This window comes from Nuphar pumila, chromosome 5 (assembly GCF_984573655.1).
Source record: "Nuphar pumila chromosome 5, dmNupPumi1.hap1.1, whole genome shotgun sequence".
NCBI classification, from domain to species: domain Eukaryota; kingdom Viridiplantae; phylum Streptophyta; class Magnoliopsida; order Nymphaeales; family Nymphaeaceae; genus Nuphar; species Nuphar pumila.
This window is the reverse complement of record NC_143253.1, coordinates 3,078,056-3,150,144: the sequence shown is the minus strand read 5'-3', so window position 1 is coordinate 3,150,144 and position 72,089 is coordinate 3,078,056. Positions and strand designations below refer to the sequence as shown.

The 72,089-nt window shown below is 38.8% G+C and overlaps 3 protein-coding genes and 1 pseudogene across 3 annotated transcripts; 1 reads left to right on the top strand and 3 right to left on the bottom strand.

The window, feature by feature from the left end:
* Positions 1-15,566: 15,566 nt before the first annotated feature.
* On the bottom strand, positions 15,567-20,211 carry LOC149836492 (serine carboxypeptidase-like 40). The gene is made up of 8 exons (XM_090007010.1): positions 19,955-20,211; positions 19,684-19,791; positions 18,580-18,854; positions 18,218-18,478; positions 17,984-18,099; positions 17,373-17,465; positions 16,029-16,134; positions 15,567-15,905 (listed from the first exon to the last, which is right to left on the bottom strand). Exons 1-8 carry the CDS (start codon positions 20,127-20,129, stop codon positions 15,753-15,755), a joined length of 1,287 nt encoding a protein of 428 aa, XP_089863136.1. The 5' UTR covers positions 20,130-20,211; the 3' UTR covers positions 15,567-15,752.
* A 20,743-nt stretch (positions 20,212-40,954) lies between these two features.
* On the bottom strand, positions 40,955-45,391 carry LOC149836491 (F-box protein At2g26850-like). Its single transcript, XM_090007009.1, has 5 exons — positions 43,844-45,391; positions 43,236-43,315; positions 42,731-42,909; positions 42,232-42,306; positions 40,955-41,579 (listed from the first exon to the last, which is right to left on the bottom strand). The coding sequence occupies exons 1-5, from the start codon at positions 44,507-44,509 to the stop codon at positions 41,392-41,394; spliced, it is 1,188 nt and encodes a 395-aa protein (XP_089863135.1). The 5' UTR covers positions 44,510-45,391; the 3' UTR covers positions 40,955-41,391.
* Positions 45,392-62,501: 17,110 nt separating this feature from the next.
* On the top strand, positions 62,502-63,179 carry LOC149836490 (protein MIZU-KUSSEI 1 pseudogene; annotated as a pseudogene).
* A 1,287-nt stretch (positions 63,180-64,466) lies between these two features.
* On the bottom strand, positions 64,467-70,503 carry LOC149836489 (protein BUD31 homolog 2). Its single transcript, XM_090007008.1, has 4 exons — positions 70,329-70,503; positions 65,671-65,803; positions 65,334-65,521; positions 64,467-65,055 (listed from the first exon to the last, which is right to left on the bottom strand). Exons 2-4 carry the CDS (start codon positions 65,762-65,764, stop codon positions 64,900-64,902), a joined length of 438 nt encoding a protein of 145 aa, XP_089863134.1. The 5' UTR covers positions 65,765-65,803; positions 70,329-70,503; the 3' UTR covers positions 64,467-64,899.
* Positions 70,504-72,089: the final 1,586 nt, after the last annotated feature.

Here is a 72,089-nt window from a genome sequence, read left to right as displayed (position 1 = left end):
TATATGGTACGCTGCCTCCTTTTTCTGCTTCCTGCGAAGTTAAATGACAAAAGATTTAGTACACAAGTTTGCAACAATACTTATAAAATTAATATTATATATTGATGAGTTACCATTTTCTTTAGGTGGCTCCCAAATATCTTAGATCCACCTGTGTGTAGATGGGCTTCGGGCATCTTCGATCGATTTTGTGAAGCCTTCGCAGAGCGATTTTTAAATGCATCTCCCACCCACTTATCGCACATTTCGTCCCAGTAATCTCTCCTGATAGTAATAGGACCATGGCCCTTCCACAGTAATGGATCATCTACTACGCCAGATGCTTTTTTTGCTGCAGTCTTCATAGTGTGCAGCATGTCTGCAAATCGATTGGCAGTCACCTTCTGCCACACCTTCCTTGCATCATTTTCTTCCACCGTATTTGCGAAGCGATTCGAAGCCTACAAATATTTTCAGAAAGTTAGTAGACATTGCTTAAATAAATTAAATATGAAACACATTAACTATGAGGAACAACTGTATACCATGAATGAGGACCATAATCTGTCTAACACCTCCTTTGGGTACTCTTTTCATTGAGCAACTGGTCCTGGTAGATGTTGAAGAAGTGAATTCCTAATCTCCCGTACTACTTCTTGTGGCTCAAACCTCGTGCTGCACATGAATTGTTACACAGTAAATATCAATATAAAATATTTAAAAGATATGCAATAATTGAAAACAAAATACTTACGGTCGATTATCGATATACACTATTCGAATGAGTCTTCTTGTGCCAGCCTGAGAAGACCCTGTTTCCTGTGTTGGCTGTTGATTTGTGTGATCAACTGGTGTAAGTGGGTCGTGTACAGGCGCAACATCATCTGTAAAAAAAATACATTAGAAATTCTCAGAATGTGCATTTTAACTAATCAAGCATCTAATTAGTTATATGATATACCTATCACAGGAGCCCGTGAAGATGAAGGTTGAGCCTGGCTACTACTGGATGAGCGACCACTATAACCTCCACGAACCATATTCTAACAAATAACATATGTCATACAATACATTCAAATAATTCACATCAAGTATTACAATGCATTCAAGTCATTCACATCAAGCATTGCAATGCATTCAAATAATTCAAATCATTGACATCAAGTATTGCACTAATTCAAATCATTCGTTAATTGCATAAATTATAATACATTCAGATAATTGAAATCATTCACATCAAGTATTACAATGCATTCGAATCATTCGTATCAAGTATTACAATACATTCAAATAAAATTTTTAATCATTCACACCAAGTATTGCAATACAACTCACATCAAGTATTACAATGCATTTAAATAGAGGTTTGTAGTATAAGATTTTGCTCACTAGCTTGAGAATTCTTCCTCGTCACTAGTTTGACTTTCTTCTTTTTCTTCTTCTTCTTCTTCTTCTTCATTGTTTGCCCATCTACTTGGTACATCATTTGGATCACATTCCTCTATGAATGTTTTATCGGCCAATGGAGATATGACATGCATATCATGCGCAACATCGTGACCATAAGCGAAGTCATAGACATCATCTGATTGATAGTAATCACTGTCTTCAGCTAACTCATCTTCCTGTAACTGATCATACTCGGGGTATAGTTTGGATTTCACCTTGCAAACTGCCCACCATTCATTTCTATCTGACTTTTTTATACTCGGATATGGAGTATAATAAACTTGTTGAGCTTGCGAGGCTAATATGAATGGTTCATATGTTCCAAACCTGGATTTATGATTCACCTCCACAATGCCTGAAGCTTATTCGAGTCTTGTTGCAGTTGGATCAAACCAATGACACTTGAATATCGTAACCCTGTTATTTATGCCTAAGTAAGTCAACTCCATTATTTCCTCTATAACACCGTAGTAATCATGTTCATTTTCACCGTAGCTGCTACCCTTGATACACACGCCACTATTTATCGTTGATTTGTTTATACCGTAGTCTTTTGTATGGAATCGATAACCATTTACGATATACCCGTTGTAGCATTGCACAACTTTGGTCGGACCATTTTCTAAATCACATATTCCTTGATCTTTAACATCACCATTGCGAACCTACGCACAAATATAAACAATGATTGTGATCACGATCAATTAAGTAACTTAATGTTGTTTATAAGTATAAAATTTATGTTAGCTTCTTTACCAACTGTTTCAACCACTCCACAAACTTAGTTTCACGTTCTTTTTGTACTTCTGCATCAGTGAGATGTGAAACTTCGTTTTGCAACTCCAGATCAAATCGTCTGCAAACCACAAATACTTATATTACCGAGCCATGTATCCACATATAGAACATAAAAGGATTTATAATTGAGTTGCATATACATATACTTACTCGATGTATAGGTCGATCGCTGAGCAATTAAAAAGAATATAGATGTGTGCTGCATCTTGCTCTCGATCTGTCAATAGCCTTGATCGGCAACTACCAAATGCATGCCCAAGTGGTTGAAATATCGACAGCTTGTCAGCTACAGTTACTTGTTCTCCATCATCGTTACGGGGCGGACATGTGTAACGTGTTGGAATATGAGGTTCGAAGTACATAGATGAGAAATTTGAAATCTCTTCTAAAGTGTACGCTTCACAAATAGAGCCTTTTACTCTTGCTTTATTACGAACCTTTTTTTTTAGGTCGAACATGCATCTGACAAGAATATACATTTCAAATTTTAAATATCTGTCATTAAAGAGACAAATATAAAAAAACATATACCTTTCAAATTCATTAGTTGAAGAACTGCAGACAAGATATGTGACTCTCACAACCGTTCCAAAGTGGCTCATCAGCATCTCTAAGTAAATCATAAAATCTACTAGCTGCATCGTTTGGTGATTCTTCATCTACGGCAATTCTTACATCACTAGAACTCATAGCAGAACCCAGTTCTGTTCCTGCAGCATCAAATATCAAATTCGTATATGGATTATCGTGCACCACATTCACCCGTGCATCAAAATCGTTTCTAAATTCTTCTCCATGAAACGTCCAGTTCTGATAATCACTCACAAAACCCTTCCTGTATAGGTGATGTCTAATGCCATGAGGTTCTACAAATCGATTATTCTTACAAATCTTGCAGGGACACCTAATCCGACCTGTGGGATCTACCGTACTGACACTTGCCGTTGCAAATTCAATAAAACTGTCGACACCATCCATATATTTATGCGATAACTCATTGTCCACTATCCTACGGTACATCTATTCACGGTTTGCAGTCATTCTGTCGTATGATGTTACGAATAGTATCCTAACCAGTTAAAAGAGAACCATCAGAATGCTATGATGAAGAAAATATCAAATTTATCATGCAATATATGATGTCATACAATCACAAGAATTATGATGCATGCATTGATAACTTAATATTTTCATGTGCAAACTATTCATGACACGATACATTCATTTGAAGCATGCTTTCAGTATACAATTTCACATGGAAGACATAATCAAATTGAAAGTAACTACATGTAAGCATGGATACAATCACATCAAACATTGCAATACATCGAAATAATTCATATCAAACAAATGTCAAACATGTACCTGCAGTAAACACACTTCAATATCCCACTAACTACTACCATGCATAGCATGGACTCCGTACTCCAAAAATAAGAACACTCCATATTCATACATTAAAATCATGCTCAGCATGATCTCCGAACTCCAACAAAACAGTCCTAGATATCAACAACTAAGTGAGTGTGTGAACGATAAAGTGTTACATTCAATAAATTAAATAACATGTGATGCGCTTGCATCACTTACTCACCACGGGTATTTACCCGATTTGCATTGTTTTTGTCACTTACTTACCACGGGTGGCGGGGCACAAGCGAGTTCCGTTGAGAAATCTGCACAAAAAAAATGATGTTTTAAAATGAAGTCACCATGAAAAAAAACTCACTCTAAACAAATGATTTATAAAAAGGACACGCCTGGTAATAAACTAATTTGTTGGCCATATATGGTTAGAAAAAAAAAGGTTAAAATATTTATCTCTTATTCCAATAATAAAAGAACGTAAGAGTGGATATTAACAATGAAGGAAAATGAGTAATTCTATACACCAAGTGGCTATTGAATTTTATCATGGATAAGCAGGCACTACAATGTAATAATCTAAAAGTTGAGCTAGTTTTTGCAAACAGAGTGCACAGGCTTTTGTAATTTATTCAAATAAAATAAAAAAATTTGATTTAAAGTCCTAACCAAATTAACTAAAAATCCTTAATTAAAAAAATTATGATTCAAATCCCTAATCATAGAAAATAAAAATAAAAGCTCTAATCAAATCCAAGAAAACCCTAATCAAATTAACTATAAAATGCCCTAATTTTTAAATTTTGATTCAAAGCCCTAATAAAACAAAATCAAATAAAAAACCCTAATTAAATTAACTACAAATAGCCTTAATTTAAGAAATTTGATTCAATTGCCTAATAAATGAAAATCAAAATAAAAAATCCTAATCAATGAAAATCAAAGAAAACTAAACAATGAAAATAAAATAAAAACCCTAATTTCTGAAAAAAGAAAAAGAAGAGCAAGAAACCAGGGGGTCGACCCCCGGCCGGACACGGCAGGGGGTCGACCCCCGGTCGGACACGACAGGGGGTCGACCACCTACCGGGGTCGACCGCCTGGCGGAGTCGACCCCCTGCCAGAAAACGCAGGGGGTCGACCCCCTGCCGGAAAACGCAGGGGGTCGACCCCCAATCCATTTTACGGTGAAATACCTACGGTTGCTCCGGGCAGTGGCGGCGGCAGCAGAAGGTTGACGGAGATCGACTTTCGACGAACGGTGGGGGTCGACAGAGAGGTCGACGGGATGTATAGGGCGGCCGAAGGAAGAGGGCGGCAGGCGGGAGCAGCAAAAGGAGAAAGGAAAAAGAGGGCTGGGATTAGGGGTAATGCGACATTTAGCGACGGATTAATTCCGTCGCTAAGCCATCGTAATTCAAAAAACCAAAACAGCGACGGAATATACTCTGTCGCTAAGCCATCGCTAATTAGCGACGGATTCACGACGACAGAGTTCCCTCTCTAAATTCATCGCTGAAATGGTGTTCTTGTAATAAGAATTAGCGACAAAAAAATGCAGTCGCTAATCCGTCGCTAAGTAGCGACGGATTAGCGATAAAAGTTGTTTCCTCGCTAATCCGTCGTGAATTAGTGACAGATTGTTTCTCTAGCTAATCTGTCGCTAATTCGCGACGGAAAAAATCCGTCGCAAATTTCCGTCGCTAATTAGCATTTTTCTTGTAGTGCATCTCAAAGAAATATAACACTACCTTCAAAACTCACTCTCAATTGCTCTTTAAGCAATATAATTCATGTAAGATGCAAGAAAATGACAATGTAGTTAACCATGTGAATAAAATATTAGTAATGGTAAAGGACTTTGCCATCATTGGGAATGTGATTCCTGATCGTATGCAAATATCTACTATTTTGCATAGCCTCTCATTTTCATGGAAGATTGTCCAAACTGCTTTTAGGTCGAACTCAAAAAAACTGACATTGAAAGAGCAGTCAACTCAGCTGAAAATTATGCAACAACATATGTAGTAAGACAGGAAGAGTGAATTATATTTCGCTAAAGATGCTCCTAGTAGTACACATAGTCCTTCTAAACACCCATATTTCAAAGGAAAGTTATTAAAAAATAATTACAAATTTGTTAAGAAAAAGGGTCCAACATTCTGCAAGCTGTAGGCAGCCGCCTCCCAAGTGAAATGTTTCAATCGTAGAAAACCTGAACACTTCAAGAAAGATTGTTGGAGTTGCCCGAACAACAACAACAACAGAGGAACAACAAAAATGGTAGGCAAAAAGAGATGCGTGATATAATCTATGTGATATCGGGATGCTCATATACAGACTAGGCATTTTCTGGATGATGAATGAATTCTGTAGCGACACGACATATAGCCAAGAGTAAGAAAGGAATGGTGGACATGGTTGAGTATAAACCCGGAGAACATCGGGTGTACATTGGAAACAATACCTACTCTTATGTTATGGGTGTTGGGACTTATCGTATTGAAATCTTAATAAACAGTGTTCTGTTATCAAATATTTTGTTTATACCATCCATGAGACAGAACATAGTGTATGTTTCAGTACTGGTCAATAAAGGGTTTGAAGTTAGGTTTTTACCTGAAAATGTCACTATGGGCAAACACGGTCAGGTTTTGTTTGATGGGTTTTTTTATAAGGAACATGGATTGTTTAAAATTTCAGATTTTGAGATGAATAAAATTCTATCTATTTTTGTTTATATTGATATTGTCCTTAATGTGGATATGAATGTATGACACCAAAGACTCAAACATATTAATTTAAAAAAAATAAAGAAACTTGTTAAATTAAATCTAATGCCCAACTTTGAATCTTTTCAATGATAGAATCATGTGTTTATGAAAAAATGATAAGAAAACCATTTTCAAATAATGTAATTAGAGCATTTGAGTTGTTAGAAATCGTTCATTCAAATATTTGTGGTCCCTTCAGGACCCAAACTCATAAAGGAATGTAATATTTCATATCTTTTATTGATGATTATTCAATATATAGTTATATATATATATATATATATATCTTATAAGTATGAAGCACTAAATTTTTTTAAAGAATATCATAAAAAAGTTGAAACCCAAATTGGTAGAAAGATTAAAGTTGTACGGACTGATCGAGGAGGAAAATATATCTCAAATGAATTTTCTAAATATTGTAAGGCTTACGAGATGAGACCTTAAACTACAACTCTAGGAGCACCTCAACAAAATAGTGTGACTGAAAGATATAATAGGACTCGACTTGACATGGTTAGATGTATATTGTCTAATGCTTTGTTACCCAAAGTATTTTGGGGAGAAGCGATATATACAACAACATATATTCTATGCCTCGAGACCGAATAAACCAACAAGATCGTCTCTTGAATGAATTTAAGATGATGATTCTCGCTCGCTCTGATACTAAATTGATGCAAACTGGGATAACCTGATTTATGATAAAAGTATAAACTTAAAATTATCTTGAAAAGAACAAAAAATTCAAGAAAATTGCTGAAAAATAATGAAAAATTACAAAAATTTAATTAGATAGAAAGTAACTGAAATAAACTAAAAATAATAATTTATGATCTTGACTCTCACCCCCCTATTATCCTAGATCTTTTCTATATTTATAGGAGAAAAATCATAATGTTAACAAACATAAATTACCATATTTGATAAATAGCAATTAAGAAAGCAAATGTTAGTTATACAAAACTACTAAAACGAGATATGACTCAATTATTAAGATCTAATATCTATTATAGATATCCAAAATAATAAAATATTCAAACTAAAATAATATAGATCTCAAATGATCCAATAAAAAATGTGAACCCAGACATGTATCTTCCACTCAAACATCAGTTAGATTTCAATCCTTACATTTCTCTATTTTTGTTTTTAACTCTCTCTCTATATATAGTGGGGTCATTAAGGTGCTTTATACATCCCCCTCTCACTTTGCAGTGGTGTCGTTAGGGTGCAATAAGCACCTCTCTCTCTCTCTCTCCCTTAGATCCTTCAATTGATATTGGCTCTGGTCTAAGGGGTGATTCCTCAGGTTCTTCGAGGGCTACTAAGCGTACAGAGGTTGTTCGACACAGGCATGTCAGCAGTGGTAGTAGAGGCAAGAGGAGCAACCCTCTCAATGTTACGAGTTTCGATGGCAGGTCTCCACGAAGGTCGGCGAGGCCACACACTCCCCGGATTTTTCCAGATTGTGTGTCATGAAGTCTCTGTGTTGGAATATCAGGGTCTTGAATTGCCCATCTAAGCGTACGTTTTTGGCTAATTGGGTTAGACAGGAGAAGCCTGACCTGATTGCTATCTGTGAAACTAAGATGGATGAAGTTTCTCGTTTTGTTGCCTCTGGTATATGAAGGGGTGCTGACTACTTTTTTAAGTCTACGGTCAGCCATGCTGGTGGTATCCTTATTTTTGGGAAGCAATCTTTAAATATTTCTCAACTGGACATTGGTTTGTTTTCATTTTCTGTTGCCCTAACCTTGCAGGACAGTGGCAGGAGGGTTGTGGTCACTGTTGTGTATGGCCTGAATCACGCTGTCATGAGGCCTGCTTTATGGAACGACTTAAATAGTATCGTCATATCAAACAGGGAGTATCATTTTCTTATGGGGGACTTTAATTGCCTTTTGTCTATCCAGGATTCTAATTACCTCGTTCTTCCCAATCCATCCATGAGAGGTTTTCAAGATTTTGTTAATCAACATCACCTTTACCCAATTCCTTTTATTGGAGAGCATTACTCTTGGTCGAATAGGCGGATTTGCCCATGCTGCAGAGTTCTTGACAGGGTTTTTGTCACTCCAAATTTGTTGGATCTCATTCCCGATGTCAAGTGTGTCTTGATGGCTCCCTCTATCTCGGACCATGGTCAGTTAATCACTATTTGGGGGGATGGTTTTAAACAAGTCAGGAGTTTTGTGTTTGAACAATGGTGGCTCCAAGAGCCAAACTTTCACACTATTAATTCAGACTCTTGGAACAAGTCTTCCAATGAGCAGTGGGCAGCTATCCGGTGTCATGAGAAGTTGTCTCGTCTCGCTAAGGATATCAAAGCTTGGCTCCATAATCGAGATGTGGCTAAATTTCATCAAATGGCTACTTGGGAGCAAGAGATTTCAACATTGTATCAAACTATGTCTTCCCCGGAGTCTCTATCTGATTCTCACCTGCAGAGTTTGCAGGACAGATCTACTGACTTATCAACGCTTTTGAAGAACTGGAGGGTCAAAGAGGAAATTAGATGGAAGCAACAGGCAAGGGTGAAATGGCTTGCGATCGGAGACGATAATACTAAATTTTTTCACTCATATGCTTCTCATCGTCATAGGAGGAATGTCGTCCCATCAATCACCATTGGGAGGGTTTCATACCTTAATCAACATGTTATTTCAGTTGTCACTCAGTATTTTAAAGATTTATATTTTGTTTCACTTACTGCGAAGGGTGTCATTGGCCATGTTTCTGTCGGTTCGATTCGGCAAAATCAAGCCAGAATTATGCAAATGAGGTTCTCTGAAGATGAGATTTTTAGGGTCATCAAAGGTTTGTCGGGGTGGAAAGCTCCAGGTTCTGATGGGTTTCATGTGGATTTCTTCAGAATTTTTTGGTCTTGTGTGAAGCCTGATATTATTAACATGTTTGATGAGTTCTATCGCAACTCCAGATTGCCTATTTAAATCCACTTGGCAATTATTTCTTTAATTCCGAAAGTGGATGCTGCCACTGATATCTCTAGGTTTCGCTCGATTTCTGTTATGAGTGCCCTTTATCGGATGATTGCTAAGGTATTGGCTAATAGGTTGAAGGTCGTGGCTCACCAAAATTTTTTGAACTCTCAGTTCGCCTTTATCCACAATAAGAGGATTCACCATTCATTCATCTTGGCCTCTGAAGTCATTCACTCCTTACATCTTAGTGGTCAACCCTATTTTTCTCTTAAATTGGATTTTCATAAAGCCTTTGATTCTGTGCATTGGCCCTTCTTATTTCAAATGTTATCCAATTTTGGCATTGGTCGTCATTTTTCTGGGTGGGTGAGGGAATTGGTCTCTAATGCTCATGCCATGATTAAGATTAACGGCACTAGAGGTGGCCAGATCAAGTTGGGGCATGGATTAAGGCAAGGCTTCCCTCTATCGCCTTTGTTGTTCAATGCCATTGCTGAGGGTCTCGTGGTGTTGCTCAAGCGTGCTGCGAAGAAACGCCTGATAGATCCTCTAGATGTTCCAGATTTTTCGGACCATATTCTTATTTATGCTGATGATATGATTATTTTTGGGCGAGCAAACGTGCAGCAGATGCTTAGATTCAAGCTTATTCTCCAGTTCTTTCTTTCTCTTTCTGGGCTTTCCCTAAATGATAGCAAATGTTCTCTTACTATGTTCAATGTTCAGTCTCCTATGCTTGCAGTGGGTAAACAAATTTTTAATTGTGCAATCTCTGAGTTGCCGATGACATATTTGGGTCTGCTGTTACAAGTGAAACACTTCTCTTCCGCTGCTTGGGCTCCAACTATTCAAAAAGTGAAAAGCAAGCTTCTTTCGTGGCAGGCTTCTTATCTCTCCATTGCTGGCCGTCTGACTTTAATCAGACATGTTCTTTCTTCTATCCCTGAATTCTTCATGTCAATGTTCGTGATGCCTGTGGGCGTGGAGAAGCAAATTTATCGTTTAATGTCGGATTTTCTTTGGTTTGTGTGTCAACTTAAGAGTAAGCGCCATTTGGTTGGTTGGCGAACGGTGGTGTTACCGAGGCGTATGGCTGGCTTAGGTGTTTTTGCTCCAAGACAGAGGAGTATTGCTCTCGTAGCCAAGCAATGTTGGATGGCCCATCAACCATGCTCTCCATGTGCTCGCTTGCTCCATACTAAATATGGTGCTTCTGATTTATCTCTTTTTCGCCATGGAACCCGGGGTTTGGCGATCTCGCACTTGCGAAGCATGTGGCTGAGAGCCTTATCGTCCTTCAGGGATCAAACTGGGGATGCTGGAAATTATGATCAGTGGTTGCAATGGGCGATTACTCCAAATGGAGCGTTCCACACCCACAAAGTGTATAAATCGTTGCTCCCTCCAGGGGAGATTGGTTCCCTGAGTGTGCGTTATGGGGTAAGGGCCTTTCTCCAAGATCTCGATTCTTGGCTTGGTTAATTTTGCATGATAGGGTTCAGACTCACGGTTATTTAAAGAAGTTGGGCTTTCCGTTTCCAAGTTGGTGTGTTTTGTGTCAAGCTGCTGAAGAAACTACTTTCATTTATTTTGGTCTTGCCTAATCTTTGTGGCCCTATTTAATAGGACGTGGAGATCTCCGAACGTAATTGTCAAAGAAGAGTCTTTTGCGCTTGATCTTCTTCTGGGCCCTATTGAAATTAGACGATGCAAGCGATGGAGACTGATCTGGAAGACATAGTTGCTTGCTACTTGGTGGTTTGTGTGGATGGCACGCAATGATGCTACTTTTCGTCAAATTTCGGTCATCTTTAATCATCTTGTCCATAAAATCCTGGTTGATGTATGTGCAATATTACGTATGCATCTTAGAGACCTCTCCTCTCATCTGAACGACGTTCACTCAACGGTGGTTTCTTCTAATCCGCGGATCCTGGTTGAGTAGGCTTTGTTGTTTTGTTGCTAGCTGTCTGTAGTTTCTTTTTCTTTAGCTTTGTTTTTTCTATATTTTAGTTTTGTTTCTACTTTGTTCGTTTCATGGGTTCAACATTTTGTTGATCTTCATGAGTATTAATGTTGATCTTCTTTCGTCTCTCTCTCTCTCTCTCTCTCTCTCTCTCTCTCTCTCTCTCTCTCTCTCTCTTATAGGAGGAATCTGATGCGGGCGATACTCCCTGACTTTGTCTATTTTATTTTAATCTCTCTCTCTCTATCTTAAGTTCTAACGTCGTTAGTATTCTTCTAATTTCATCCATAGCTTTGTTTTATGCTGCTTATAGACTTCTAGTCATGGAAAATGGAGCAGTTTCCTGATGGCCTCGATCTCGAAGATTTGGTTCTAGCTACCAAAGCATGAAACTAGATGGAGATGAGCTTGAACTACATATCCTTATCAATGAATCCACTGCAAACCATATAATCTCCAGTTTTTAGCATGTCCAAATACCATTTAATCTCTGACACCATTACAACTGGTGAACTTCACCATGAGATCCTAGTCGGACCGCCCATAATCCAAAGGTTGACTCGCTCTTCAGAAAACATTACGTACAATGTAGGGCCAAGTCTGATGAACTGACCCATATCCAGACCGCTTTCAATCCTAGATGTAATGGCCCTTCTCAGTGTGTTGAAATGTCGTGCTTTTTGGTCCTTTGGTATGGGTGGACATTAGGCCAAGCCATGTTTGGCCTGATGAAGACTGAATAGAGTCGAATAGGTCTAGTTGTTGTCCAACCCTATAACTTGTTGGGCTCAGGTATGGCCGCGCTTAGACCCAGCCATGGTCAACCACATCGCCCACCTATGCATGTGGTTGACTCGAAGCATCCCAAGGCTTGGGGAATTGGACCCAGCCAAGCAGGCAATAACCTATTTCAAGTCGCCAGGCCCTGATTCAGATGTTGAAATTTAAAGAGGTTCAATCTAAATGGTAAATTGGTCATTTGGATCTTGCCCCAAACTAACCCATTCAAATCCCTAACCTTTTGGGAATTCACCCAAATCTTTGCTTTTGATTGCCTCGGATCTCATCTCAGATTTGAGGTGACCTAATTAGAGCCTAAGATCTCAAATCCTTAGATTTGTAATTCATGGTTGCTTGCCCGAAATTTTAACGACGGATTAGCGAGAGAAAATGAACCGTCCCTAAAATTTGATTTTAGTTGCAGGATTAGCGACGAAATAATTTTGTCACCAAATCCATCGCTAATTAGCGACGAAATTACATCCATCGCAAACTATGTCGCAACTTAGCAACAACTTTTTCCCATCTCTAATTAGCAACAGTGTTTGCAACAGAATATTTCTGTCGTGAATTTGTTGCTAAGTAGCGTCGATGTTGGCGATGAAATTGTTTCATCGTGAATCCGTCGCTAATTTTTGATGTCAAACGTTCATCTAGGGCACGAAATTAACTATGCTCTCTCTCTCTGCTCGCCCCGGCCACCTACCTCTCTTTGGCGATCGCCCCAGCCACCTATCGCCTTCCGACGACTGCCCCACCCACCTCCTGCCCTCCGACGACCGCCTCGGCCACCTCCACCTCCCTGTGTCTGGCAGACACCCCGACGACCCCAAGAACCCCCCTTCTTTGTGTCTCCTCAGCGGCCACCGACGACTAGAGTCGTCGGCGACTGCGCCAACGATCTCCCTATCGTCGTCCCTCTCTGACCTCGCTCTCCAGGAGGCTCCCTCGACCGACGACCTCTTTTCCCGATGACACCTCCCCCTTCGGCTCAGGTAACCCCCAACTCCCCTCTCTCTTTCTGTTGCATCACCGACCATTTCATTTGTCGCCAAGGAGGGGCAGAGCCTCCCTGTCTTACGGGATGCGAGGGAGGGGCTCGACCCTCTCTATGTGCTTTTTTTGCCGGGGAGGGGTCGAGCCCCTTCCCTGTCTTACGAGTTGTGTTGGAGGGGCTCGTCACTTCCCCCTTTTTTCTCTAGGGAGGGGCTGAGCCCCCTCCCTATTTTTTTTTGCCAGTGAAGGGTAGAGCCCCCTCCCTATCTCCCTGTCTTACGGGATGCATGGGAGGGGCTCGCCCCCCTCTCCTATTTTTTTTTCTCAGGGAGGGGTTGGTCCCCTCCCTGTCTCCCTGTCTTACGAGATGCGAGGGAGTGGCTCATCCCCCTCACGTGTGTTTTTTTTTGTCAGGGAAGGGTTGAGCCCCCTCCCTGTTATTTTTTTTGCCAAGGAGGGGTTGTGCCCCCTCCCTCTCTCCCTGTCTTACAGGATGCGAGGGAGGGACTCCGACCCTTTCCTGATTTCTTTTTTGCCAGGGAGGGGTCGAGCCTCCTCCCTCTATTGTTTTGTATATTTATGCTTTGCAGGTACGTTGGTGAGCTAATTGCACGATGCTTAGTGTTAAACATCGCATGCGACTAAAAATGTAATGCAAAAAGAAATAAGAAAAAAATGCAAAATCAAAAGCAATTCAAATCGGGTAAATACTCATGGTGAGTAAGTGATGCAAGCACATCACATGTTATTTAATTTCTTTGATGCAACACTTTTTTGTTCACACACTCACTTAGTTGAGGATATCTAGGACTGCTTTGATGGAGTTTGGAGATCATGTTGAGCATGATTTTAATGTATGAAAATAGAAGTGTTCTTATTTTTGCAGTACGGATTTCATGCTAGGCTTAGTAGTAGTTAGCGGGATATTGGAGTGTGTTTGCAGCATGTACATGTTTGACATTGTTTTGATATGAATGATTTAAATGTATTGTAATGTTTGATGTGTCTGTATCCATGCTTGCATGAAGTTATTTTTTATTTGATTATGCCTTTCATGTGAAATTGTATCATCAAAACATGCTTCAAATGAATGTATCATTTTACAAAATATGATTTTATATTTCTAAATATCCTCGTGATGTGTATAAATATGATGTGATGGTGTTACATACGAAAATATTGAGTTTGTAAATGCATGCATAATAGTTCATGGAATTGCATTTTATGTTAAGCACGTTTGTGGTATAGAGGAGAAGAAAATTTATGCATTAATTGAAACAAAAAAATGCTTACAAACAATCACCAAACAAGAATTGGTGGTCCTATACAATATCGGTGGATGTACCCATTTGAAAGGTATATATTTTTTTATATTTTTCTCTTCAATGTTATTGAAAAATTTATCCATAATGAGTTGTGTAACTTTTTTCGGGGTAGGAGAACTTCGTCTACATTCAACATGAGCTTCGGTGCCCGTCAGGTATAAAGATTCATGTCATTTGTTTCATGTCGTTAGATTTCAAGCTAGTATATGCATGATTGCCTCACTATGATTTTTTTTGACACCTTTAGAACACATATATGCATGATTGATTCACTATAAAATTTTTATGACACCCTTATAACAATATACGCATGATTGAATCACTATGAAAGTTTTTTTATAACCTTACAACCATCGCTACTCCATCGCCAATTTAAACCAGTCATTGGTTTGCGATAGATACGTATCCCTCGTTACAGAGTAGCAACAGATTAAATTCTGTCGCATAACCAAATCAGTCTCTATTTAGCGATGAATTAACGACGAATTGGTGACAGATAAATTCTATCGCAGTTTAGCGACTAGTGTTATGCGACAAACACTATTCATCGCTAATCCGTCGCTAAACACATTAGCGACGGAGTTTGCGACGGATAGCGTCCATCACTAATACACATTTTTCTTGTAGTGGATTAGCTAATCAAGTTAGAGTTAAGAGGATATGAGTAGTTTATAAATCTGATTACCAATACATGCCTACAGCCATTTTACCACAACCAAATGGTCCGACCCCAAAAATACATTCAGAATGGTTGACTTGCTAGAAACAAACACTTGGATAATTTTTTTTGATGAAAAAAATGTGAAATTTTAAGCTTGAATATTTATAAAAATTTTAGATCATCGATTTTCAAACCTTATAAAAACCTACTCACGTACTGTGATCCAAAAGTCTATTCCTATAAAATCAAGAATTTAGAGTACATCTGTATGATAAGATTTGTGAAAAAAAAAGACTTCAAAAGCCTGATAGGCTAAGCTTGGATCAAAGTAGGCAGCCCCTAGGTTTTGATAGTGTGGCATTCCTATCTAGCTATCTGTTTTTCTCCCACAGGAAAGAACTACAAACAATATAATTGCGACATATATTTTTTTTAAGGCAAGTTGGGGTTAGGCAGACCCCTACCAGTTCTACAACTATAGCATTGGGTTTTGAACCTGCAACGTCCCAACACAAGGTGACGTGCCCTAGCTTCTCCTACCATACAAGCAGAGCCCCCATTGTATAACTGTACAGTGCTCCAAAAGAATGAGGGAACATCTTATTTAGCTGTACATATAGTGCCCGAAAAGAACCACCTTCCTTAATCAAGAATTTTGTTTGTTTTGGCAAGGAAAGCATGAGATATGAGCTTTGGAATTTTGGTAGGAACAGATGTTCAAGAAGATGGGATTGGGAGGGGCTGCCCTAGTAGGAAATGGTTGATGTATGTGAGTGATCGTGCTGGCTGGTAACTGGGAACCTCATGTCCTGCTCCTCTGATTGTTGCAAACCTCAAGTCCCCCTTGTACACAAAAGTAAATCCACCAACCTAGACATGGATCAGAAAAAAGAACAAAAAAGTAAACCCACCAACCAAGATCTAGTCCAGGTTGCAATTGTATGATCTTAACAGAAATATTAAATAAGAAAAAGCTAAAAGTATACATCTCACCTCATTGTAGGAATACCAAGGATACCACGCTGTCTTGACTGGCAATTGAAGCTTCTTTAATGAGTACCGGGTGGATGTTACAGACCTGACGCCATCCACATCTCCACTGCACATCAAATTTGTTGTTAAAAAAAATGGGCAATATTGATGACAACGGGTTGAGTTTGGTTTGGACTCAGGTGAGACCAAACCCAGATCGAATTTGAGATGCTGAAACTGGGTCCAGTCAGATTTAATATAAAAGAAACCATACTCATATCCTATAAGGATTACATGAACCAGACCCGGACCATACCCGATAAAATAATATTTTTTACATTGAAATTTGTGAATCTTAGTTAGAACTCGGATTGGGCCTGGGTCTGGTATGAAATTTCTCAAACCATACACGGCTCCATATATTAATCAGAACTTTTTGAGTCTGACCCGGATTTTAATCGAACCTCCTTTTTTACCACCAAACCCTGTCCCTATAGGATCAAAAAAGGGGGGCAAAACAGGTCGGGTCCAGGTCAAACGTGACCCATTGACACCCCTAGTGCCAATGGGTTACAAACGAACACTTCAAGGGCTAGCTGTTAGCATGTTAAGGTCAATGAATGATGGATAGCTTAGCTTGACATGAGGTCGGGGAGCCCAGCCCCTTTGAGCCAGGTTTGGTTGCCATCTTAAGCTCCGACCTTGGCCAGGACTGGGCTTAGGTTTGGCTCGATGAATAACCAGATATCGACTGGCCAATAGCGAGGAAATAGACTATGGCCAGGGCCGCCAGGCTAGACAGGTCCGAACCATTGTCCACCCTTCTAATTAGGCCGAGTGGTAAACGGGCCATGGGCAGCCCAGCTTGCAATATATGGCAAGGTTTTAGGCCCTTAGCCTGTCCGTGACCTAACTTGGGCCCTTGGCCCACCTGCATTCACAACCACATTGATCACCAAGTTGAAATGGATAATCATGTAAGTAAACCAATCCAGAAGTGACACCTATCAAATGTAGTGGGCCCACTAGAAACATTTGGATGAAAACAAAAACAAGACAGGTGTCACAACCTTATGTCGATATTTTAAAAAGGGCAATTTCCTAATACAGACCCACCTTTTACCAGATATTCCATGTCAATGATGACCTTTTTTGGAATTTCTGATAAAGGGCCTCTTGAAACTTGATGTTAAACTCAGTCACTTGACCTGAGTTAATATCTTCATAAAGTCGGCCCATCAAACTATGAGGTAAAAAATACTTTGTTTAGCGTAACAATCCAAACTATATTAAATATAACTTGGGGGGAAAAAATATCAATAGAAACCATGAAAATGTAAAGATGCTCACTTTCTCAAATCTCACCTGTATACCCAAACTCTGATCCCCTTTGCCATGAGCTCCTGAATCAGAGGTAAGATGCTGTGGGGGCTGTCTTTCCAACTATTGATCACGTCACTGTAAGTGCCAATAAAGTCTAGCAAATTAGACAAAATTTTGTAGAATCATTGCATTGAACTAGTTGATTCATGGGGTCCATTCTCTTGTGATGCTTGTCACGACACGTATATTCTAATTCTATTCTGATCTTGAATCCTTGTAGCAATGATAGCATTGCCAAAATACAAAGCATTATTCCACCCAACCCAAGTAGGAGTTATTATATAATTGATTCGAGGGCAGATCAGCTGCAATGTGATTGCACACTTTTTTACTGCAGCTGCACCTGATTGCCTCCCCATTTGCTGTTGGGTCCCACAGCTGATAAGTTGCAAGTGCAGCAGCACACTAAAAGTGTGCAATCACATTGCACCTGATGCTCCCTCGATTGATTCTGCCTATTCTATCGGCTTTATTGACATAGTCAACCTGATCGAGGACCAAGTTTGGCACCAAGTCACCAACTATACTAGACTTGGACCAGACTGATCAATGGAAGGCTTTTTGCCTTTTCAAAAATTGAAAAAGAATGGTACCTGCAACCAGCCCATTTAAATGGAAGTCCAGTAACATTGGCATGCAACGCTTTCTGTACATGGGGAAGATTGAGATAATATGCTGTGTAGCCTTCGATGCAAGGGTCCAAATGTGCCTATACCATCAAAACTAATAATTAGCTTGAGAGAGAGAGAGAGAGAGAGAGAGAGAGAGAGAGAGAGAGAGAGAGAGAGAGAGAGAGAGAGAGAGAGAGAGAGAGAGAGATTACATACAAGGTCAATCCTTTTTGGTTTGTGGGTGAGCTTATGACTTCGGCAGATTGGAGCATAGATGTTATAAAGGTCAAGTTCACCGGCGCTAATGTCTGCATCTGTCCTAGCCAAGTCACACCTGAGGAAATCCTCTGTGGTGTTGGGAGCAAGACAGTACCTGTGGATATCCTTGATGGCCTCATCTGATGCAAGTGAATGAGACCAATAGTAGTCATAAGTGCCCTCTTTGTCTGTCTCATCGTCAATTACAGCATTACCAATCTGCACACAGTAGAAACACACACTGAGCGCCCCCTTCTATTCAAGGAAAGAGGACTTAATTTGGTGCTTCACATGTACAATGAGAAAAATGGGATACTCACAGTGATTCCTTTGAGGTTTATTTTGGTCTTTGTTTTGGGTAACTTGTGTTGGAGGATGGTCACAGCCAGTTGAGTCACAGAATGTCCAGCATAACTCTCTCCTGCTATGTAAAAGTCCCTGCCCTTATATTCTGGGAACCTCTCTAACCAATTCAGTAAAAAGATGTAGGAATCGAGTGCCATCCTTTTATCACCAACTGTAGAGTAATCGGATGTTCTGTTTGAGTAGGAGAAACCAGTTCCTGCTGGGGATTCCAAGAACAATACGTTTGCAACTGCACTCCATAGTCCATGCCCAACACCAAAATTTTGCAATAGCAGAAGCTCAAGTCAGAACCATCCACAAAACTGTAATCAAGTCAAAATGGTGAAAGTTTTCTTTTCAATTTTCCTTGCATAATTGTTAATTAGTATTTTAGTGTTGACAAAATCATCAAACATCACATACATATGCGCAAAAGTAATTGTGGGCAAAAGTAAATATCCCCAAGGTATTCTATATTTTAAGTAAAACTCTCTATGAATTAGGAAAATATTTCTAAAGATTGTAAAAGATGAGGGTAAAGGAATTTTGGCATCAGCCCAAAAGGGGTTTGGCATAGTGGGATGGGCCTAGGCCGCTAGACGGACGGTTTAGGTTCAAAACCTGCAGGTGTCAGCCCCTTGCATTATAGCCGAAGCAAGGTGGACTTTTTTGGGGGCAACGGGTGCGCTACGGTTTTACACCATCAGAGAAGCGACCGTAGGTTAATTAGCAGGCACAGCCCAGCATGGCCACGTCTCTTAATCCGAGAGTGGTTTCTCGGTTCCTCATGGGAAAAAAAAATTGGTATGTGTACATGCGCACTCAAGGGTGCGCGCACAGCGCACATACCAACGGGGGCTCCACTTGTCTGGCAGGAGCAGTTAGTGCACGTCACCTTGTGTTGTTGTGTTGGGACGTTGCAAGTTCAAATCCCAATGGTATATGGTTATATAACTGGTAAGGGTCTGCCAAACCCCAACTCTGTCTAAATAAAAAATAAAAAAATAAAAAGCGTGCGCTCACACACACACACACCTGTTTTATATTGCCAAAGATAAGGAATTTACTAGCAAACTTACCCTGGTTCCAAGCATATTTGTTTCTGAAAAGTGTTTGACCGTCACTGCCCACTCGAAATGGCCCTAGTTCTTGAAAGGCACCATAACCAAGAGAAGAACATGAAGGACCTGTAAAATTTTATATTATTACATGGTCCAACAATATATTTGCATCTCTCTCTCTCTCTCTCAAAAAGACCCCATCCTACTCCATATGATGTTGTACCCATCATATGTCTTATGATGGGATCATGTGTGTGTTTTGTATTGGCATGTGGTTGGTTGCAAGTACCTCCATTAAGCCAAAGAAGAAGAGGTCTTGATTGGCCATTGTTTCCCACGGCCTCTGCCAAGTAGTAGAAAAGGGCTCTTCCTGCTGCTTCATCGACAGTAACATATCCAGAATAATGCACAAAGTCTATCTTCGGTTGTCCCGGGAGCTTTCTGATCCTATCTTTCTCCTTCATCCCATGATGATGGGCCACTTTGATTTGCGAATCGATATGTTGCAAGTCTTCTAGTATGGAATTTCCAAAGACATCCCAAGCACCTGTGTGGACTACCCCCAATCTTTTTGCTTTCATGAGGCCTTGGAGTGCACCCGTTTGACGGGCTTCTACCTTGCTAAGAACAACAGAAGCCAACACCAACAATAGAACGAGCATGGTGAGCCCATCCATGATGGTTTTCTTCCCCATGCCTACAAAACTCAACTCAAACCCCAAATTTACAAAATTGAGAACTATGGTATTTCTTGTTTTGTTGGTGTTTCTACATCTTCACCAACTTGCAGTATTTGTAAGAGAAGGAGTTGAGCTTGATAAGTAAATAAGTGATTGTTTGTTGATATGTGGGGTATGAGCTAAGGCTTCATCTTTTGCATCTTCTTTGGCAGTTGTTAGTTGCTATCTTTAGGGTAAGCATTATCTATCTCTTTCCTTACATTACTTGTAAGCTTTGGGAATCTAGACGCAAATTTGGGTTGGATGCGTGCACGTCTCTTGCTTGTTTTGTTATTTTCAGTGTGAATTGACTCTCTCTCTCTCTCTCTCTCTCTCTCTCTCTCTCTCTCAAGATTCTTATTCCATTGAAAGGGATCTTGTAGTCTTGGAATAGAATAAAAGGTCCTTCAATTTAGATTCTCCTACCAATAAATCGTCTGCTGCTGTGTGATTTACTGATAGAGACCCACCTTTTACCTGTTATTCCATGTCAAGTACCACCTTTTCTGAAATTCTTGTGAACCTATATTTTTCTGACAAATGACCCTAGTCAAATAAGGACCTCAGATTAACCTCTGTCAGGCTTTAAAGTACCACAAAATTCCTATTCTACCCTTATTCATTAAAACTACATGATAAAACACCTATCCTTGTTATCTTGTAAACTTACCGCCACCTATTTTCGGTTTAGGGTAATTTGACCAATTTTGCATCAGATACATGATAAATATATTTAGGATTATTTGGATCTCGGTTGAACCCAAATTATCATTATAGTTGAATTAGAATCAGACTAAAACCACCCATTTTCACATGAAAATCGTTGAGTATGTATCCTTTTTAACTGATACCATATCATAGGGTCTAATTTTCTAACTGGATTTAAAAATGTATTATGACACCTGATTGGATATGGGTCTAAAACTACAATCAAACTTCAAAAAACAAATACAAAAGTAGATCCCATCCATATTTTCATACTGGCCAGCATATATACAAATTCGAACTAGATAGATAACGTATACATTTGAGCTTGTTCAGATCCATGTTAGAACTGGATAAGTATTAAAATTGAGTTTGCTAAAATTTGGGTCCAATATATGACCTTTTTTCTTCTTATTTGAATTAATAGGTTTAGTGTGAGATGAGATCCAAAACCGGATCTGACATTTTTTCTATATGTGCAAGTTCGGGTTAGATCTAAGGATGTCAAAGGATGGGTATTACCCAATCACTGAAAGTCAGACCCGTTGACATTCTAATAAGATCCATAACAAATATATTAATTTATGCAAAGGAAAAGGGGAGAAGGATATATTTGGCATTTTAAATATTTAACTTACCTTAATTGGGTAAGGTTTATGATAGGTTAGATCAGGTCCTTATTTGACCATTGTCAGAAAATTATAGGCGCATATCAAGAATTTCAGTAAAGGTGAAACCTGACATGAAAATTCAGGCAAAAGGTGGGTCCGTATCAGGAAACTACCTTAATCTTTTAATGGCACAAATATGGAATCTTTCATAATTGGAAAGGATGTGTCAACTAACAATACTGTTATGTAAAGCTGTAGTGAGGAGTGTTGTCAATGGGAAATTTTTTCCTGGATATATAGAAACTATTTTATTTATGCTTATTTAAAAGAGGATCCCCATTTATTCTTTCCTGGGTTCTAACATGAAGATAAAACTTTAAATTGAAGTTTTGACATTGGTTTTAAGCATTGCTTAGTGCTAGGTTTGTTAGGGTTAGGGTGTAATTACTGGGTCCAGTATACCAGACCCAACCCAACATGACCCGATGTTAATGGACTTATGGGTTTGAGTTGGGTTCAAAATATAGACCCATAAAAATAGGTTGGCTTTTGGGTATTGCAAATAAAAACCAGAACCCGTTTAGACCAGCCTGTTTTTTTATACCCGACCCAAATGGTTCTCCATGTTGTAAAACCGAACCGACTTGAACCCAACCCGATTATGTACCCAAACTCATTTTGTTCTTAAAATGACCCAAACTCGCTCCAACCGGCTTCCGGACCTAAACCATTTATGTATCCAAACTCATTTTATACGTGAAACCAAGCTTACGTACATTTTGAATATGTTATATGATTGATGTCTTTTTATTTCATGTTCAAATGATTGGTTGATATGAAAATATTTTTTTTTCTATTTAGATTTTGACATCATTTAGAATAGTTAACAAATTTATCATCAGTTAGAATATAATCTTTTTAATGAATAGTTGATTCTATTAATTTTACATATTTTTTATTTGTGGGTAATTCGGTCTATAATACCAATCATATCAAGACCCGAGTTAAACGGATCATACCCAACCCGTTAACCCATATAAGTCTATTTTTTTCAGTCACACCAAGACCCAAACCCGACTCAAATCAAAACAGGTCTGAACCGATTACATCAGACCTAATACATACTCCAACCCATTAACCCATATGGGTTCATTGGGGTTCCCCTTGACTACAACTGACCTGAGGGATGGGGGGGGCACTGTCCAGTAAGCCAAGTACCTTGCTAAGTAAGCAGACCCAAGTAGTGGATGGGGACTCATTGGTTAGGGTAAAAATAATGACTATTATTGGTCCAATTAGCATAGCCAACATGTTTGGGCACCATATGACGTCAATTATATGGGGGTTCAGTAATTATGGCCGAGCAGTTTTTTTTTTTTATATAAGAATAAACTACTTTTAGAATCAAAGACCTAGCCGCTCTGGTTTTGCCTACTTACGATCATTGAGCGATTGGCACATAAATAATTGTATATTGCTCCCTCATATATTTTAACGCCATGTTGGTTTGGTGATGTCCATGACCCATGAACATTGGTGGCATTCAATTCTCACATACAGTGACCTACCCAATCATTCATAACCATCTAACTACATTTTTTTTTACAGAGAAAGCTGGGGTTAGGCAGACCCCTACCAGTTATACAATTATACTATTGGGATTCGAACTAGTCCCAATACAAGGTGACGTGCTCTAACTGCTCCTGCACACAGGCGGAGTAAACTACCTCAAGGTTTTACCAACCGCAGCCAATGTGCGGCCGGTGATAATTGAGGGTTTTTTCCTTGAATTATAAAAAAACACAATAAAAATATTCTTTATTATATATAACTTATATTAAAATATATGTCGGTAATTTTATAAGATTTCAAAACTGAGAATTTTCAAAATATCATGAGGTTTTCCTGAAAATGTGATTATTGACACTAGTTTTTATCATGAATATGCAAATCGAAAAATGACCACGGTAAAAATGACACATTTTTCGAAATGCCTTACACGTTTTGAAATCTTCCCAATGTCCAAATTTACAAATGTTCGGCTTTAAAATGATTATTTTAACCTTTGCACGAGTGAATTTTCTGAAGTTCGCACGGTACATCGGTATGTTCTCTGCGTATCGCAAACCCTCACTAGAAACTTCTCAAGTATTCTATTAAAATTCGCATATATAAAACGAAGTTGGCATAACCATATTTACAACCTTTCTATCACTGAAACCTGTAAAAACTTCACAAATATTTTACTAAAATTGTATATATAATATAAAATTTACATAACCAAATCTGTGAATTTTATATAACTGAAACATATTTAACTTTGCAAATATTCTACTATATATATATATATATATATATATATATATAGTACAAAGTTCCACATAGAACTGTGGCGATCACATTTAAGTAACTGATCAACAATATTCACAAATAAGGAGTGATTTTTGGCATGTGAATTTTCTTATATTCACATGTTTGTTGAATCTAATGTTTAATTAGATGATGTTGTAGGTCCAGTGGGCAAAGAAAGTTCAGTTTTTGTGTCCATGGGCTCATGAAAGTGCAGCCTTGCCCATAATCGTAACTATTACGAGTTAAGCTCAAAAGAGCCGCTAAGTGCTATGGCTATGTGACACTAGCCAATCACATGACAGCATTGCTAGGGCCCCACAGCTAAAGAGTGCAGGCTCTACATAAAATGTTGTCATGTGGTCGACTATGTCAAATAGTCACGGCATTTGGGGGTTCTCTGGATACCTGATCAACTTTTACATGTAAATGGATTCAGATATTTATCGGAGTTAAGCATCCGATCATAATCCAAGATGGATTAGGTTTACCAAATGCAATTAAACCGATTCGAATTCGGTAGTATGTTGTATAAGATCCAATTCATTGACATCCCTAAGCCTGCATGAAATCAAGTGGAGCTGTACATGGCTCAACTGGTAAAGAGCTGGTTCAATCTCAAAATAGGCTGAGGAAGAATAAAGTTACTTTGAGACGGGGACGGGGACGGGGACGGGGACGGGGATGTGGACGGGGCTCTTAAAATAAGAATAAAGTTATTTTGAGACTGGGAGGGGGACAGCTTTTCTGAGACGGGGATGGACCAAGGATGAAGGACAAAATTTTGAGACAGAGCAGGGGTGGAGACCTTGTTCCCTGCACCCACCCCTGTCCACTGCCATCCCTAATTCATACCTAACAAGCGTTATTTTACAAGAGCACACCTAGTTGCACAGATTTTTTTATCTAGTTTTAGGAACGGTCTTCCATATCTCAATAACCATAAATTTTTTCTTAATAAATAAGAGAAGAAAAAACAAAAAAAGAAATGGATTTGTATAATTAGTGTAGGAGCGCATATGGTTTTGGAGCTCCAAACCAGGTCTGACTGATATTATTGGATCGAAACATTACGTGGTCGGATCTGGAACACGTATCGTCAGATTTATTCAGATCTGGTTAGGTAAGAAAGCATAATCGGACCTGGGTGTGAATGGATTCATAAACAAGCAGTTTTACAGATTCAGCATAAGAAACAGGTTTCTCCAGTGTTTTGCCGATCCAGTAACAGATAAGCTCAGACCCACCAGGATCTGGAACTTCAATATGAGATGTGAGACCATGATCTCTTCAGCAAAATGCACGCAGTCGGTTAATCCTGACCCGCTCCATATCAAATTCATTTTGACCCATGGATATAATGGCCACAAGGTCCACAACTGAACTTAATCAGCACATTCCAATGTCATGCTGGTTGGTCGTTTGCTGTGTGTGGACATCGGGTCAAGCCAGATTTGGCCCCATTAAGACAGAATAGAGTCCAGTAGGCTGGCTGCTGTCCAGACCTATAACCATGGTCACCCGAGCCTGCTGATCCATTAAAACCATTGAGATTTTGGGCTGCAGGTGCAAACAGGTCGGATCTGAGTCTGACCGAGACCAGGATCAGATCTTACCCAGATTGTTGGTTTCAGATAGTATATAATTAAACATAGGTTGGATCCAGAACAAACATCATCGGGTATATCTGGTCTTAGTTGGAACTAGATAGGCAAACGTAGTCGGATCCAGGTCAGAATTGGGTCTATACTGACCCGTTTTGTCTGTTTACTTGAATACCAATAGATTTTAGTATTTTGCCCGTTTTTTAGCAGATACAGTACTATGATACCTGGATCTAAAACTGGATCTGCTATTAAAATGTATTCTGTATATATCACATTAACACTGATTTGGCTCGTATGCAACTCCATATGCGTTTGAATCTCTCGAATCTCAAACCGGAGAGATCTCAGCCCACAGAATCAAATACCTCCACATCGAGGTTCTCACCTAGGGTAGCGAATGGATCGGTTCAGTAAGCCATAAATTGCAAAATTTTCATCCTGGATCTGACCCATTTGCATCCCGCATCTAAGGGCATTGTTGTCATTATCAGCCAGAATGGTGCTGGGTCGCCCGTATTGTAATTGTAATTGGCAGAAAATCGATATGGAACTAGCTTGAATCGGCTAATTTTTAAATAAATCAAGAAATAATTTAAAATACTTTTTAATAGTTTTGATATTTCAAATATTATTTTAAGGGAGATGCCATAGACTCAAGAGCAAAATGTCTTGTGAAAGCCCACCACCATGTCAAAGAAGTTCTCAAAGAAATAATCGAGAAATTGTTAAGTCTGTTTGTCTTATATTTCTTTTTGTGTTTCCTGTTTGGAGCTTTAAGCAATACAAATTAATTGTTTCTTCGTCATTCCTCTTTTATCCCTCATTCTTATCATTTTTTTTTGGTTGAAGTGATCCAATGGGTCCAGTCAGTGAGGGGCAGATGCAGGAGCTAGGGTCAATTCACTGAGGAGCAGGAGGAGGTTTGATCAGTCGATCAGAGGATTTTTTATCTCATGGGAAGGACGAACTTATAAGTCATGTTCTTGGTTTCTTTCTTTTCTTTTTTTGTGAGATTTGGTGACATTGTTTTGGTTGCATTATGAAAAACAACACTTTGTGTCACGGGCCTATTTCCTTCAATGGGCCAGCGCGGCGCGACGGTCCTTCCCACCGCCGCAAGCCTACTTGTCAGCTCGTTTGCCGATCGCGGAAGCTTGTAATTAGAGTGCAAGAGAGCAAGAGAGAATAGATGGAGAGAAATTGCAATCACAAGAAGCAATCACAACGAGGGTGAACAAAAGAAAGCTCAATGCATTTACTTCATTCATAATTTTGCCCGCAGGCTATTACAGTTCAAGTATACGGGCTGCCCCTTCGGGGTATTGATTCACCTGAACCGGGCAGCTTACATCAGACTCAACAAAAGCAAAACAGACTCTAAGTGCAACTGTACACTGTAAGTCGCAAGGGAACATGCTCCCCCCTTCAAATCATGCGCCGTCCTCGGCGCCATCTGTTTCGTGGTAAGCCCTGACTTCAGCTGGGTAGCGGTTGTTCATTCGAAATGCAGGCTCCCACGTTGGTTTCATTGTTTCCTTCCACTGCACCAAGTATTTCTTCGTTTGCCCTAAGTAGTTGACCTTGTGGCGAAGAATCTGACTGAGGTGCTTCTCAGCCCGTTGTGCTGCTGGGGTCCTCTACATGATGGGAGCGCGTTGTGGCACACTGCATTCCGGGTCTCCATCATCTGGATGGAACTGCTTGAGGTTGCACACGTGGAATACCGGGTGCACCTTAAAGTATGGGGGCAACTCCAGCTTGTATGCCAGCTTGCCCACCTTCTTTGTGATGGTGAAGGGTCCCTCATACTTTCTGAGTAGTCCGCGGTGCCTTCCGCGAAAGATGCCCGTGCGACCAGGATATAACTTCATCAACACTTGGTTCCCAACTTAGAACCCTGCGGGCCGACGGTGTTTGTCTGCCCACTTCTTCATTCTCTTTGCCGCTTTGTGTAAGAATGCCTTCGTCAACTCATTCTGCTCATGCCAGTCGCGAATAAACTGATAGGCGAAGGATGGCCTTCCCTTTTCTTGTGCGGCAAGAGTGTGCGGGGTCAGTGGCTGCTGCCCCGTGGCTATCTCAAACGGACTGTGGCCTGAAGACTCGCCCTTCTACAGATTATAACAAAATTGTGCCACATTAAGGAGCTTCACCCAATTTTTCTGATTGACACTAACAAAGTGCCTAAGGTACTGCTCCAGTATCCCATTAATGCGCTCTATCTGCCCATCTGTCTGCGGATGGAAGCTTGTTGAAAACGGCAAATCAGAGCCAAGTAGCCGAAATATTTCACGTCAGAACTTGCCCGTGAAGCGAGCATCGCGATCACTCACAATGATCTTTGGTATGCCCCAGTGCTTCACCACATGCTTTACGAACAACTCTGCAGTCTTCTCTGCAAGGCACTCCTTGGAAGCTGGGATGAAGGTGGCATACTTTGAGAAACGATCCACCACAACCAAAATAGAACTGAGGCCTTTTACCTTTAGCAGACTAACAATAAAGTCCATGGAGATGTTATCCCAAGGACGTTCTGGAATTGGTAGAGGCTCAAGGAGACCGGCAACCTTCTGGTTTGTCCCCTTATCTTACTGACATATGAGGCATGTCTGCACATACCCCCTCAACGTCGTCTCTCATCTGCGGCCAATAGTAGCCGCGCTCAAGGAGTACTAAGGTTTGCTCCTGACCAGGATGGCCGGCCCATAGTGTATCATGGCACTCCTTAAGTAGCTCTCGGTGAAGGTTTCCCTACCGCGGCACAAAGATGTGTCCCCCTTTTGTTATGAGGAGGTCATCGTGTAGCCAAAATTGTCGAGTTTTTCCTGCCTGCGCCAGAGAAACAAGGTGTTGTGCGGTCGGATCCTGTTGCGTACCTTCGCGGATGCGACTCAGCAATGCGCCCTCCAAATGCACTTCAGAAGGCTCCGCGAGCGCAGCCGCCAGTTCAGCCCTACGGCTCAGAGCATCCGCCACAACATTGGTCTTTCCAACCTTGTACTCAAGGCAAAGTCAAACTCAGCCAAAAACATCTGCCATCGAGCTTGTTTAGGCGTTAGCTTCTTCTGCGTCTGAAAATAGCTCGTGGCCACATTATCCATCTTGACGATGAACTCAGCACCCAAAAGGTAGTGCCGCTAGGTCCTGAGGCAATACACAATGGCGGTCATCTCATGTTCATGCACTGTGTAACGCCTCTCTGCATCTTTCAGCTTCTGACTCTCATATGTGATCGGATGACCATCTTGCATAATAACTCCGCCAATGGCAAAGTCTGAGGCATTCGTGTGGACTTCAAAGGGTCTCGAATGATCAAGCAGTCGCAGCACTGGCTCCCTCACTAAGGCTTTCTTCAAGCCATCGAAGGCATCTTGGCACGCTCCTGTCCAGAGCCATACCTGATTCTTCTTTAACAAATCTGCGAGGGACCAAACAATAAGGGAATAGCCTTCGATGAAACACCGATAATAGTTTGCTAAATCAAGAAATGACCGCAATTCTGGCACTTTGCTTGGCGGAACCCATTCCTAGATGGCCCTTATCTTCTGCCCATTCATACGCAGCACACCACGCCCCACAACGTGGCCAAGGAAGCTGATCTCCTCCTGCCCGAAGAGACACTTCTCTTGTTTGACACAGAGGTCATTCTTCTTCAGCACTTGAAACACTGTTCGCAAGTGCCCGACATGTTCCTCCATGTTGCTGTTGTAAATCGCGATATCATCCAGGTAGACTACCACGAACTTGTCTAAGTAAGGGTAGAAGATCTTGTTCATTAAAGTCGTGAACGTGGCTGGAGCATTTGTCAGCTCGAATGGCATTACTAGAAATTCGTAAGCACCATAGCGGGTGACACAAGTTGTTTTTGGCTCATTACCTTCAGCAATCCTCACCTGCCAGTAACCCGATCGCAGATCTAGCTTGGAAAAGATACGGGCACTACCTAGTTGATCGAACAAGTCCGCTATCAATGACAATGGGTACTTGTTTTTCAACGTAACCTTGTTCAAAGCACGGTAATCCACACATAACTGTTTGGAGCCATCATGTTTCATCTGAAAAAAGACTGGGGCACCAAATGGGGCTTTTGATGGACGAACAATGCCTGTGTCCAACATCTCGTCTAGCTGCCTGCGCAGCTCCTTCAGCTCAGCTGGCCCCATACGGTATGAAACCATTGCGGGAGGCTTCGCTCCCGGGGTCAACTCAATCTTGTGGTCGACCTCACGTCTTGGTGGAAGACGCTTCGGCAATTTCAGAGGCATCACCCCCCGAAATTCCTCCAATAGTGGGGCTAGGGTCGGCGGCACTGCTGCTTCTATCTTCCCTTCTTTTGCACGCACTACAACTAAGAATGTTTGTTCCCCATGCTTGACACCCTTCTTCAACTGCATTGTCGATAACACCGAAGAATTGCCTTTCAGCGTAAGGCACTGCACTGTGTGGGACAGGTCTGACCCCATGATCGTCAACGTGTTAAACTTTGGCAGCATCATAACATTTTGGCTTCGCAGAAACTCCATACCCAAAATCACTTTGAAATCGTCTAGGGGCTCCACGGAGAAGTTGGCTTTGCCGACCCAACTCCCCACTTGAATAGCCACATCTCTTGCTTCGCCAAGGATGGGCTTGGCCTCAGAGTTTACCGTCTTGATGGTCCTCTGCTTTGGCTCATGCTTCAAGCCTAATCGTTCTGCCTCTTCACGTGAGACAAAGTTGTGTGTGGCCCCGGAGTCTATCATTGTTGAAGTAAACTTTTCATTTATAATGACTTCCAAGTACATAAGTTTCTTACTGACCTGCATGTTCTTAGCCGCACAACTTCTAGCTGTGTTAATTGATCGCATGGCTCTCATCCTTGGTTGCATCCCTTTAGTGTCAATGCATTCAGTATCGCTACATTCTTCCTGTGCAACATTGACTTGCCCGTCGTCTTTTACAAGGCGCTTTGGGCACTGCCTGACGATATGTCTATCACCACAGAACCAGCATGTCACAACCACACCCTTGTTGCTGTTGTTATGTTTTGTGAAGTTCTGTTTCTTTTCGGATTGATGGTGTGTCGACGCCTCACCTTTATCATTGCGTTGCTCATCCTTCTTGCCTCCATGGTCAGGCTTATTCCCAACTTTGGTTGATGGGGTGAAAGGCTTATGCTGAGTGTCAACTAAGCGCTCGGCCCCCACATATGCATCTTCCAAAATACTGGGGTTGCTCCTTTCCACTTCAGACTGTGACCATGGCTGAAGTCCCACAATGAACCAGTTGAGCATGTCGTCTTCTGGCATGTTAGGTATCTCTAGCATAAGCTTCTGGAACGTTCTGACATAGTCTTGCAACGAACCAGTGTGTTTAAGCTCACGAACCATTCGGTATGCCTGTCTCTACGCATTTTTTGGCATGAAGTAGTTGCGCAACTCAATTTTGAAGCCATCAAAGGTGTCTATTACACATTGACCCCTCTTCATGTTATTGCGCTTCTGCCTCCACCAAGTGATAGCATCTCCATCAAGTAAGGTCGCTGCAACCTTAATCCTCATATCTTCAAGGGTCACATTTTGGATATCCAAGCAGTCTTCTACTTGGAACAAGAAGTTCTCAATGACCTTGCTGTCACGAGAGCCATTGAATTTTGCGGGTCTTGGCACATCAATCCTTGATGGCCTCTCACAATTTCCGCCATTTAGGGTCACCGTCCGCTGCAACGTACGGTTCTTCAACTGAAGCTCCCCTACTTCAGTCTGCAAGTCGGCCACTGTAGTCGTCAACGAAGTGACTTGCCCCATTAATAAGGTTACTTGCTCTTGCAGGCTCGCCACCACATCATTTAGTCCGTTGAATGATTCACATGCGCGTGAAATCGCTTCCTCATGCGAAGTCACCTCTTCCACCAGCTTGTTAACAGTTGCAGCCAACTCTTCTTGGCCCCGAGGTGAACCCATCTCCTCAGCTTCGACAACTGCCTTGCTTTTGGTGTTGCGCAAGTTTTGATAATGCGCTACGATGTCTTGCTCACAAATCGCAACATGTCGGCGTGTTTGTCGACACTGACTCCAGAGTCCCTTCCCCAGCACGAGAACGGGCTCTGGTACCACTTGTCACGGGTCTATTTCCTTCAATGGGCTAGCGCGGTGCGACGGTCCTTCCCACCGCTGCAAGTCTACTTGTCAGCTCGCTTGCTGATCGCGGAAGCTTATAATTAGAGTGCAAGAGAGCAAGAGAGAATAGAGGGAGAGAAATTGCAATCACAAGAAGCAATCACAACGAGGGTGAACAAAAGAAAGCTCAACGCATTTACTTCATTCACAATTTTGCCTGCAGGCTATTACAGTTCAAGTATATGGGCTGCCCCTTCGGGGTATTGATTCACCTGAACCGGGCAGCTTACATCAGACTCAACAAAAGCAAAACAGACTTTAAGCGCAACTGTACACTGTAAGTCGCAAGGGAACACTTTGAGTTATTGATTTTTATCTTTTTTCAGAAGTTCAGTTTATGATGATGCTTGTTGCTCCTCAACCTAATGTTTATCACTGTGCGGCTTCAAATATTTGATCATTACGAAGCAACGATTACTCGTGCCTAATGCTCCTTTTTTTGCTGTCCTTAGCCTAACTTGAAAGATGATAACATGTTTTCTTGTTACTTAGCATGTGGCCGCAACGTGTGAGAGGCGTGATTGTGCATTTTTTTTTAAAAAAAAAAGTATAACCCAAAGAAACTGCACTCGGCATGAAGACCTGGTCGTGCTGGCTCAGCCTGCCATACCTAAGGTAGTGGTGCCGGCTGCGTAAAACTATGAGGCTAGGACTTTTGCTCTCGGGCCGGGCCTATGCTATGCTATGCATTGGCTTGCACAAAGAGGCGACACCCATGAGAATCGAACCTTGATTGCTTGTCTAACAGCTAAGGCCCCACCCCACTACGGCAGCCCCTCTTGGATCATCTCCCTCGATCGGTGTAGGATTCTCAAATATGTGTACAGTATGGTGGGGGCTGCATTGAGGCTTTAACGATATGATCCAATTTTCAGATTTTCATCAATTTGCATAAATTCATCGATTGTGTATTTCGTGTAACATACCTTACACATAATTTTAACACATTGCACCCGACTTTAGAAGGAACGTCCAACACGATTTGGTGACAGAAGCCACTCTCTAATCATTAAAAAAGCACTTTTTTAAAATTTTTACTCGGAGAAACCATCGGCCTAGTCGCTCTAATCAGCCCAGCCCACCAATGCTGTTGAGCAACCATGGATAGTCAGCCTCTTTTCCACCTTTCACGGTATCTTTAATATTTGAATGAAATGTAGGATCATGGTAGAGATATTAGATTTCACCAAATTAATACGCCCGACCCTTGACAATAGGCGGGTCACACAAGATTGGATCCTTGCCCTCACGAGGTCCTCAACCGTACCCCTTGTATCCCGTGCGAGACCCCCCCAAGTGAAGAGGGAGGCCAAGGTATGTAAAAAGTAAGGAGCCTCTATCACAATAAAAAATGTGACAAGTCTTATTTTGCATAGAGCCCGAATCGTCATTAATTTATGACCAAAACTTGGCTCTTATCCCTGTTCATTTTTAGACTTGAGATCTTCACAAAACATCTTAAAATCACCCATACAATCAAAATATTTTCTTAGGTAGAATCCCCAAATGCCAATAAATCATCTGCGAAGAGCAAGTGCGTCATAAAAACGAATTTGAATACCTCGCAACCCTGAATTTTTTTTACCTTCAGCAGAATTAATCATCACTGACAAAGCTTCCATGGATAGTAAGAAAAGGAAAGGTGAAAGAGGATCACCCTGTCTCAATTATCTTTTTGGCTTAAAGGGGTCACCCTTCTCACCATTGATAGAGACCACAATGGAGATGGCACGAAGGATCCCTTCCACCCAAGAGACCCATCTCTCACCAAATCTCATACAAGTCAAGCACTTAAGTAAAAAATTTCAATCAACCGAATCAAATTCTTTCTCAAGATCGATCTTCAAAATAAAAGATGGCTTACTTGATTGCTTGATTGAGTGAATAGCCTAATGAGCGCTTCATGCAACCTTTGTCCCGGGATGAAAGCGCTTTCAGCGGGTGAGATAAGTGGGCTGATTTGGTGCTTTAGTCTAATGGCAAGTATTTTAGAGATAATTTTAAAGCACAAACCAACTAAAGAAATTGGTCAGAATCTACCAATATCCCCCGCTAGGGGTGGCAAAATCTGACCCCACCCGCCAACCCGCTTCTTAGTCGGGTTAGGGTTTGGCTTAAACGGGTTCGTGTCATAAACGGGTCAACCTGCCTAACCCGTTTATTAAACGGGTCGGGTTCGTGTTAGGGGTATACCAACCCGTCAACCCGTTTGACCCGTTTAATAAACGGGTTAGGCGGGCGGGTCAACCCGTTTACACGAACCCGTCAACCCGCAAGAGAGCAATAGCCAACCCACGTCGCATGAGCGGCAGCCAGAGGTCACCGACACCGACAGCCAGTCGAAAGGCCACTAACGATGGCAACCATCCCCCATTAGCATCATGATCGGGGTCAAAGGAAGAAAACGTCGGCCAATGCTTGGTGACCCACGTCGTTTACCGGCAACCATCCGACCACACTGCGATGGCGGCCTCCGAAAGAAGTCCTTGGAGCCTTCCGTCGACAACAGCCTGATGGTCGACCATCGTTGAGACCAAAGAGAGGAAAAGCTCCTTCTGCGTCTCTGACGACAACAAACTTCGTTGGCACGATGATGAACCCCAGTGAAATATAGGACATCGTCGGTGAGGAAGTGAGCCTTAGCGAGCATCCTATCAGAAAACCCCTTTCCAACAAAAGGGGTTCTATGTTGGCAGCTACCAGAAAAAAACTCGAAAACCCCTATCGACGTCGTGTAATCGAGTGTCGACCCGACCCATTTATTAAAAGGGTTAACCGTGTCGGGTCGGGTTACCCGTTTAATAAACGGGTCGTGTTCATGTTTGCCACATCCGACCCGTTTAATAAATGGGTCGTGTTCGGGTTGAGGTATTCTGACCCGCCAACCCGTCCACCCGACCCAATTGCCACCCCTATCCCCCGCATTAACCTCTTTAGGTAAGAGTATGAGAGTAGATCTTTCCATAATCACTGGCATCTTCGCATTAACATAAAATTCATTCATCAAGTTAAGGAGATCCCCCTTAAAACAATTCCAATTTTCTTTGAAAAACTCAATAAAAAAACCATCTAACTAAGGAGTTTTACAATTCGGGAATGAATAAACAACATTTTTAACTTTCTCAATGTAGAAAATAGCTTCCAAGCTAGTACGACCAGACACAACAAGTTTGTCTGGTAGAAGCAGTGAGCTAGTGCACGTCACCTTGTGTTGGAACGTTGCAAGCTTGAATCCCTATATATGGTATAGTTGTAACTAGGGGTGTCAACGGGTCAGGTTTGGTTAAGATCTAGGTATAACCAAACCTAGACTTTATTTGAGATGATGGTATTGAGTTCAGACCCGAGTCAATCGAACCCACCATAAGAGAAACCATACCCAGACCATTCTCGATAAAATAATATTTTTATATTTTTTACATTAAAAATTTAGAAAATGACCATATTATACGGCTAATTTGACACGTTTCCTGAAATGCCTCATAATTTCCATTATTCTCCTCATGTCCAAAATCTAAAATATCTGGTTTTAAAAAGACCTTTTTACCCTTTGCACATGAGAAGTTCTTAAATATATGTAAATTTTCTCTCAAATATGTGACTATTTTATGTAAAATTATTTATGTTCTCAGATTTATATCTCTCTGATATGACATCGAAGACTTACATTTTTATAGTCATTGGAAAGCTGAGATACAGGCTATAACTTTTCTTTTTTGAGTTAGAACCGAAAACCCATATAGAGTTCTCGTTTCTGAGTTTCAAAACTAAAATAGAAGTATGTTCTGCAAACTAAAATAGGCACGACTATGCCTTTTTTGTCTATTCTATGCTATTTTTCAATCACCTATCCTAAAATCAAGAAAAATAGAAAAAAGAAAAGAGACAGATTGAGATGTTAGCTTTCCAATTCCACCAAGATCACATTGATCTGATGAGCAGTTGGGGAGAAACTTTCTCTGAAAGATAGAATGTTTGGTTGTTCTAGTCTGCAGAGCATGCTTCTATTCTGGTTTTGGAACTAAAAAAAAGGAACCTTTGAAAGGTTTTTGACTCTGATTCAAAACAACAAAATTCTAGATATGTGCCTAAGCTTTTCAACGGTTATAAAAATATAGGTTTTTTATGTAGGATCGGAGAGATACAGATTTTAGAACAGATACTATTATGCAAAAAAAAAATGTGATTTTTCTCCTAAATATATGTGATTTTCCTCCTATATATATGATTTTCCTCCTATATATATGATTTTCCTTCGATATATATACGAAGTTTCTCCTATATATATGATTTTTCTCCTATATATGCGGAGTTCCTCCTAAACATGTGATTTCCTCCTAAATATATGATTTTTTCCTATATATATGTGGAGTTTGTCTTATGTACATGTGATTTTCTCCTAAATATATGTAAAGTTCCTCATATATATGTGATTTTTCTCCTAAACATGTGATTTTCTCTTAAATGCATACAATTTTCTAAGTTTAACATGATGTTCACACTTATTTTTATGCAAACTTTTTAGGTATATGCAAACTTAATCAGATATTTGTGAAGTTTTGAGGTTTGAGTTCAACAAAATGTCCGCACTTATTTTATGTGGATTTTCTCATCCTCGCGTATAATTTATGTGAACTTCGTCATCCTCACATATATTTTATGTGGACTTCCTCATCCTCCCATATATTTTATGCAGACCCTCATTTTATACAGACTTCTTCATCGTTGACTATATTGAACAATCTATCTTTCAGATGATATTTCTCTCTAACCGTTCATCAGATAAAGGTGATCTTGGTGGCATTGAAAAACTAACGTTCAGATCTGTCTTTTTTTTTGCTATTTTTTAAATTTTTTGGTGCAAGTAGCCAGAAAATATTATAAAACAGAAAAAAAGGCAAAATCGTGCATGCTCATCTCTTGTTTTAAGAACGTTGTTAGGGTTGTATTTCTGCACTCGTTCATTATTTTTCAGTGAATCTGATATCATTGAAAAAATATTTTTGTTCAGTTTCTTCTTCTTTTTTTAGTACTTCATTGTGTAGGTCAAAATGTCCTATGAAGATAAATTGTTCAGTTATTCAATTCTGTAAAGTATGTTTTTATTCTGGTTATGAAACTCAAAACGGAAACCCTAGAAGAATTTTTGGTTCTGACTCAAAACATGAAAGTTATAGTCATGTGTCTCAACTTTTCAACGACTATAAAAAAACAAGTTTTTAACGTCGGATAAGAGAGATACAGATTTGAGAAGAAAGACTGTTGTGCAAAAAACAGTCACATATTTGGGCGAAAGTTTGCATATATAGGAAGTTCGCATGTGTTAAAGGTAAACATGTATTTTTAATCTAGATATTTGTGATTTTGGACATTGGTAGAATATAAAAAATTGTAGGGAATTTTGAGAAATGTATCAAATTAACTGTACAATACGGTTATTTTTCATTGAAAATTTACGAATCTTAGTCGAAACTCGGGTCGGGCCTGAATCTGGTATGAAATTTCAAACCTAGTGCCTTGATGCAAGTGAAGCAGTGAATTTTACTGGCAGGGGAGAAGATTGGAGCATAGATCATCACTTGGTCAAAGGTTTTGTTTCAAGACAAGGGGCATAATTCGAAGATTATCTTCGTCATGATCAAGGACTGGTGCTCATCTTATGGAGTCTTGTCATGAATTTTGTATACGTTAATATTGAATTTGTAACCCAAGTTAGAAATGTGTATATGGAAATGCTATTGTTAACATGATGTTTATAGTTTATGTTATGTTAACATGATGTCATATCTACAATAAATTTTTTTTTAAATGTATAGGTTGGAAATAGTGGCAGTTGTCCTTGCCACTGTTTAATTGGTGTATGTACCAAACTAGCCTATTAGTGGCAATTTGCAGTTGCAACTATTGAGAGTAACAATGGCAGTCATATAAGTGTTGCTACTTATATGACTACAATCACAGTTGACAGTGCCACTGTTGGTATTAGTGGCAATTGGAATTGCCCATATAAATTTTTGTTAATGGATATGGTTGGGGCTATAGTGTCAATTATAACTGACACTGTTGGTTAACAGCAGCAATTGCTGAATGCCGCAATAGGAAGTTAGAGCGGCAATTATACTTGCCACTTTAGGTTCAATAACTGCCACTAATACCAACAGAGCCATGCGCCATATTGCCACTATTTGATTCAGTGGCAGTTACGCAAGGCTATAGCAGCAGTATGACGACCGCTATAGATCCCTTTTGTTGTAGTGCGATATATATCATGAAGATGACAAACAATAATTTTATAAGCAGGTAATTTGATTAACAGTGGGACTTTATATACAACCTACAAGCCGGTTAGTCCTGTAGTGCATCTGACACTACTTGTAAGTAAGGGCCATATAGCTGGTTATGGATCGGGTCATGCTTCACCTGACACTATATCCATTTTTTTTATCGGAATAAAGGTGGAGTCTTGGATCTGGTTATTAGTACCCATAATATTGGATCCAATATAAACGTGTAAAACCTATTTGTCTTCATGCAGATATTAGAAATTATGGACCAGGGTTAGTCCTGTAGTGCATCTATATTCCAACCCTATTTGTACTGTATCTGACCCGGATTTGGGGACATGATACTTGATCCAATAAATATGGGGTCAGACCCTGTTCGGGTCTGGATCGGACTATAAACCATTTGCATCCCTATTTGCAGCTAGCCCTGTTCAAGTCAAATATGTAGAACTACTCATCTTAAGGTCTGTAAATGGCATCAGGTGATATTGAAAATTACCATTGATGGTGATCTTTAAGTATCCACGTGGTGGATGGCAGGATGTCAAATCTTCCATTCAAACAATATTTATTTAAACGGGACTATACTATACGAAAAGAAGGGTGTTCCGTTCGTTTGTGCCACTTATCAATAGTAATTCGTTCTTCAAGATAAACAGCCGCATTAGTATGTCGTTGTGCATCTTTCAACATGTCCAGTTTGTAAAGGCCCTGATCACTACAATCTCGCATTATTGCTTTCCCCGTTTTGCAATCCTTAACACAACAATAGTCACGGTAAAATTCAAAACAGACATCATTGTCTTTAGTAAACTTTTGAACAGATAAAAGAATGTGTGTAATCTCAAGAACATGAAGAATTTGTTTCATAAAGAATTTAGAATTTGGATTCTTAAAAACTGAATGACCAATATGCTTGGTTGTTGCCTTGGTATTTGGATCAGAGTAAAAGGTTATTCAAATCAGCTCCAGAATCTAAAAACCAGGAGCCTTCTTCCATAGTAGTCTTATGAACTTTGGGATCAGTAGAGTTCTTTTGGAACCTACATATCTTGAGTTGTAGTGCATTGGGGTATTGTTTTTTGCATGCCTAAGTGGTTCGGTATTGTGCGGCCATGTCTTTGATTACCGCAAACATGACATGTAATCAATGCAGAGGATCGACCTCCCTTGGCTCTGCCAAATTGGCATCCACCCCCTATACCTCTAGTAGAGTTAAATCGATTTTGATTGGGTCTATTTCTCATATTGAAACCTTGATTATTTGGTTTATAAGCAAGGGTAGCCTTGTGAGCATCAGAATTATCACTTTATGTATAAGAAGCATGCCTAAGAGATCATCAGGAAGAATAGTACTTTTTTTAGTATTCAACACAATCCTGAAAGAACCATATTCACCCATAGAGAGGCCGACAAGTATAAGCATTGACAGATCTAATTAGGAACAAGTTTTTCAATCATAGCAAGCTGATGAGCTATATTCTTAGTCCTATTAAAATATATGAATATATTATCCTTTGATGTGACTTCAATTGTTAAACTCAAACTTTAGAGTGAGCAACATAGGTTTTCTTAAGTGTGTTTCACATGCTACAACTTGAAAGTGAACATTGTCCATCAAAGATGTGAGAATCCAGCTTAATAATAGTTTATTCATCCTTTTCCACTTGATATATTCAAGATTTTTCTCTACTTCCTTTCCCGATTCTCTACTAAACATATTTGATTTCAGATTTGATCCATCAGCCCATGAGGTTATAGCTTTTGAGTAAGACAATACATTGAGAATTTCATAACAAAAAATTGTCTCTTGATAATAAAAAAAATTGAAAAGTATTTGGAGTAGGAATAAGAGGAAAGGAATCATTAAAACTTGTTGTATTGGTGTCTGTTTCTAAAGCCATAGCAACTTCCAGGAAGATTTCGACCCCAAGAGTTGAGATCAACTAAACAGACGATACTGGCAGTCCTATGGAGGATCGTTGAATCAGAGGGGCTCTCTGATGCCATTCTAAAGAATAAACACCACAGAAATCAAGAATACAAGTTGTTATAGTTCGACCTCTTTATATAGAAAACACATGTTTTTTCCTAAAGTGTTTACATGGATTGATTCTTCCCTGAAGGAATCCTACTGCACCATAAGGCTTCATTAACCATAGAGTCTATTTTATTGACTGGGACTCTTCAGAAGACATCGACCCTCACTGGACTTCTTATTCTCTTGGGTCTTGATCACATCTTGATCTTGACCTTCTTTAATTAAGCCATCTATATCCTACGTCTTTGGATCAGATCCAAATCAACCAGAGTTTCCACTAATATGCGATTTCCATCTGCAGACAACATCCCATTTATCTTCATGAAGCCTCTCTTTGCAGATTTGCCTAAACAGGGGAATTTTGTTTAGGAATACGCTGCGCACCAACTAAAATTCACATACGTTTTGCATGCATTTCTTTTGCATTTTGCACAATATATATCAACTCCATGCACAACAACAACCTGAAAGATATGCATATCAATGACTAAGACTCGCCATGAGGTGCTAATCTGAGACCATACCCCGTCCTCTTATCATGTAGGAAATAACTTCTCTATGGAGACTTTTAAGCGTCCCAGTCTTATTACAGTTTTACCACAATGTTCATAATTAAAAAACAAGCATTGCCATTCATCAGAAGGATCAGAAATGTTCTATTCAGCTAATCAATGAAGCATAGAGGCAAAAAACTTCCCTAGTTCTATATCACAGTTCATGCGATAGCATAAGATTGAGTTGCTCAATAAATTTCAAGAAGGTTGTCTCTTCAGCAGAGAACAGAAGCAGTTTCAGCATTAAGACATGATAATATAAAGAAACAAGTTAGTTTTATAGCTCTCACCTATCATATCTCTGAATATAGAGTCTTGAACAGCAATATAAGAAAGCTCGGTCTAATACCAACCACCACTACATGGAGATATGATGGTGGAAAATACAACTTGCTAAATATGGTACAACAGATTTGCAGTACATTTTGGAGGTAAGCAGTCAACTGTGAGTGGGTGACAAAAGAAAGAGATTAATTTCATAAGCTCCTAAAAAACTGTTCTAATATACCCAATTGGGGACTAATGACTATACTCTTGCTTCAAATCTCAATCTTATGATTATCATGCACAATCAATATACGTGGAATAAAATCTTCAAAGAAATGGCTAGTGTGACGGCAACTTTCAGTGAGGTCAGAATTTCTGATAGTGCTGCAACCACTTAGAAACAAAAAGTAGTTGGGTTGAAATTTAAATATCTATTCCAAGACTTCATTTGGCCACAGCCGCTTCCAAGCAGATATTTCCTCCTTGCTATGCAGTTTCCTTATCCCACCATAGAATCCACTGGACTCATTACCCTCTTCTCTATGATCTTTTCTATTGATTCCTGTTCGCCGCCATCGTGAACCAGGTGCATACTGGTTAAACTCCAACATCACAGTATCTGCCAACATGGTTTCATAAAGTAAAAAATCATTCAAATAACCAGAAATATCTGATTAGTTTTACATAAACACACATGAATGCACGCACACAAACACATAAAAGAGCATGGTTTTTGGTGGCATATTTTAACATGCTCTCTTCGTAAATTCACTGTAATATCTTTGCGATTGGATCGTCTGATTTTGACACAGATAGGTTTTCATAAGATTTAAAAATCGATGGTCTACAATTTTCATAAATATTCAATGCTTAAAATTTTATGTTTTTTATCAAAAAAACATGATCCAAGTGTCATTTCCTAGCAAATCGACCATGCCGAACACATTTACAGGGTCAGATTTGCGAAAAACAACCCAGAAACACCTATTCGCTGGTGGTAGGCTGGCGGTAGGCTAAAATAGTGGTATGCAGCTACCACTGTCTCTCTCTCTCTCTCTCTCTCTCTATATATATATATATATATATATATATATATATATATATATATATATATATATATTCTGAGAGAGAGAGAGCCCTTTTAACTACCAATTAAGATTTAAATGGTCAGACCATGCAAATTAATAGATATGAAGGCAAAACACGGGTTATAACAACAAAGGCCTGGCTTATATCCTGAGCTAGAACTAAGCAATATAACATCTTCTCACCATTTAGATGGCAACGACAGCGATGTTGATTCCCATCACATGAATCCAAGTGACCAACAACCCCATACCACCACCCTGAAATAGTAAAATATAAATAGATGATTAATTTCTACCAAGCAAAGACAGGAGATTTTTGTGGGACTTGAACTTGATAAATGACAAATCTTGGCCGCAGCTGGCAGTGAATTACAGATCAGACACAGGTCACCAGATTCAGTGAGAGTGCTGAAAATCAATGAACCCATGCCGGCCAATGTAAACTGAAGCCAAGATCATATCAGGTTCAATCTTTCAGGTTAGCAAGTCTAACAATTTTAAAAGGGTTGTATATAAGCGCTTAAATACTATTTTCATACTCTTTTCACTTCAGAGCAAAAAGAAAGCAGTTAAAAGATCATGCATTAAAGTACATGCACATGTTACACCTATAAAAACTTCCTAAAATCTATTCAAGAAAGATTTCTTTATTCATTCATATTTAGAAAGAAAAGATCCACACCATAAGGAAATTCTTTGTTTCTTCTCCATTGAATCTCAAAATGGTCACCAGGCTGCAAATCATTGAGACAATCTGAGATGTGGAGGTCATGGGCAGAAGTGTCAACAGGAGCTGCCCTCAATCTCTCCCACTGGATCCCTTCCTCAATTACAATTGTTCGTCGCCCATGTGGTGGATACCTATAAAAGAGAGAAGATAAACCAAAATTAAAAAGAATTTACAAAAACAAAAAAATACTTTCATGCTGCCCTCAATCTCTCCCACTGGATACTTTCTAGCATATTTCTGATTTTCCATTAGGAGTTAAGACCAACATACCACTTCTGCAGATTAAGGAAACAACTACACAAGACTTAACTGATACAGGTCCCCTAAATGGTAGAATTTATGGAGCAGGACTGTCTTAAAGAGTCATTTTCCACATTAAATCAGTCCGTGAAGACATGGCTTGGATCCTTCCACATTATCAGGTATTTACATTCATATAAGTCCAGCAAAGGATTACCTTGCATGGAATGTGTCATTCTGGCAATCGTAGCAAAGTTCAGCATCATAACATGACAACATAAATCCGACATGCCCATTCTGCAGGTTGAATAAAGAGAAGAAAACCTTAGTAAGAAACTGAATTTTACTGGATGTGATTATGATAATCCTCCGAAAAGCAAGTATCCTAAACTGAAACATTCATCAAGATAAGAAATGCAACCGACTGTTTATAGATCTCATTGTTCAAGAAAAATATAGCAATAAACAGAAGCCTACCATACTGATGTAGACATAAAAAAAAATCGATTTCCATCAATTAAACACACAATAATGCAACTAAATAGAGAACACTTCATCAAACTAAAAATAATGGTGAATAAGAAATAATAGTGACCAGAACAATTTCCATCATGCCATAATTTACGACCATGAAATTTTTTTTAGAACAAGAGAAGAACATAAAGGAAGCTCAGATTATTCCAGCCCAAAACAACTTTGAAAAATCAATTCATCCGCAGAAACGATCACAAAATAGTTGAATAATTCAGATTGGCACAAACAACCCTGTAAAAGAAACAAGATCAGCATGGTGCAGGAATTGAGAATCAGAAAGTCAAAAATTACCTCCCGATTATAGATCTGCGCGGGGAACCAGAACTTCCCACTTTCAAGAGACAAATACCACGACATAACTGAATCAAGCGGCAAAGAACTCTTCGGTCTGCCATTGCCACCATCGATCTTTGATTTGAGCAAAGATAAAGGCCAAATACAAGAAAGACTTCCCATTAATCCCTTCGATCTCCTGTCGTCCAAAACGCCCGAATTCTTTCTTGCCGCAACATAGTTCTGCCATTCTTTGAAGGCAGCCTTGCCGAGCGCCCGACCCCACTTCTCCTTCAGATGCCTCTCCCACAAATGGTCACTCCTGCACCTATCCCTCATTGAACGACAGACTGCAGCCATGTTACACAGTCCAGAAGGGGGCAGCCTCCCAAGAATGGCTTCCAGGACCAACTCCGGCAGATCAAGCACCGACAATTCCTCCGTGGCCTTCTCTATGCTTTCAGCCCTCGGGAGGATCTTCATCTTCGACAAGACCCCGATTTTGAAGACGAACACACCACTGCTTCTCAACCACTCAGAGCACAGACGCAACAGCCCAAGCCAGAGCAGCACCAATAAAGGTTTCATCTGAATCCTGGTGCAGACATGAGAATGCAGAGATTGCAGGGGCAGGGGACTGAAGAGCAATAGGAAAGGCAGGAAGGATATCAAGAAGAAAAGCATCACACTAAAGGAGATGCTGGTGATTCTGATAATGGGCTGTCTCTCAAAAGTAAAAGATTAAGGAGCCCGACGAAGGGTCCTAAACCACCAACTTTAAAGCATGAAAAAAAAAACACTGTAAAAACAATGGAAAATCAGAAATTTCAATAGATATCTATATCTTGGTTCTGGGGGACACCTGATGATAAGAGGGAGAAAATGTTTTTTTTTTAACCCTTCAGGGTGGGGCTAGTCCTGTCACACAAGAAGAATTCTTGGTGTTGATTGCAGCCAAGTTTGATTGGGAAACACCGCAATCCTCTGATACAATGAATTGGGGAACCTTAAAATACAAAATACCACACGTCCCCACAAATGCTGGCCACAACCGGTACAAGCAATACCAATTTTTTTAACCCCCTGGCTTGAAAGGAGAAAAGGGCCTCAATACCCAAATAATGGCTCTCTTTAAAAGAGAAAACAATAGCAAGATGAGCTCCAAGAGACAGTGGGCTGATTGGGGTCACGCTTCTGTGGCACAAGAACCAGGTAAACACTACCACTTTATTGAACAACCCTTCTTTTCTTCCTCCAAAGAAAGAAGGGGAAAAAAAATAGACAGTTCCTCCAAACCTTCGAAGGAAAACACCTAAATTTCTTGTGGGTATTCTTCCTTTTTGGAACCTCCAAAGCAAGAATCAGATCCCCAGATTTAATAGATGGAAAGAGATTTTGGTAGTTGGATTTGCGTCAGGATTAGGTGCAACCATTATCCAACCATTACTGGGTGCAGCAGGGAAACCTGTGATGAAGAAGACAGAAGGAAGTGGGCCCATGTGCCTCACTCCTCCCATCTGATCTTCATCACAGTCAAACAAAACTCCCCCCTCCTCTCTTTCTCTCTCTCTCTGACCCCTTTAGTTTTTATTACATTACATGGCCGCATTCGTAGGTAGGGCTAGTGATCGAAATTGGACAGGCCAAAAAATGCGGGCTCACTGCTATAACGAGGGCCACGAAACCGGCCCAATCTCCAACCAATACCACCCAACGTTTAACTTCCCCACCACCAGAAATGGGCTCCATAGCCGCATCTTTGGTTGGACTGAGGTACTGTTTAAATTAACCGTTGGATGCAGTAAGGCGATCAATGATTGGTGGGCACCAGGTGAAAAGAGTCTGCATCATGCGATTCGTAACATCACTTTATTAGTTTATTCCATCTCCCGCAAAAAATAGCCCGACTCTCTAGCTATGTCATAAAAGATTCGTAAACACGAGGACACGTGATGCGAGTTCGAAATTTTTTCAGAAGATGGGATACAGATTCTTCTTCCTGTAAGAGTAGTGATAGAGAGCTGCAGTTGGTTCTTTTCTTCTTTCCTTTATCAAAGAAAAATATGAGAGAATATTTATCTGTCCTCATCTGCTCTCCTACTGCCTTCTTCTTGATTTTCAAGCTCAAATTCAGCTATATTGCTGACTGTTATGTGAGTGCATGTGCATGTGTGGCCAGGTAACTCTGCAGCATTTTTATGATATTAAGAGATGCATAGACACATGGATCTAAGCATAGGACTCACATCTTGATCTGTTTTCCTCTGGAACGACAAGTTTTAAACTCCGAAATCCTTAAATTTTTAGTCTCGAGGGAAATGGGTTTTGGATTTAAGAACTTAGGATCTCCAGATCCTACCTTAGTGGCATTTTTACACTCCCACTCAAGGGAAACCTCTTTCTTTTAAAAGAGTTACTTTGCAAGAAAAGTGCTTCTCTCATAGAGGTATGAATTTATTTGAATGGAAAAGCTGTTTTTTTGCATTTATTATATAGTGCTAACATATATTTCTTATAGGCAATTGTTTCACTCGTTGTGGGAAAGAGGCACTATTTCTTATGAAGGAGAACCTCTTTCATAGGAAAGGGCATGAAACAAAAGTATAAGTATATTCAGCATTGGATAGAATAATTCTGTCTTTTTAGCTAAACTTAAAAATAACCTGAAGGGGCTAATTACTTTTTTATACTATTTGAATCTAAAAAAGATGGATGTTGAGAAGATCAACTAAAAGAATCACCTTGGCTAACTTTAGGGATGTCAATGGGTTGGATGTAACCCGACATCTGACCCGGAATCCGATAAGAATTTGGTTAGCCAAATCCAAATCTGATTAGAAATCTGATTCAGATTCGGTATTGAATTTTGCAATGAAACCTGACCCGAATCCAATTAAAATCCGGATCAGACTAAAACCCGAGACTAAGTGTAAATAGAGAGTATTTTTTCGTTGAATTTATGTTTAGTCATTGCGATATTTAAACATTTTAGATAGAGACCGTCTTTTCCAAGAAATTGTTCAGAGGACATCTTATGTTACTTTTTTTACACTATGAAATTACTTAATTGCTCTTAATTATATATAAAAAGAGAGGGGCTACAAAAATCACATTAAAACGGTCGAGTTTCATTTGGAAGAGTTGAGTTAGGTTATATAAAAAATAACACATCTGGTCATTTGAATAACTTATTCAAAAGGTAATTTTTTATCTTAAATATTTGAAGATTAATTAATGCAGCCACATGTAAATATACAAGTACACTAGGCACCAATATGCAAAGTGTTAAACTACCCCTAAAAGAATCAACTCTTTCTCCAGCAAATGGGAGGGGGGTGACTCATCATATACTTCTTCATTCTTCTCGTCTTCAATAAAAAAAAAAGTTCTTCATTCATTCTTCTACAACATTATGCTACTAATCATTAATTTCTGTCATACTTACTGAGTGGAAAAGGACTTGGATTGGGACTCAAGTGGAATCAGACTTGGATCAGATTTTTGGGTATGGTATTGGGTCTGGATTCAGGTCTAATCAGGTGTAATATAAGAAAAACTATATCCAGATATGATAAGTACTACATGAACCATACCCAATAAAACCATTTTTTTATCATTTTTACATTGAAAATTTACGGGTCTTAATTGAAACTCTGGTTGGGTCCGGTATAAAATTTTACAAACTATACCAGGTCCATGTATTAATCGGACCTTCAGGTCCGGACCCAGGTTTTAATCGGGTCTTCTTATTTGTCACCATACCCAGACCCTATAGGGCTTGGCTTGGTTCGGGATGGGTCCGGGTAAACCAGGACTTGGGAAGGCCAGTTTGACACCCCTCGCTTTACATCCTCCAAATCTCCAATGACGACTGCATAACAACCTGTTCTTGTATATCACCAACATAATGCCTTTCTTGGTGGCTGGATTTACTATAACAAGGCTAAATTACGCTTACTTTTACGAAAAAAAGCTTGAAAAGAAGGAAAATTGATAATTATTAATTAAATTTACATAAAATTCAAAAAATAACAAAGGTTCAAATCATCCTGATTGAAACACTCCCCCCCCCAATAAGTATTTATTGGTGAAGACGACGAACCCTAAACCTATTTTGGATCCGAGATGAATCTATTACATTGAAAGATCCAAATCTAAATAAAACTGCAATAAAACCCTAAACTAAAACTAAACCCAAATGGATCTCTTGAACCCAAACTGCACACTTCTCAAGGTGTATCTTACTCATGGACTGGCGTAATCCATTTTAAATATCTTCAAAGCGAATGCATTTGGTTTGAATGGAATAAGCATAAAGTTTCTTGGGCTTGGAAAAGCCTCAAACTTCAAATGGCAGTGCAAGGTGAGCTTGTCTGGTAGGAGTAGCTGGTGTACGTCACCTTGTGTTGGGGTGTTGCAGGTTCAAAACCCAATGGTATAGTTGTATAACTGGTAGGGGTCTGTCGAACCCCAGCTTGCCTTTCAAAAAGAAAAATGTATTGCAATTAGGAGGAGCCTTGTGGCTACCTGTTCATATCAGGTTATTTATTTATTTTATTTATTTTTTTGACAGAGAAAGCTGGGGTTAGTCAGAGACCCCTACCAGTTATACAACCATGCCATTTGGGATTCGAACTTGCAAAGTCACAACACAAGGTGACGTGCACTAACTGCTTTTGCGAAACCCCCCAATTGGAAGGAGATTGTCCATCTGTTTGGCCAAACAACACTCCCTCATGGTAATCTTTAATTTGTCTGATATCAACTTTTTTTTCTGCAAGTGGAGGTTGGGGTGGGAGTGGTTAGGTCAAGAAACTTAAAATAGAATTATGAGGTGGACTAGAGCTTCGTGTTCACGTTGTTCTTTCCTATTCTTTTTTTCATCTTTTATCAAGTGGAATCATATTATGATTTTGAAATGCAAGTGGGCCAAGGTTATCACCAAATCTTGGTTAGAGATGGGGGGTTAAGGATTAATTAGCTGTCTAATGCTATGTCACATGAATAAATATATGGATATGATATGATACTATCTAATTCGAGGCACAAACACATGATTTTTTTTATGAAGATTTAGAAGGCTCCGCTCATCTGATAGCTAGGTGCAACGGGTCGCGTTTACCTGACCCAAACCGTACCAAACCCTATATGGTCTGGGTATGGTGATAAATAAGAATACCTAATTAAGACCTGAGTCCGGATCCAAAGGTCTGATTAATACATGAAGCCGGGTATAATTTATGAAATTTTATACCAGACCCGGGCGGGCCCGACCTGAGTTCCGATTAATGCCCACAATTTTTAATGTAAAAATGATAAAAAAATATTATTTGACCAAGTATGGCCCGCGTCTGGTTCATGTAGTTCTTATCAGGTCATGAGGGTATGGTTTCTCTTATGATGGATCCGATTAGTCCCGTGTCCGGACCCGATACCATAACCCGAAAATCAGGGCCAGGTCTGATTCCACCTGAGTCCGAAAACCAAACCCGACCCATTAACATTCCTAAGTGCAACTTGTGAACGTCAACAAATTGATGGGAGTCTGGGACATCACGAGTTCAAAACCTAGGAGGAGCATTTCCTTGCCATAAAGTTGAAGCTGGATGTACTCTCTTTGTGGGGGGCAGAAGGCTTGGTGTTACAGAAATGATACCTATAGGTGTATTACGATACTAGGGTTTAAACCATGATGTTTGGTTGAGGTAGGTGTGAGGCTGTGGATAGATGGTGGGCCTAGGCTCCTAGCAATGTTCTGGTAACGGCAGACACCATGCAAAAGGCAACACTGGCTGGCACATGTGATGCTTGAACTTGAGGCCCCCATGTAATCTAAAGAAATCCCCTATCCTCAAGCAACGTATAGCCTGTGATTGTTGTTCATTTATGATATCACCTAAAAGGTTCATGGTTGGGAATCAGCTTTAGTGATCGGTCCACGCAGATTGATGCATCCAGTTGCTTGGACCAGAATCTTGTTTAAGGTCCCAAGTGGGGCTGGTAAATGAACCGAGCTGCTCGTCTTTCGGCTCATCCAAAGCTCGTTAGTGTTCGACTCATTTAGCTAATGAGCTGATCACGAGCTGGCTTGGCATACCTTACCGACACAAGTACGAACAATGCATGTTCATCTCGTCTCAACTTGTTTAGGCTCGTCATCTTAACGAGATGTTCGGCTCGTCATCTTAATGCTCGCAAACTCATTCGAGCTCAGTTGCTCATTTATGTTCGTATGATCGCATCTTAACGAGCCATTTATGAGCTCTTCGGCTCGTTTAATGCTCGCAAACTCGTTCGAGCTTGATTGCTCATTTAGGTTCGTATGCTCGCATCTTAACGAGTTGTTCAGCTTGTCTAATGCTCGCAAACTCATTCAAGCTCGGTTGCCCGTTTAGTTGTACACTCTCGTTTAAATATATTTTGAAAAATTCTGACTTATTGAAAAAAATAAACAAATCTAGAATCACTAAAAAGATTAAAAACTGTTTTAGAGCAAAACAATATTTTAAAAAAATCTTGACTCACTGAAAAATATTTTTCAAAATTCATTTAACTCAAAGTAATATTTGAAAAAATCCAGACTCATTCAAAAATTATTTTTAAAGATTCAAACTCACTGAAAAATATTCTTAAAAATTCATTCAGTGCAAATAATATTCTAAAAAAACAAAATTCATTGAAAAAACTAATTTTAAAAATAAAGACTCTGAAAATTATTTTTACAAATTCATTTTGTGCAAACAAATATTTTAGAAGTTTTGACTCATTGAAATAATATTTTGAAAATTCCAGACTCGCTGAAAATATTTAAAAAAATCATTTACTTCAAAGCAGTATTTTAAGAAATCTTGACTCATTAAAAAAATATTTTTGAAAATCAAGACTCTTTGAAACAATAATTTTAAAATTTTATTTATCAATTTTTAGATAATTCAAGTACGACACATGAGCAGGTTTCTATAAAGATTCAAAATTTGATGATTCAAAATTTTCATAAGTTTTAATGCTCCTAAGTCATAAAAACATTTTTTATTAAAAACTCAATTTATTTATCGAATCATAGCAAATAAAATATGTTGAACACATTTGTATGGTTGGATTTGCAAAACATGACTTAAAACATCCAAAATCAATCGGTAATCTGTAATCGTAGGGTGGAGTCATCAACATTCAAACCCTTATCAAGCCCACCAATCATATTACACGTACATGGCTGGTACTCGTTTTGGTAGGGAACCTCATTATAAAAAAATTCAAAATTAGCATTGAAGGGAACCAATTTTTCTATATTTAAAAAATTCAAAATCACTAAAAATAAAAATTATTTTAAAGCAAAACAATATTTTAAAAAATCTTGACTCACTAAAAAATATTTTAAGAAAAACAGTTTAGAGCAAAAATATCTTAAAAAATCCTGACTCATTGAAAAAATATTTTTAAAGATCAAAACTCACTGAAAAATATTCTTAAAAATTCATTTAGTGCAAAAAATATTCTAAAAATTTAGACATTGACAAAACTACTTTTAAAAATCCAGGCTCTGAAAAAGTATTTTTACAAATTCATTTTGTGCAAACAAATATTTTAAAATGTTTTGGCCCATTGAAATAATATTTTTATATAGATTTATATAGATTTAAAAGGTGAATAATGATGACATTTTTATAATATTTTAGTTTTTATATTTGAAAATTATTTGAAATGACTGGTGAAAACAATCACTTTTTTAAGTAATAAAATAAATTTTCTATAATTATGATCATAACCTTATTTAAATATTTTATTATACCATTTTATATGTATTGTGTCACACTGTTAATTTTGTAAGATCAATTTTTTTTAATGTTGTTTTTTCTGTCTAAAACACTATCATTACCTACTAACAAACTCTTATAAAAAATTTAAAATAGTTTTGATTTGATTTAAAAAATTAAATTTATTTGAAAAACAAAAGGTGACATAATGGAGAGCCGAGAGGGGTTTTGTTAGTCTGTTGGCGCCTTGGGGGTTCAGAAATTAGACCTTCACCACTTCACGACTTCATTGACTTTGAGAGTGGTGAGTTCTCTCTCTCTCTCTCTCGTCTTCTTCTTTTTAGATTTATCGTCATTTTTCTTTTTCTTTTCAGATTTAGATAACCCCATTCTCTCTTTCTCTGTGATGTCATGTTCTAATGGGTTCATGTTGACCGGGAAGAGGTCAATCTTCGTAGGTCTTACAAATCTTGCTATCAGAAACTAAGGTTAGGGTTTTCTTTTGTTTGAAGATTTGTATTCCTTTTTATAGTTTTTTGGATTTTTTTGGGGCTTCTTATTGTTATTAATTTTCTTTCTTTTCTTTAGATTGATTTAATTTTTTTTCAAACTTGTAGCACTTTCAGTTTTTGTTGAATCTACGCCACTGCTGGACCTCTGGACATCAAGAGTCAAGATTATCAAGACCTTTGTTGAACCCATTTGTGTTTTCTTTTGTATGAAGAATGTTTTTGTGGATAAGTGTTTAATTTTAACTCTAAAATATTCTTTAAAATGAGATGTCCCTCTAAGAGGTTAATTATCTCATTTTATCACTATTATGTTAAGGAATTAACAAATCTAATGTCTCTTTGCTATTGCTTTTTGTCGTATTATTTGGTTAATAACAACCCTAAATAAAAAATCTTTTTGATTAGTTAGGCTCTTTCCCAAGTCCTATTTGTCATACCTATCATGAAAGACATGAGATTCAAGATTCTTATGGATTTCATGCCTTGAGTCAGAAGGAGGTTTTTTTAAGACAGCCATTAAGGGAGGATGTGCTCTTATTCTAGGTAAGTGATCCTATAATCACCATCTTGATTTCAATTGACTGGTGTTTTTTTTTTTTCTTTTAAATTGCCCGGCCGGTGATCTAGTTGTTTATGAAGTCTTTTTTTTACATAAATTGACAAAAGTTTTCTTCTTATGAACATGTTCCAATCGTCAAAAGTTTTCTTGTTAAATATACACCAAACTAGGGGATGCACATTTTAAATGACTTAATTGCGGTTGTGATTGCCACTAAAGATTGTATTTAGTGCAATTTTTGTGTGTGTAGCTGATTGTACTTGCAATCAGCGGTCCAAAAAAATCTTAACGAATGTTAAAAATATACCCTTCTCATATATATAGAAAACTCTGGAATAATTAAGTGTTTTTCAGAATAGGTGATAATTAAAAAAATAAATTGTTTTTGTTTGTATAATATCAACGATACTTGTGATGAAAGCCTTTAATTAATCATCAGGGTCTCAATTCCCAATAAATGTCAAAATAGAAGCCGTATACATATAACTGTTATATATGAGACCAATTGTTTCATCATATAAATTGTGTTTGGACTCCTAAAGAAAAGACTTATGTGCCCATAATCTTGCTAAATTAGTAGCTCTATGAAAGATAACTGTTAAAAGGCTAATATGCTTGATTGGTTTCTTTCAAATTTTCCAATATGATTGTAACTATCTTTTGCTTGCCAAACCAAATCCATCCCCCCACACACCAACCAAAAAAAAAAAAAACAGAGTGCTGTTACTTGGTACAGCAATCCAACGGTCGGATTTGAGTCTTATCTGACCTAGATCAAAATGGGTGATATTCAATGGACCAGAATGGAGGTAAATATGGGCCTAATTAAATGTCCAAACCTTATTATTTCTTCCAGCACAGAAAATAAGCTGAATCCTTGCATGCTCTTGATTGGATTTGGTGTCAATGTTGTTAAAATGGATTCCACTAAATGAATCGGTTTCTCAAAAAAAAAATGATAAAATCGATCCAAATCAAATAATTTCTAAACTTTAGTAAGAAAACCTTTTGGCATCATGTGAGACACAAATATCTTTTCATAAGAAAGAATCAATGACCTTTAGGATTAAACGCTTCATTGGTTAACCACGTTTTTACCATCAACAGAACTATAAACTTGGTCATGTTATATACATGATGCAAATTGTGCCCTACCTTCTTAGATATGATGTTATCTTGTAAAGTTCTTATGTCCTACACTTTAATGGGTTTTCCCTCAAGAGCTCCTTATTTCTTTCATTGGTCATTGCTAAAAGCACCATATTTGTCTTTCTGACCCAAACCCACCTATGAGTACTTGTGTTTTTTTTTTTTTTTAATATTTACACGAAGAAAACGTCCTCAAGAACAGAGAGAGACACCTAGCAGCGCTGGCTTTGCCAGGAGTACAAGTGGGTTATCCCAAAGAGAAAAAGATAAATGACAATGACGATGAAAATGATGCACAACACAATAATGGTGATGACAACAACAGGAAAGACAAACTACACCATCTTTTAATTTCATATCCCTCTTTTTTTTTAAATAAACGTCTCCATTGATTAAGATTCCCATCCTTTTCTTTCTTTTAAATGGCCCTTTGTAGTGCTTAGTGTGACAAATGTAGGCGATATTTTGAAAATGTCCTAAAAAGAACAAGAGATTGGGCAACCATTTTAACATAAAAAATAGCACTATGTTCTCAAAATATCGTGACAATTTTGTTAAAACTGTAATATCATGATTTTATTGCTATATGTGCATTCTTATTAGCCATTTTCCATGCAAAAACGTATGTTTTTTTCATTATATATATATATATATATATACTTTTTAGACCTTATAATATAAATGGTATTTTTAAATTGTTTACTTTTTTCTGGTATTGTGCCGATAAGAAAGCTAGAAATATAAAAATTTGAGAATTTGGCTGTCGTTCTCTTGCCGTGTTAGAAGTTTGTTACTATGGTGGTGCTTAGGTCAGATCATAGTGACAAATATCGCGAGATTTATGAAAATCTCGCGATAATATCATGAGAAATTGCATGAAAGTTTAAAACAACAATTTCTCGCAAGATTTTCAAAATCTCGCGAGATTTATGAAAAAACATAAATACCACGATTTAAACACGATATTTACATTTTAAACGTCTATTTATCATGAAAAAACATGCATTTTTATTTTTAAATAATTTTTGTTGATATTTTCTTATAAAAATAGAAATTTTTTTATTGCTGAGATTTTTCCGAAAAAAAAATGCAAGATTTATGAAAAGTTTTCAATTTCTCATGAGTTTTTGAAAAACAAGAAATTGCCGTTTAAAACGTTTGTCACTATGGGTCAGATTAAACTAAAATATCACGCACATAGCTGAACACAGATCCCATCATTTGAAATAGGATGGGTTCCATCATACATTCAATCCTAGCCATCCAACAGAACCATCTTGCAGTTGATTGGATGAGTAAGATTGAATGTATGATGGAACCCATCCTATTTCAAATGATGGGATCCGTGTTCCATATAGATGGCGTGCAAAAAAAAAAGATTAAGATCACTGCCTCACTTATATAGTGAAGCATTAAATGATATATCAATCTTGGTCACTTTGTAAAATTTTGGGCAGTTTGAAACAGGTTTTTATTTTTCCTCCAGTGGCTTTTTCTTTCTTGGTCAATTTCATGTTCCATTTCAGATGGGCTCCAATCATCTGGTAGGGGTGACTTGTAAATGTCACCAAGTTAACAAGACGGAAGTTCGAAACCCCCAGGTGGCATCTCTTGCTGTTAGGTCAAAGTTGGGCATACTTTTTGGTGGACAAGAGACCTCAAGGGTTTTACCAACAGGAGGCCAATCAATGTGTAGCAGGTGATGGTTTTTTTTTTTTCCCTTTGATTATTAAAAAAAAATCATTTATGGGCTAACGTATTGCAATTGATAGCCTATCAATAACAAAAAAAAAAAAGTATTGCAGTTGATTATTTATATGCTGACATTGAGCATCCAATTTTTTTTAATGACAAAGAACCCTCACTGAGATCCGCATCACTTGAGGTAAACCCAAGGTGATAGCCCAACAGTTAAAGGCACCAAACACTGGGTATAGAACAAAGGTTAACCTCAAAAAGCAGGAAAGTCCATGTGTAGGCATCAATCAGCTAATTACAAGTAGCTTATCGAAAAAAAAATTACCATTTACAAGTTACACACTGCTAGAACTTCTAACGTTTTATTGGTGAGCCCCATTAAAGTTGCCCAAGTGATGCTGATGTGACTTAAAACCTGCTATATATATCTTCAAATTTAATCAAAGGGTCAACTAACCTAAACCTACTTAGCAGTAAAAAAAAAAAAAAATCTTTTTGGATAGAGAAAGCTGAGGTTAATTAGGCAGACCCTTACCAGTTATACAATTAGACCATTGGGATTGGAACTTGCAACCTCCCAATTGGTGCCCTGTTCCATTGGTCTACCGAGCAATTTAAATAAATTGCAGAAGACTTATTGACAAGAACATACCCTGTGATTATGACAATTGCCAAACACCACCTAACATTCATAACTAGGGGTTCCACGCATTGTACAAACTGTTGCAGTTTGGCATCTTAACCAACACATCCTGATTTGAAGTCTGGTTTTTTATATTGGAAGGAAAGGCAATTGCTTGTTTCGTGCAAGATTCAAAATTTCTATATAGCAAGAAGAAGCATTTAAAAAAGCTCTAAGAAGCCGGATTGGCAATAGCACTTTGCTTTCTTTGGTGACTTTTTGCTTCACAATGGACATTTGAGAGAGAGAGAGAGAGAGATTGGTTGGACTTCATAATTTATCGCGTTCATGTGATGCCTCAATGCCCAAAGATACCATAGTTTTACAAGATCTGACCCAACTTTCTAGGTGCTCATAATCTAGAATAGATTATGAACTTTCTTTTTTTAAGCCGGCAGATTGCATAGTAGTCGGGTGCAGATTTCATACTTGGAACAGAAGATCGATAGGCGTGATGCACCATGCAAATCTCGAAAAAAGAAAAGACCTCCATTTAGACGTGAGTCATGTTACGGGTGTCTTTAATTCTGGACTTGCTTCATCCATGACCTGATCCGAAAGAATTTTCGAAGCGCACCACAAAACTCTTCTGAGAGTCCGGGGTGGAGCCCCGGCCCGCAGCATGGACCTGACCCATTCTTCTTTTGTTAGGCTTCTTTTTTTTTTTAGGGGAATCCAAGTTTGGGTATATTGAGATTAGGGTTTTGGACTGGGGAAACGGAGCCTTGTCCTACCCCATTTTGGACTGGGGATGGAGGACATGAAACAGGAAATAGACGCCCTAAATTTTGAGCCGGGGCCCGGGTGGAGACCTTGTCTCCCCGCCCTCGCCCTGGTCCACTGCCATCTTCGTACAACAAGACAGACTCCCTCCTTAATTTATTTGATCTTATATGGTTAGTTAGTTATGGTTGGTCACTTGTTATGCATTAAATGAATATCTTTAATGACGGGCTGCGGTTCCCATTTTTCCTCCTCTTTTTTTTTTTTTATTTTTTTTTCCTGGGTCAATTTCATGTTCCATATATACGTGTGCTATCACTTATGGGCTAGCCTATTGCAATTGATTAATGACAAAGATGTTTATTGAAATTTCTGATATTGAGCATCCAATGTGTAGATTCACCCTGGAAAAGCAAGAAAGTTCATGTATAAGCATCAATACAAGCAGTTAAAGGTCTATTTCCCTTAAAAGCTAGGGATGTACAATGAGCTCAGCTAGCTCTGGTTTAATTCTGTCAACGAGCAAAGTTCATTACACATAATCGAGCGGAGATTGATCATGCATTTGAACTCGATTAAGCTTGAGTCGTATAGCTGTATAAGGGTTTAGTGTTAGCATATGTATATATGTTGACTATAAGGAAAAAAAAAAAAACTTAATCTAATGGGCAAGATGTTTGCCTTGTATGCGCGAGGTGGCATGTTCAAATCCTGCCCGCTCCACATCTCAATTCATTTGATTCATCAGCTCAGCTTGACCAGAGCAGAGACAGACTCGAGCTTGACCAGGGCCAAATTTGAACATGTATTTTAGAAAAGTAGCCAAGCTTGAACAGCCCTGCAGGCTCAGCTCGTGCGCAGCCCTACTTAAAGCACATAAGCATAACCATCATATTGACTCGGAGCACCCATTTGCATTTTCTCCGCTAATTACAGTTTACAAGGTGTACATTGTTATATGTATAGCTAGCTTTAACATAACTAACTACGACGCCCCCTAATCCAAATCAAAGGGTTCATATAAACTATTGAGCACTAAATAGGACAAAGACTTCCTAACAAGCACATATATATACAGTTAGTGTGACAATGGCCAAACATATACCTAATATTCATTCGGGTTCCATGGATTGGTTATATATCCCGCTTAACAAGTACAACCAAGTGGTGTAGCTTACTTCCTAAGCCGACTGTGTCCTACCAATTTTTTTTTTTTTTAAAGATAATCCAAGGGAAAAACCATCTCATCGACAATTAATTTTATTGTCTATTCTGGCAGGTTTACGGTTGGTCAACCAGAACTCCTTTGGTAAACCAACCCAAGTGTTTCCGTTTTGACTTGGTTAACTTGTTGACCATGAGCTAATTTCGAGTTTGACCAAATTGAAGCCATGGGCAATTGGGCATGCATGCATGTCTGCAGTAGATGCTAGACCCAGTCCAAGATGGATCCTAAGGGCACGTTTGAAGCATTGTCTTCGTTCTTCATAGATTAAGTTTTTCTTCCTCTTCTTTATCTTTTTTCGTTCCCCTTCTTCTTTGTTCTTTGTTCTTCATTTTTCTTTATTCTTCTTCGTCTCTCCCCCTTCTTCTTTGTTCTTCGTTCTTCTTCTTCTTCTTCTTCTTCTTAGGGTATTATTTGTTCTTTTTCATTCTTCGTTCTTTGATTTTCATGGTTTTTTCTATGATTTTCATAGATTAAGAATTTGAATCAAATTTCTTAAAATAGAGTTTGTAGAGTTTTTTTTAGTTAATTTGATTAGGATTTTTTTATTAGGGCTTTGAATTAAAAAATTTAAATGAGCTCTTTATAGTTAATTTGATTGTTGTTTTCTTTTATTTGATTAGAAATTTTTTTCATTGATTAAAGTTTTGAATCAAATTTCTTAAATTATGATTTATTTTCTTGCATTATAAGGTTTTATGATTTAATAGGGTTTGATAATTTGATTCTTATAGTTAATTTGATTTTAGGGTTTGATATTTTTATGACAAACTTTCATAATTAGATGTAATATGATAATGATTAAATCGTTTATATATTAAAAAATATCAATTCTTATTTTTTCTTAATTTACTCAAATTTTAAACACTTTTTAGTTTTTAGATCCAATCCGAGATTTTAGATTTTAAACATTTTTTATGTTATAATATTTGGATCCAATTCGAGATCCATATTCAGGGGAAAAATCTATGATTTTAGATATATGTTCTAAATTGAATCTATATCCGATACCAATTATAATGTTGTGATATTGAAAAAAATGTTGTGTATTTATTTTACGTACATTTTTTTATGTTATGGTATTTAGATCTAATTCAAGATCCATATTTGGGGCAAAAATTATGTTTGTAATTGGATCCATATCCTAGGCAAAAATCTATAATAAACATTTTAAAACATGTAAAATGATAGGTGGATCAGGTCATACTATCCAAAATGAAGTAATCCAACCAATTATCCATATATGTCTAAGTTGTCTGCACAACGGACAATTGGAACACAACATCCTAATATGGTCCAAACAAACATTATACTTGGTACAATTGTTACTGAACTAAGAGAACCAATGTTCTATCGATTTTTTTTGTTCGTTCAATCCTAAACAAACTATCAAACATGCCCTAAATTGTTCCCTGCCTCTAACATGAGATATCTTAGAATGTTTCTTAATTAAATGCACTCATATAGAACCAACAAGTCCATCTGATTCTAACGAACCCTGAGTAGACTCAAGCTTGAGGCTGACCTAATGCACCCAGCCACTTGTGGCCATGTTGGAAGTGGACCCACATTTGGGCACAGCACGACAAGTTAGGAATGACTTTTTGGTCAGGTTAGTAAACAACCCCAAGCTTGAAATACATAAGCTAGCCTCACAGTTATCGAAGACAAAGTCAAAAGAAAAATTTTCAAATAACCCCAAACTTTTGGGTTTAATTCATGCGCACACCAAATCTTGGAGAGTTTGCAAATGCCCACCAAAGTTTTTGGGAAATTTTCAAATACCCCCAAACGTTTTGGCCTAATTCATCGGCACACCAAACTTTTTAAAGTTTGCAAATGCCTACCAAAGTTTTTACTTTGGTTAATCAAATGACCCAATCATAAATTAATGTTGGGTTGTTATTGAGTTAACCCTAACTCATATTTATTTAGAAGTTATTATTTTACATTTTTCTCGATCACCATAATTGATGAGTCCCAATGTTTTTTCTCCCTCAACTCTTTCCCGGTTGCCTCTGGTTGGGAAGTGATGATGGAACTTGTGTTTGAATCTACTTGGGCCCTACGTGTTGACACCGCTACATAGTTAAATTAGTGGGCCTAATGAATCATGCATGCTCAAGGGCTATAATTCCAGGGATACTCCAATTCACTCTTGTCATGTTCTCTTGCATATTATTCTTGCCTTGTCAGTTCTCTTCTTCTTTTTTCTTGGATATTTCTCTTCTTTTTTTTAAACACTTGTCAGTTCTCTTCTCTTTTTTTTGAGGGGTAGTTACTGAGACCATAAAGGGTATTTCTCAAAAAAAAATTGAGTAATTTTCCTACAGTGCAATTATTTTCTGTATATATAAAGTATGGATGATTAAAGTTTTTGGCTTGCAACCGATAAGCTTATAACTTTGAAACAATGTATTTATTTTGTAAACAAGTCAGTTTGACCTTAGCTCAATAGGTTTAGTGTCCAATTTTTATTACTTTCAATTATAAAAATGTATCTGTTTTTTTATTAATGAGCCAGCTCTAATTCAGCTGGTTTATCTCAGGCTTATCATGAACTCAAGCTCGAGCTTGGCTCTTTTTGTTGCAAGAATGAACTGAGCTTGAACACCCTCTGTTAGGTTGGCTCTGCTCGTTTACCAACCCTACTTGACCCTTATCCATCCCACCAGCATGGACGCACAAGAGAAAACATAGGGTATTGTGGTACCTATCAGATAGAATCACATCCAATATCCACTAATCCTCCTCAGCAGTCAGCGCCAAAAACTGCCAGTTCGAATGAACCATGGTGGTGAATATAGGGCAGAATATATATTCTTATGGGAATGTGAATGAAAAACAATATATATATATATATATATATAGTGAGAGAGAAGAAAAGTATTGGCTACACATTGATTTAGTTTTTTTTAGTTTGTACCTACACACGGTTTTCTAAGTATAGATTTTGAATCGTGTGGCTATGACATGTAAAATAAGTTAAAGCTTATAAAATAATGGCACACAATGTACCAAAAATTTTATGACTCAAAAAGTCATGTTATTATGTCAAAAGAATACGATCCAACATTTGCTTCTAAGAAAATAAACCATGTCCAATCGTCTATGTGGTTAGATTGAGATGGTATAGCTTGCACCTATAGTTTCTTACCTTTATTAATATCAAATATTTACCTTATATACATACAAAAACATGTGCTTACAAATAGGCATGAGTTTGGAAGGACAAAAGCCGCATCGACATCATTGCTGACTCGATTGGACCAACCACAGCCATAGAGGGGTTACATGTCTCCATTGTTGGAGTGTAGAGCATGTTTTTTACTTGGATATAAATTCTTAATTTTCGTAGATCCAAATTCATGATAAGTTGATGAGGGTTACATGTCCCTAAAGTCGAGGTTCGGAGGCATTCTTCTTAGAGACAAATTTTTAGAGAGTAGTTATGTGATTTTACCCTAGACACCTTGTTATATTCAACAACACTAGTAGACTCCTTTTAAAACTAAACTAGTAAGCTCTTATTTTAAAAGAGGCAATCCGGCTCTTGTATTGGGTCTCATTCAATAAAGAAAGCTCAATGCAGTTGTTGTGAATGTTTCTTGCCTAAAATCCTTCCAGCTTGTGTAACTGTTTTTCTCCTTTTTTTTTACTTTTTAGTGCTTATTCTTTGATCCATCAGTTACATAACAAGCAAGACATTGACTTTGCAATATAGAAGATTGTGGGGACAAGAACAAGGCCAGCATTCCTAATATCTGAACACAAATCCCACTAATCCTGAAGGACTTGCATACCTCAAATTGCCGACGTGCAGACAACACCAACGCTCACTCTTGGTTGTGACAGATAATCAAGAAGTTCAACTTGAAAATTTGGTGACCTCGGGTCCTACTTTCTGAAAAAAAAAAATCGAGCTTGCATATTGAACCAGCATCATGTGCCCTCGTGTCTGCATATTTTTCTGACAGAGAAAAAAAAAATTGAACTTCCGAATTGAACCCACATCACGTGTTCTCGAGTCCACTTATCTTTGTGACAGAATTCAAGAGTAGATTGCCCTCTAGAATCCAACTATTTTTAAGAATAACCAACCAATTCCAAATTTAGCATGAATGAGTTGAAAAACAAACAGCTTGTCCTCAAACTAATCCCAACCACACGATGCACCTTCTTGACCAAGAGAGACAGACAACCTTCCCCAATGATAAAAGACACATACACCACAACCCACAGAGTTTCCTCCCTCTCCCTCAACGTGCGTCCCATGACTCAAAACCTCTTCAAAAACACCACCACCCAGAACCCTTACCACCACCACCATCCCGCATGTCATCTCAGAAGAGTTCCCACATTGCCTTCTAACCCATGACACCACCACCTTCGCCGCAGCCCTCCCCTCTCCAGCCATCCAAGAAAATGAAATCCAAACCAGTCAAGATTGTCCGGTACTTCCGATCGGTTTTCCGGTCATTGCCGATCCTAACACCAAGCTGTAAACTCTCATCTCACCTTCCCAGAGGGCATTCAGATGCCGTTGCTAGCGGCATCCGCATTACCGGCACCCTATTTGGCTACCGGAAAGGCCGAGTGAACCTATCCCTCCAAGACAACCCCCGAACCTTGCCGACCATCATCGTTGAGCTCCCCATACCCACTGGGAACCTTCTCAAGGAGATGACATCCGGCCTAGTCCGCATCGCTCTAGAGAGCGAGAAGAAGCCAAATTCAGATAAGACCAGCGTCCTCGATGAGCCCGCGTGGACCATGTATTGTAATGGCCGCAAAGCGGGCTATGGGGTGAAGAGAGAGCCGACCGAGCTCGACCTTCATGTCATGCAGCTGCTTCAGGCTGTGTCAATGGGTGGTGGGGTTCTGCCCTCTGAAGGTGCAGAAGCAGGAAGCAATGAAGGTGATGGTGAGCTAACCTACATGAGGGCTCACTTTGATCGAGTTACAGGGTCTAAGGACTCTGAAGCGCTCTACATGGTTAGTCCAGATGGGCATAACGGACCTGAACTTACCGTGTTCTTTGTCAGAGTCTGAAATTCATCCAACCCAGGAAATGCAATGCCAGAAGCCAAAGATACAGTGAAATGAAAGGTGAATATTTCCAAAAGTTTGAAGAGGACAAGAGTTACTAAAGGTGGTCATCCCCTGCGCCTCAGGCCTGCATTGAATTGCTTCTCTAAATCAGGTTGGAGCTACGCCTCCTGCACTGAATTGTTTCAGCTCTCCTTTCACACCCTACAAGCGGCCATATGTACCAGCAGTCTCATATTCTGAAATTGTTTTAGTAGAGATCAAGGAATAGAATAGAGACATGAAGGAACATCATTGTAACTTGTAAATAGGTGAACTTTGCTCAGTAATTAACATGAGTTTGTTGAACTTCTATTTGGTGTTCTCTATCAGAAAGCAAAGCCATGTCCAAGTAGTTGCTGCACCGCGAATAATGAAAAGGGCAGCAGATGTAGGCAACTCCATACTATGAATAATCACAGAAATAATGTCGATTCTTATTTCTTAATGATATTCCACGATCAGGACAATTGGCTGAAACTTGAGAAACCATTTCATACAAGTTCACTGACGTCTTTTTAAAAAACAAGCTTACTTCGATTCTTGAAAATAAATCCAAAACGGATACGGAAGAGAATAATTGAATTGAATTAAATTGTTGAACGGAAGATTCTAACATCTTTCCACTCACAGAGTAGATTTTTCTTTTGATCTATGGACAGGTAAGCAACTCTTCCAAGACTTGTTTACTGCCAACCATATGCACTTACATTTCAGAACGCTTAAATCGTAGTAGGTAGTAGACAAGTAAAGAGCACACCAAGCATCAATCTGAAAGCACAACAAAATGTAAGCCTTACAATATATACACGAGAGGGAGGGAGAGATGAAACGAACAAAAAAGTGGACACCATCTCCCTTTCATTTCATTACCTTATGTCCTTGGATACCACATAAATGACAGTACATTCGGTTGGACTTGATTCATTATTCATACCATAAAGCTATGCGGCTCTTTTAGGATGCAGTTTTGTGGTCATTGTCATCATTTGCAGAATCATACAAACACATATTCTCGAGTATACATTACACAATCAAAATCACAATACAAATTAGTAATTCTGATTGACACTAAGAAAAGCTTTAGCAAGGTTCAGACATACAGCGTTTATCATTTCCTTGTTGAACTTTTATACTCTTCAGTTCATTTAAAATTTGTCATTATTATGGCTCTTCCATCCGTATTCTAGATCTCCACAACATCAAAACTCTATATACTGCAATTCTTCCACATTGCATTCATCAAAAGACTTTCAAGAAATAAACACTACATTGCACAGCAATACATAAGACTTGTCCTCTTCATCCACTAAAATATACAGAAAATTGCTTTTATGGATAACCAGATTGAAATACCCTATCGATGTTTGAGGATAAGTAAAGATTTTTTCAAATGTGCAAAGATTGGTCTCAGTAATGGAAAAAGATAAGTGAGGATGTCTAAGTGAAATGAAGAACAGAAAACATACGGCGTTGAAGGTAAACATGCAGCACCAGACATGGCTCCCCTAGGAAGCATGCTTCCGGCAATGTAAAACCATTAAAACAGTATGTTATAACATCAACAGATTAGAGAGTGGGGGAAGCACCATGCATAAATTCAATGTGCACCATCACACAGTTCTAGGGGATGAAATCCCTGTCTCCCATATGGTAATATATCAGATTAAGTTAAAGCTTGATATCAATCTCCGCTTGCGCATCCCCTGCAACCACAATGGACACACTCTATAACCTTTTCTTCTCTCAGGTGCTTGGGCACTCGGCACACACATGTGGTAGAGAAGTTATGATCACGAGGCTGGATGCATCTTAAGCAACAGAGCCGTTCATAGCCAGGCTGCAAAATAAAACGATAATATCATCAGAACTTCCCTGAACTGGAAGCCTCACCTTAAACTATGATTCATTTAACAAATACTGATATAGCCCACATGGGATTCGAACCTAAGACCCCTCAGTTATGGTAGCACAACTCTAGCATCCTAGCTGTGTCATTCAATTCCTATTGCAAAACATGCTTCAAACAACAGGGCTAACCATAAAATGGTGAAATTGACCGAAAAACCAACGTGAAGAGTGAAAGAAAATGACAAACAAAAGACATATTCCCACAACCTTTTTCCATTTGGCAATCAGATTGCGATCAGCGTAGCCTTGGTCCAAGCAGAATTCATACAGCTCCTTTGAAATCTCTTTTCTTCGATGATAGAGATCAAATATGTAACGGCTCTTTTGATGCGCTATTCGAAAAATTGGCCATAGTCCCTCACATTTTCGCTTACCATCATGTGGATCATTTTCAGCTGTTTGGTAGCAAAGAAATAAAACATCACAATGGTAAGGAGTAGGGCCATTTAAAATACCATTATGGCAACACAAATCTACATGAAACTTCATGCATGAATGAGTTTTTGTTCGGTGCATGGAGTTGGTATGAATCAAATAAAAGTACCTTCTCTCATTTGACCTTCCAAATCCCGAAGAGTTGGCTCAATAAGCTCCCAACCACTTGGATATTTGACACGATTTGTCTTTATTTTTGGCATTTTCCCAACCTCAGTTATGCCACCAATCCTTTAAGCAACCTAAAACGAATGACAAGATGACAAGAAGCTAAAGATGATTATACATTATACAACGAGAACCAGAAAGAAAAAAAACATAAGAAAAAAAACTTATTCAACCAAGAGCTTAAATACGAAATCCAAAACAAGATTGGCACATCATTCTGGCAGTTTTAACTATGTAGCTCTATGTGTATAATTACATTAGAGTAGGCATGTTAGGATAGATAGGAGAGACAACTTGGAAAAATAAGGTTTGAAATCTTAGCAAAGGGGTGTATTATGATGAAAACCTAAGTACAATTTTGTGAATGGGTAACCATAGTAGTGGTTTATGTGTCAGCCATCTATTGATGGGATCTCCTCCAACCTGATGTTAAAAGATACATTTCTTCATGGGAATTTGCATGAGGAAACAATGTTGTAAGTATCGTATTGTTACCTGTATCGGTCAGGCCCAAAGTAACACCGTATCGTAAATTTTTAATAAAAAAAATTCTAAAAAATCCAAAAAACAAGAAAAATCAGAAAAAAAATAGCAAAAAATCTAAAAAAATCATAACACATGAAACAATGATGAATGGTACAAAATACAACCATAAAATCACATTTATGTCTCTATGAGCTATATAAGACATCATCAAACATCAACTAATATAGAATCATAGATAATATTGCATGCATATCTCACAAGAACAATGCCACAAGACTCATACTTTCATATTACATAAACATAAACAAAATAACCGTTTATGAAATACGAATAAAAAAAAATGATATGCTTACTTGCATGCAGTTGAACTAAAAAACACATACAACAGAGATATCTGAATCATTAAAACATAGGCATCTCAAGTGCTGTAATGATTTAAGTAGTGAAAGTGTTAGCAGCGAATTAATGATAAAATCCAATCATTTTATTGACAGACCATAAAGAATGAAAGAAAAGAGTACTCACTGTCATCAAGAGAAAAACGCTGTGATAAGCAACTAGACTTAAGCATCACTCATGGACATACTAAACACGAACATGACATATGAAGAATAGACACCTTAAAAGTTTTGACATGAAAAAGCAGTTAGCAACAGTTTTTTGCTAGTTTCAAACATGTCATGTGATCAAATTCAAGGCCTGACCAATGTTGTGCCAACCAGTATGACCATGTCCATTGGCACATGTGCAAATGTCACATGAAGCCCACAATGCAGTCCCATCTGGTGCACATGCAGGTGTTGGATGGCCCAGCACTTTAGGGGTGCTCTACTTAGTATATGTGATCATTCTTGTGCTCTTGAAAGGCTCCTTGGTTACACCTAATAATGTTTGTAAACAAGGAATTCAATATAAGTTGATGTAACATCTTATTAACAGAAGGGAAACATCAAGATGGCAAACCTCATAATCAAAATGACTATCCTACACTCAACCATTACACTCCTCTCTTCATTCAACCCTGCTCCACAAAAAATTTTGAACACATCAGCTAAGAACATTCTTGTGGGTGTTGATACTGGCAGATACTAACCAAAAGCACATTTATCATTAATTTGTTACACAATCTGCTAATCTTAATCACCACCATGCTTGATTTAGCAAGTTCATAAGGCCAGTAACCATCTGGAAACATCTAATAAAGAAATTTCAGACACCATCGATTTTGCACCTCCACATATAAATAATGTCCTATCAACACAATTTTCTCTGCATGGGGAGACCTCAACAAGTAAGTCCATGATACTGTAGTCTGCTGCAATATGATGCTTAAGGCTTCCAATCCTGCAGCACTCTATGTTTTGCCCTCTCATGGACTCATATTGAAACAAGTCGAGAGGGAGGTTTGATCACTGTCTTCTTGACATTAATAGAAAACAGCAGATTCCATGCCTCCTATTATGTGACCAGCCTTCCTAACCATACATCATCTTACTGGCAGATGGAGATGATTAGCCCTGCCAATTCTAACACTCCAATCTGATTTGAGAAAATTCAGCCATCTTAAACATCTTATCATCTCTTTAACATTCATTTCCAATAGTCCAATGGGTTTCATCTTACTCAAACATTGGCCATCATAAAGATGAAGTTGGCATTCCTTTCCCAAATTTGGCATTTCCTTATAAAGCTCATTAAGTTGGATTCTCTAAACCTGCTTCATCAGGGAGTTCACCTGAATTTTCCAATCCTTCAAGTTGTCTGCCTCTTGACTTGGTGCTTAAGACATGGTACTTGACCTGAGCTTCTTACAAGCAGCTAACCAAGATCAACCTAATGAGGCTGGTGTATAAAAGCAGCTAACCAAGATCAACCTAATGAGGCTGGTATATAAAAGCAGCTAACCAGGATTGAATAGGATTCCTGAGCAAGTCAGCCAATTTTTTGAACTTGGACTCGCTAATTCATTGATCATCTTTTAGGGTAAATAAAATTGTAATCAAGGATCATATCGCTGACCCCAATTGTTTTGGGATGAAGGCGTAGTTGTTGTTGTTGTTGTAAAATTGTAATCAAGGACCTCTAAGTCACATGGACTCTTCGAAAGGGTCGCCGCACCCACGGCGATTCGATGGGATGTGGGTGCGGGTGCGGCTATCATAAAAATCAGCCACACTGGGTGCGGTCAAGGTTATAAGTGTCCAGAAATGGACTCGGTCAACTATGACCAAGTTCATTTCGGTCAAAAAAATTAAACGTGTTTTAAGGGGGGTAGGGCACATTTGCGTAAAACACCCTCCCCCCTCCTCGACCGTTCCTTCCCCACTCCTCCTCCTACCACCGGCAGCAGCGTAGCGGTGGTCCTCATCCTCCTATAGGTAGCGTCGGTGACAGGTAAGCTTACTCCTTCTTCCTTGTCTTCCTCCCTCCACCGCCTCCTCCACTCTTTCTTCTCCTCCTCCCCTCATTTTCGCAAGGGCCAAACCCAAGGTTGGGTTCGGCTCCTAGGTTAAGTCATGTTGGGTTTAGCAAAACCTAAACTCAAGCCTGGGTTCGGGTCTTACGAACAGGCCTGCTTAGTTTGGGCTCCTAGGTTCAGCAGAATTGAACCCAGGGTTGCTCCTACTATGCTGGGTTCAGCTCTGGGGTTCGGTTTTGCTGAACCCACGGTTTGACTTGTTTGCATGGTACGCAATCTGCTTGACTTGACTTGTACTTCGTAGTTAATTTGATTTATTGCATGAATTTATGCATGATGAATTGATTATATGATAATTATTTTTATTTCATTAGTAATGCTAACTTAAAATTGTTATAGTGTGTGTGTGTGTATATATATATATATATATATATATATATATATATATATATATATATATATATATATATATATATATATATATATATATATCCTCCCTGCACATAAGTTTTTTTAAAGTGCCGCATCACCGCACCTGCATCTGCACCCCCACCTATGTGACATAGCAGGACCTTTGAATAAAGATTTTACAAGTCGATGCTATAAAAACTTGCCCAAGTAAAAATTGATCGAGAGGCAAAGGCAAAAAAGAGAATTCAGTCCTAGGTTAACTTGATGATTAATTTGAGGGTTGCACATTTATGGCAGAGGTAGCAACAGAAAGCACTACAACCACGTCCGTGTTGGGAAACAACATGTTTCAAGACACATGGTGATATTCCACAGAATAATATTAGGCCACATCAAAATTATGGATGAAACATAAGGATTTAACATCAGGAAATCTCCTAACCGTTATACCGTATCAACATACATCTTAAAGATCAAGCACAAAATTAGTTAAAATGTAGCTAAATAAACAAAGACCCATTTTCAATAGTAATAACTATACAAAAGGTTCTTCCTATTCTTTTCCAGCCAACAAACAAAAAATAAGGCATGTCCCTTTATAGATTATATCCAAGCAGTGCTGGACCTCTTGACAAAGAAAAACAAGGCAACAACTTAAGTACCGTTTTCTCACTCTGGGCTCATTTTCAAGCAGAAGGCGACTAACAGGTCAAATCGATTAGGAAATGGCTTTTCAACAGTCAAAAATACAATTTGAATATAAAGTAATAAAAGACATTTTGCTGGGAATTGAAGCTCTGGCATATTCTTTGGTTTTTACTCAAGGTTTAGCAGTCTACCATTTTGTACTCGTGAAAGAATACGAGAAACCCAATTACTAAAAAGTTCCAATATTTCACTTTCAAAAAAGCAGCAATATGGTCCACAGTTTTATAACATACATAACAAGAACAGTTTCATTATGTAATGCACCATAGTTGAATCGCCAGTAACAATAACTAAAAATCATCATGAGAGGGTTTTCCAACCAAGACAGTTCAATAGTATGACCAACCAACAAAAACTAAAGAAAAACCGCCCCATATCTCAAAAAGCATTATGTATAATGAACGATACTTTTTTAATGCAATCGATGGTCCAGACGAGTTGAGATTGGCACCACTATCCCTAGATCCATGCATAATCAAGAATAAAAAAGAAGACAAAACAAAACAATGAGAAAATGAAGCAAACCCTAATTCTTGTCAATCCAACGCCTAAAACCCCGAGAGAGAGAGAGAGACCTTGTCGTGATGAATTCGCTGGAAGAGAAGGGGAACGGTAGGGTTTGGGTTTGGGTAGAAACGCCCGCCGGAGAGAGAGAGAGAGAGGAGCGTTTGGAGACCGCCCAAATCTCACAATTTCCCGGAAACGTGTGGTTATATAGGATCCATGAAAACCCAATAAGTTCTAGATTTCATAAGTTTGTCCTAAATCCCAAACATGAGCTTTGCAGGGGCTGCTATGAACAGGAAACCGACGCTACACGCGTCCGATCAGCCAGCCGGCCCATAAGCATTTGCATTTTTCAGAACACCTGAACATTATTCGGATCGGATTTAGGTCAATCCAATTAGTATTTAGGACTGATTTAGGTTGTGATTTAAGTATAAAAGATATCTGACACGACCCGACCCTGCCCAAGAATAGATATCTTAATTCTTAACTTCAATTACGTGGTCAAGAGTGGCTAGGGATGGCAGTGGGGGCGGGGGCCCGCCTCAAGATTAGAACCTCCATCCCCGCACGGGGATGGATTTTAACCTTCATCCCCGTTTCATGTCGGGAATGAGACGGGGCGGGGCAAGGCTATTGCGGGGAAAAGTGGCGGGGATGGGAAAAAGTGTACGTCCATCCCCGCCTCTATCCCTGAACGGGAATGGATTTTAACCTTCCTCCTCGCTTCCATCCCCGTTTCATACCCTTCATCCCCGGTTCAAACGGGGCGGGGCCCTGCTTTCCCCCGGTCCACTGCCATCCCTAAGAGTGGCCCCACATTTGCTCAAACAGACGTAACCAAACCCAACCCCTAACCCGAACTTGAATATGAATTGTTGGGATGGATTTGAACATCTGAAAATGAGTTAGATATCCGATCCATTGATAGCAGTAGCTATACCCTAAACGGCTACATTGGGGCAGCAAGGTCACATAAATAAAGTTATCACAATTAAGGATGGCAGTGGACCGGAGGAGGCAGGGTTTCGTCCGGATGGAGGACATGAAACAAGGAATAGACAGGGGATGAAAGTGAAAATAAAAACCCAATGATGGAGGCAGGCATGGACTTACACTTTCTTCTGCCCTGTGCCTGATCTTCCTTAGTAAAATGATTAAAATATATTTAGTTATTTAATAAAATTATATATAACTCATGTATATTCCTAATACTAAAATTTTTAAACCTAAAACGATACTTGGGCTTCTTCAATTCTTCTTTCTGATTTCTGTGGTCTACCCTTTCGATCTCCTCTCAAGGATACCGTTCCGCAAGACAACTCGACCCTCTAAAGCAGCTTGGCCTCCTCTTTTCTTCTTTTAAAGAAAACTTTGGTAGAAGATGGAGATGATAAATTCATTGAGATGCAAGAATAGAAACGTGAATGAAGTTGATGATTAAATTAGAGACAGGGCAGGATTAAATTAGAGACAGGGCAGGAGTGGAGGTCCAAAGTCCCCCCCCCCCCACCCCCCATCACAAGGACGGAGGACACTATTTTGAAACAGGGTAGGAATGGAGACCTTGGCCCCTGCACCTACCCTGGTCCATTATCATCCCTAATCACAATTTTATTTTTTTAAATTCACATAAAAATAAAATTCAATAAATAATATAAAAATTCAACTTATCTTCTTTATTGTATCATGATTTTATATTGATCATAACTTGATTTTTTGTGTTTTTTTAATTACAGTTTTAGTTAAAAAAAATTTACAATTTTTATTTGTATCAATAATATTTATATTTTCTAAAAAAAGATTTAAAACCTCGCAAGTTTACTTTG

Bases quoted from the DNA above. Each gene is read 5' to 3' on its own strand.
- LOC149836492 (XM_090007010.1), bottom strand. From the start codon at position 20,129: ATGAAGGAGAAAGATAGGATCAGAAAGCTCCCGGGACAACCGAAGATA. The intron at 18,479-18,579 runs GTGAGTATCCCA...TACTGTGTGCAG, and splicing joins TAAACCTCAAAGGAATCACT to ATTGGTAATGCTGTAATTGA. The intron at 16,135-17,372 runs GTGAGATTTGAG...TTTGATGTGCAG, and splicing joins ATCAGAGTTTGGGTATACAG to TGGAGATGTGGATGGCGTCA.
- LOC149836491 (XM_090007009.1), bottom strand. From the start codon at position 44,509: ATGCTTTTCTTCTTGATATCCTTCCTGCCTTTCCTATTGCTCTTCAGT. The intron at 42,910-43,235 runs GTAATCCTTTGC...TCTCTTTTATAG, and splicing joins AATGACACATTCCATGCAAG to GTATCCACCACATGGGCGAC. The intron at 41,580-42,231 runs GTGAGAAGATGT...CCATGTTGGCAG, and splicing joins CTGTCGTTGCCATCTAAATG to ATACTGTGATGTTGGAGTTT.
- LOC149836489 (XM_090007008.1), bottom strand. From the start codon at position 65,764: ATGCCAAAAATAAAGACAAATCGTGTCAAATATCCAAGTGGTTGGGAG. The intron at 65,522-65,670 runs GTACTTTTATTT...GCTACCAAACAG, and splicing joins GGAAGGTCAAATGAGAGAAG to CTGAAAATGATCCACATGAT. The intron at 65,056-65,333 runs GTTGTGGGAATA...TTTATTTTGCAG, and splicing joins TGATTGCCAAATGGAAAAAG to CCTGGCTATGAACGGCTCTG.